We start from the raw sequence: 72089 nt of genomic DNA on the forward strand, positions 1-72089 counted from the left end.
TATCAAAATGTATCACGAAAACCAAAGGGAAAGTTCTATAAGGAAGCTGCCTTATTTCTTATGTCTCTAGCTTCATTCAGCCATGCATCTCACATCCAGCGTTGACTTCATCTCTTTAAACGGCCCCTTTCTTTGTGCACTCTCAGAATACTAGCCAAAATACATAAATTCCAGATTCCACCTCCCTATGTATCCAAGAATTGTAACAAAGTATCGAGCATCAACAATGCTTCTATTGGCCGCTATAAGTACCAGCACAAAACCACCTCTGTGAAGGAAAGCCTCTTCTTCCATTGTCACAAGAAAACTCCATAAAGGTCTGGGTGGAGTTCTACTTAATACTTCTTACTCTTTGGTGTTTATTGTGGCACTCACTTTGATTTTTTATTTAACCTAAAACACCTGAAATCTTTCTACAGATGCAAATATTGACACGTGGGGTAACATATTGTTCATGCTGAAAATTAAAACAAAACATTTATTTTCAAATTATGGAGGGAAAGTTGTAAGAGATTTTTTGGGGTTTCCAAACTAAAATGATGAAACCTTCTGGACATAAGGATATACGAATCTGATTAACATCTACTAACCTATATACTGCTGAAAACCAATTTACCAATAGCACCCAAGCACACCCCTAGCATTAAATCTGTCAACTTCTCTTTTATAGGATGAGTTAGCCCCTAAAGAGCACCAATGATCTTCACAAACCCCAAAAAAGTGACATCCCTATATTGACAAGAGATGAAATGTTCATACCCTCTCACAAAATCATCAATTTTCCAGAACCTCTTGGAGCAGAGCCGACGGCAACAACTTCCTTACGATGAACTCTTTCACAATTTAAAAGGCCAAGGTTTGAGGAAGGGGGGATGACCACATTTTGCGAATTTCTCATTATCAATGGAACTGAATTATCTTGCATTCATATCTCAAACATGAGGAAAACATAGAGCTAAGCTTAGAGATATTCTGGTTGCCTCAAAGTTCAAACCTGTCAGGTGAATATGGTGTCCACAAACAGGTTTTCCGTGAACCAAAAAATTTTCATGACTATCATGACATAATTCGGCATATCAGTGCATGCACAAGACGTGTTATAGGAAGATTCGCTTTCTTTCATACCATCTGCACTGTGACAGCATCTATAGCAATTCTTCTTCAAAAAATCAACGTTGAAGAGACATTTTACACCTAGAGCAATCAATTCATACCTCGAGTGGGACAAATCGCAAATTGGTGAATTTAGAGGATATGTCTTCTGATGTCTCGTTTCCCCTTTCTTTCCATTCTTCCAACAAATAACTGTTGCATCACCAAATAAAGAAATGTCAACGCAATTGATTCCAAAGAGCAATCCAACAAAAGGTAAATGAACAAAAAGTTTGATAATGTCACAAAAGAAAGATAATTATTAAAAGAACAAACACATGAAACTTTTGCTTTTCCTTCCCTTTTACAATGTTAGTCAGATATAAGCAGAAATGGCCACAGATGTAATTTTTGACATTGGCATCCCCTTAGTGATAAACGCTAGACTTATGGCCCGTGCTATGCACAGGAAATAAGCAAATGTTCCAATTTAAGAGTGCATAACTTTTTATATCATGGATTTAGCTAAATCAAAATCAATATCATTAGTTTAAATCACCAAAATTCTCATTTTTTTTCCCTCAGATAGCAGGATAATCTTTTAAGACATGCATATTTAAAAATACTCAAGCACAAAAAAAAAAAAAAATCTAAATTCCATCGTTTTCCATGCGTATGACTCTACTGGTATGTATGAGTCAGATTTGATAACCTTACCTATCTTACAATCATAAAAAGATTGACTTGGTATTGCATTGCAAAATTGTATGTTAGTTTATATCATCAAAGATTAATGACTAAAACTAATATGACTTCATGTTTTTATTCCTCAATTACTGGTTTTTTAATTTGATTTAACATTTTATTGTTAAGTAGTAGAAAATTTTAAAATAAGTATAAGAACCTTGAGGAGGAAAGTGGTGATGTCTCATTAGTCAGAAAAAGTTTTCTTTTTCTGTCTATGCTATTATTTTTCAGAGATTGTGGGAAGTAAAAAATGGGAAAAAATTTAATGTCGGGAGATGTGTCATCAGTGGAGAGGTTCAGGTGTCACCAGTGGAGAGATTCACATGTCACCTCTTCGTTAACTTCTTCAAGGAGCATGAAAATACATATGCATCTTTAGATATCATTAGAAACCTCTTACACTATCGAATCAGAATGTGTCATTCGGCCTTAATAACAAAACCTCTTCATAAAAAAAATACACAGCAACCGAGATGCTCTGGGTCATCATCTGAAGAAAATAAGATAGAGAAGTTCAGTCAAAGCTAAAGCCTAAATAACCGCACTAGGCCTTTTCTTACTGGCCGAGAAAGCTACATCAGACTGTCTTGTGCTATTGGCACTGCTTACTAACGATATTCCCACTTTTCCAAAAAGTAAAGATCCTTGCACAATGCCTCTTCGCTTTTTTCAACCTTGTCCTTGCCAAGCCTCATATCCTAACAGGAATATCACCAAAAGGTCATTCACATGACTAACCTTTGATCCATCCTTCTCCTCTATTAACACAAAACTATTCCTCCCAAATACATTCACTTAAGCGCCATCTAAAGCTACAATTCAATACCGTCAACTTGAAAGCTAATGCTTCACAATGATTTTAGCTGTACCTCTTAACATCAAAGATGGAAAATCTTTTTGTTCTAAGAAAAGTAGAAGAAAGTTTTCAAACTTTCAATCACTGGGTAGCCCACCAACCATAGTTCAAAAGCAATCATCTCTATGATTGTAAATGTAAAAGTGGTAAACAAAAATCTTATAATACCTTTGGACAAGATTCTTCAGACCAGTATGACTTCCTTTGATAGAATCCATGTGCAGTATACAAGGTACTTTGGGCGACTGTCTTGAGTCTCTGTCTGGAAGTTCACAAACAACCAAATGAAGAAATAACAAGCAGCACATTATGCAGCTGAATCGATACCATCCATCTCAAATTTTCAACTCAAGGACCACAGAGATGGACAAATACCAGGAAGAAAGACAAGAACCAAAAGATACCTTGAAAACTGGCCACCTCGCCAGGGTGACATATGACAATCAAACTCCAGTGAAGACTGTTACAAGGACATATATACTGTCACTATAAGCGAAGCTGCATAAACATACTTGAAGCACAAAATCTGATTGGTTTGCATCTTACTTGAAGTTTACAGGAATGAAAATGTAATCCTTTTCAAAAAGATTAAGTTTCCTTGTCCATTTACGGACACGTAGGAAAGCAGCCCTGCCATCAGAGGCACTGGATGGATCTTTATCTAGATCAGCAAGCTTCCGGAAGAAGAAACTATTAAAAAAATGGTATCTGTGTTTTTCATCTGGTTGAATCCGATTCTTTAAGTACCTAAAACATTGACAAAGATTGAAGATAAGGCAAATGACAAAGTAAAAGCAGTGACCTATGTCAGTCAATTCTCAAAGAAAAAGCTAAGATGAACCTCCTAGTGAAAATTCTCAAACAAAATAGCTAAGACAGACCATCCAGTTTAAAGAATGTTGTCAAGTCTAAAGGACTAAAAGTCTAAACCTCTCTCAATAAACTCAACTTGATTGGTATATATGTCATTCACAAAGACCAATGTCTAAGCAGGTATTTGTTGGGAATCAAGGTGGCAGTATTTCTGAGAATTCAGACAGCTACGACAACAACTTACTTTATATAAAAGTCTATGATTGTATCATTGATAAATGTTTCCGGTTGTAGTAGATCCACATCTCTTTTACTGATGGAGACTGCATCTGCCTCCCCTTTTGGATAGATAAATTCTTCAAAAGGCTCGTCGAAACTGCAAAATTAACATGTCCGATTATGTGATGAAAGAAAGGGTAACCATTTCAATAACAAATAATTCCAATGAAGAATTCCACATATGACACAGAAATATGCATCCAAAATTAAGTTTCAGTGGTAAGAAAGGATGATGTCTGAGCCAATTGACTCCATTCCAGCATTTTGTTTTTCATAAATCAAAAAATAAAAATAAAATTGTATCAAAAAGATGAAATGCGCAATCTAACTTTAAGGGAGCTTATACATGTGATCCCAATGGAATCCCATCTATTAATGCTCAACTTGCTCTGAGTGCTCATATCTTTGGTTAGAGAACGTAATAAATACTTCAATTCATCATGGGGAAAACTTTCTCCAGAGTCGGATTGAAATTTGCAACAACTAAAATACGAATTATTTCCACCAAAGCCGAATAAAAGAGTTAAACACAGAAGCAACTGAAGATTTTGAACCCCCAAACAGTCTTTTGATCCACCTGGAAATGAAAACTTACACCCACACATCCGCGAGATAAATATTGCTCTACGCAATTTAAAAATGATCGAATCTTCTTTTTTTTCTGATAACGAGGGAGCCCACCTTTATATAGGTAAATCCTGGACTCATACCCCATTAACCTTATGGCCCAAGTAAGATGGGAATCAAAGCCCAGATGAATTGCCCAAACATATAAATATTTGCACATAGTGAAGTGAATAATTAAACCTGTGTCAAGCCTAATGCACAAGTACGTTTCATACCACGTTGAATGTAAACTATAAAAATAGAAGTGGAAAGCACAAAAAAGCGTTAAACACCTTACAAGTCGCAGCAATTTATCACGACATTAAAGACTTACATTTCCAAGAAAGGTAAAAGCATGGGTAAATTATGTTAATGTAACTCACTCGGGAAAGTAGTGCCTGTCTCCACTTAGATCCCCTTGACACAGCGCCCCATCCGCACTATAGAAGAGGAAAATGTAATTTGATTCAATAAATAAAACGAGACAAGGCCATTAATTCGATGCACAATATATTGGCATTTACCAATTACATATGATAAACCCAATGCACTATAAAAAGCAATTACACATGATTTACTTCCTCCTGCTAACGAGCAACTAGAGACAGACTAATTGCATTCAAAACTAAAAATGAAACAACAAACAATGCATCTATTTTCATTGCAATTCCGAATAAATATGATCCTTATCGGAAGAGAAGCATGTTAATTATAAGAATCCCTACATGTAATCCCTGCAATAAAAAAGAAACTCACTCTTTCCATGCCTATATATGAAGAAAGGAGCCTCATCTGAAGAATAAAGATGGGTGTATACAAGTGATTAGACATTGCCAACTAGCACAGAGTGCCAATTTCAAATGATGAACTATTTCCTAGTGTCAGACCGTCTCATTGCCATAACTCATTGTACCTACTGGAAAATTCCTCAGAGAACCAACAAAATTGACATTAATCAAACAAGGATGTGGATGAAACGTGGCATAAAAGAAAGGATATGGAAACTTGAATCATAAAGGTGAAAGCACATGTAGAATAAACACCCTGTAAAACTCTTAAGTATTGTTCGATCGACAATAAATCGATGGAATAGGAATGAGATATTTATTAGCATCTTGATGGTGTTTGGCCACCAGGAATAAAGGTGAATGGGTACCCCAACTTAAAATGAAAAGTGGTCTCCAACCGTGCTTTCATTAACATGGGAGGAGATGAATAGAGAGAGGAAATGAATGGGATTAAAAGGACACAAACAGTAACTTCATAAATGGACCTATAATTACAACCTGAATTTGGCAACTTCTGTAAGGACACTTGATGCGGTAGGTATACTTGTTTTTTTGTTTATTAGTTTGCTGAGAGTGTGCCTAAATTAACTTTTCATTTTCAAATTTTGTATAATCCGAATCTTGTGGTGCGCGCACACTTTAGACTTTTTTTAACCTGAAACACTTGAAACTTTCAAAACATATAACATTTTGCATGTAGATTCACCAATAAATTTTTCATAATTTTTGGACTTTGTGAATTTTAAACTTTGGCGGGAAAGAAAAATAACTGCCTTTTACTTATATTTGAGTGGAAACAAATAAACCTAATACTAATAATGATTATGACCTCAATATATGAACCATAAAAGAATCACGTTTCCATTCGAAGAAGTTACCAAACACAATAACTCAAACATAGAATATTATTTTGATTCCACTTATTTTATTCCCATTGTCTTGCTTCCTTTAGCCAAACGAGACCTCAAATCTAATGAAAGTGCCAACTTAGTTCCACATAACATATAAACCTACCAATTTGTGATTGTAAGTCATCTAAATAAAAGACGTTGCAAGCCATCTAAAAAGATATTCTGCTTATTTTAGTCCATCGTTGATAATAATTTCTACTAGGCTGAACACAATAACTGTCACCTATGTGATCAATTTTATGCTAAATGCACCTTGAACTAGATTATGGCTAGTTTTCATATATGCATGCGTTCAAAGTTCAAATTTTCAAAACCTTAAGAAGCATTATATGCATGACAAAGCAGCCACATTCTGAGCCAATATAAGATAAAATTAGTCAGATTCCCTTTAGATACTCTTGATAATTAAATTTCATCATCAAACAACCAAAACCAAAGTATGAAGGGGCTAATGTCAGTAGATGAGCACTTAGTCCCGTAAAAGACCATGACCTCCAAAAAACATTCCCCGAAAATTAAAGCTTTATATCTTCTAAAGGACCAGGACAAGGGTCCATCTCACGAACCCGCATGTACATTGCCCAGTACAACCTAACGTGAAAGGGAATTTTGAGGACAGGATACTCACTACAACAGCATTTATATCATGCAACTTTGTTGACACCTAAATTTTGGTTGCAACAAACTTTAATATCAACAACATTAAAAATCAGTAACATACAGAGAGGTTACTAACCTTTTAAAGAAAAGTTTTGTCTACATAACTAAGCAACATCGGTCCATTCATAACAAAAAAATCCTAAAGAGCTAGATGGGACATGAAGAGCTGGCTATAGTTTTACTTACCCAGTGACAATGTCCCAGATAGCTGAGTATTTCACATTTGAAGTCAAGATCATTTCCTGCTTCACTGACCAGTTTGGGTCAACAACTGCAAACTTCAACTCCTCAATGCCTGGAAAGGAGTAAATTGTCAACAACACCAGAAGTGGAAAAAGAAAGCAACAGATCAATGGAGGACATAGCAATAACCTTGTAAAATTAGGAAAATGCTTAGGAAATTTGAATGAATCCTATTGTAAGATGATACAAACAAATAAACCTGTATTTAGTTCCACTAAGTAAGCTTAGGATAATGCCAGTTAAAAAACCAACAAGCCAATCATATATTTTCTTTCCCAATATTCCACCTTTGTTCTGTCAAAATGCGTAAGTCCTTAATGATACTATGCAATACAGTTTTATAAAGGCATTAGACAGCGCAGAAGATTTCCTATTCCACTCACCTGAAGAATCATGAGCTTTATGGAATGAATCCTTGGAGATCATACGGAGCTTAACAAAAACTATTTGAACCTGTTTGAATCCCACCATGTTAGCCCAATAAATTGTAGATTCACAATTTAAACACATCTCTGATGGGGATCTAGATTTCACCTTCTGTAACCACTGACACGAAATACTAATGAGATCATCAACTTCCAATACAAGTGACAAGTCTTTCTCGTTCTCACAATTAGTTGAACAATCTACTCGGATACAATTTGGGGAGAATGTTAGCAGGGGCCCCACATAATAGTTAGCCTGATATATGAGATATTCAGAGCGAATAACAACTGCCCGATTTGCACCATCCTACAAATTGCACAAACATTCAAATTACAAAAATTATATGAAAAAAGATGCAAAAGATTAGGATAAGATCTTGTGCTCCAAAATTACACTATGTACTTCTCATTCAGCATATCCCTTAGTCCATCTCTAACCAACACGTACCACGTTGTCCCTCTTGGGTGGATCTGATCTTTCTATCATTGCCCATCAGGCTACATGTGCCATCGGAATATTTAATAGGAACAACTAAGTAATGCAAAATCCGCTAGGGTCCAATGGATCACAATACATTTTCAACCATCCGTTATAAAATTATTCACTCCAAACAATGGCGACATGATATCTCCTTTGAGCGTAGCTTTGTTGCGCAACTACATATGAAGTACATTTCGGCTATAATTAATCCAAGGAAGTTATAGGACCTGCTTCAAGCTATTTTCTATGATACCACTTTCTCCCTCTCTTTTTGTAAATTCTTTCTTGTAACCAAGCTCCTTTTCGTTTCTTGAGCTCCTTTTTGCAATGTGTTTGCACCCACCTGGTTGGTAGTTTAATTGTTAAATTTTTTTTGCTCAAGAATGATGTTGCACCATAAAATTCATGGTAGTATCTTCAAGTGGTTGGGTTGGTCAAATCACCCATTTGAACGATATATGAGGGGCTATGGCAATCCCGATACCAGTGGCCTTTGCTCAAGATCACTTTCCAAACCATCTAGAAAACACTCCAAGAAATTTCATCACCATTTTCCCTTCAGTTACAAAAAATGGACTTTAGATACATCTTCTGGCAAAGCCACAGGGGGGTAAGTCCGGCAAAGCCACAGGGGGGTAAGTCCGGCAAAGCCACGGGGAGGTAAGTCCAGCAAATAAGGAAATTAGTTGCAGTAATTTAAGATATATTGAAGCTTGCCAATTTTTACATGTACATGTTCTTATTTACATAAGTTTTCCCACTGACATTGCAAAATAGAGCTAGCCAATGGATGTCACACAAAATGTGCTCTCAATCTTATTCCAATTGAAGACAAATCGACCTTCTATAACTCTCCTATTTTTTACAAAAAAGATTTCCCAGAAGAACTAAACAAAAGTTATCTACTGAATATTTCCCTCAAACAGCTATCCTCTTTCCACTTCAAATGAGAATGGAAAGTGGAGAATTCTCAATAACCATAAAGACCAGAGGGGGATAAAAAATAAGTAAGAAACAGGAGCGCATAAAACTACTGGTGCTTCGAAACTAATAAAGCAAATTAATGGGAGAATGAAAGGTTAAAAGTAAACAAAGAAAGAGAGTGGACAACAAGAACTTTCTTTGCTCATGATCTAGATCTCATTCATTTAGCAAAGGCATAAATGCATGACAAATATTTCTACATATCTCATCAAAATGACTGCAGTAAATAATTAACAAGATGCAGAATATACCACTTCCATGTGATTAGCATAATAATCTGCACCGTGACCATCTAAAGAAACTGAAATTTCAAAGCAAGTCGTGATTAGAACACCGCATTCGAAGAAAACATTCAAAAGGTAAATCATGGGCTAAAGAAGGCCCATAGATATATAACTTGACCTACTAACCATCCTCCTCGCAATCTGAAGCAAAGCTAGATGAAGCATGCTCATCCATGTTTTCACCAGCGTCAGAATTCAGCTCAACCGACCCATCCTGCAAAAAGTTCAACTATAGTTAAACTTCTATATCAGGATCTTAGCATAATATATAGATAATTTAACTTCAAGTACATTGGATGGAGCCTCTGATACGTCACAATTTGACTGACTTTTTCCAGGTGAAGATGCACCGGGGCTTGGGTTTTTCATTTCCCCTACAGAAAATGAACTCCTAGATTCCTGCTTCTCTACCTCGAAATAAGCATGCTGTCCATGACCCAAAGAATCAAACCCGAAAGCAGATTTTGGCCCCTCATCCGATGTTTTAGTGGTGCCACCCTCTTCATCTGTGCCTGAAGCATTGTTTGAATTGGAATTTTCATCGCTCTGATCACCATTAAGGGAATCAACATCGACGCAGAGCACGCTATCACTTTCATTTCTCGGAGCATCTGATCCAGGGGCAACTACAGTCAAATAAGAAGAATTAGAAAAGTAATGTAAAAGGCTGAGTATTTGAGAAAAAAACCAACTCCAAGAACTATTTATAGATGAATAGAACCACCTAAACCACGAGAAAACTAATTAATTGAGGGCATAGAGCAGCAAACTTTTCCAAGTATATATTGAAAGCCCGCAATATCTACTTAAGTCGAACTTGGTAAGCAATTGAAATCCTCCTTGCATCATTGCTAGAAATTGAGGCAATGTCTATAAGATTTGCTTACATCATAATTCTGAAACCCTGCCAGCATGCATTAGGGAATAACAATGTGGGACTGACATGCACGCACTTATAAGAGGCCTGTAAACAGGACTGCATACTGCTAAGGGAGATTTTTCATTGGAAAAAGGGCAAGCGATTCTTGTGGCACGCCTTGAATTTTTTGCCTATAGTCTGACGTCCGCCCTTTTCCAGTAGAGCAATTTACCGGATATGTTTGGGTTAGCTGTCTCAATCATTACTGTTCCTTTTCGATAACCGTTCAGGGTGATACATCACATTCTCCCCATTTACAAAGGAGTGGACTGCAAGTAGCACAAACCCCTTCCACCATCGCTAATTGATTCCAGGCACACCCATGAAACAAAAAAAATCATCTTTCGAAGACCAAATTCACCCCCCCTCCGATTCGCAACATTGGAAACAACAAATTCCAGCAGATTCACCCTCGATGCGACAATTGCTTCTCGTACGATACTCGACCACTTCATACCCAGATTCGAAAACCAAATGCAAACAGAGTTCCGGCTGAAAAAGAAAAAGAAAACAAAATTCCCGGCGCATATCTCGGCCACTAAAAGCAGCAGCGCTGCCATTCACGCAGCCGCAACAAAGAACCCGAAGCACCTAACCCTCGCGAACAATCACAGCACGGCCCAAAGAAGGAAAAGAGGCAAAGGAAAAAGCTCGCAAAATGTACCACATTCAAGGAACTTATACTTCAAAATCGAGTGATCGTCCATCCTAGGGCTTTTGAATTTCCCTAGATACTTGCCAGAGGCCAGCTCGGGGAGCTCGTCTTCCTCCTTGAAATCGAACACCTCCAGGCCCCGCGAGCTCTTCATCGGGGACGATCGCATCGGCCGACGACGGCGGCGGAGCGAGGAGGTTCAGCGTCCGCCGGGCGGGGGAGGTCCTGCGAGGGATCCTGGGAGCGATTTGGTGCTCGGAATTCGCGTGCCCTAATTTCGTGCGTTTCCTTTTCGCGAGAGATATTGGCGAGGACGAGGAAGGTGCGTGCGTGCTCGGCGAAGTCAAAAAGACTTTGCTCCGAAAACGCGTCTTGGATCAGATGTACAAAGGAGTGATATAGTAGTATTTATTGTTTGGGCTTTAGTGCCCTGAAAAACCTTCGAACCATGCCGGGATGAGTTCGCTTTCGTATTGAATTTCGTAATTTTTTTTCCACTCACTTAAGTATTATAAATTTAAAAAATCGATCACTTAAATGCCATCGGCGATTTCCGGCTTAGACGGTCGGCCTATGTGGCACTTTTGTAATTTTTTTTTACTCACTTAAGTGCTATACATTTGAAAAATCGATCAATTAAATGTCACAAATTTGAAAAATCAAATGTCATTGACAATTTACCTCGCCGGAAAATTCGCCGCCGACCTTGCCCAGATCTGGCGTAGGCCTTTGCACCCTCGCAGGCTGCGTGCGAGGTGGCCCCATTGTGAAGGCCCTCGCTTGTAGTCGGTGATGGCCTCGCTGACGGCCTTTGTGGCCTTGCTGGCTGAGGCGAAGCCTTTGTGGCCAGCGCCAGAAAAAACAAAGAAAAATAAAGAATAAAAAATATTAAAAAAATATAAAAAATCCATGTAGGATGATTTGCTTCCATTGACACTCAAATGATTGATTTTACTTCGATGTAACACTTAAGCTAGCCAAAAAAATAATAATGGCTCTCAAATGAGCGTTATACGAAAAATTATGGCATAAGTGGCATAGGGTCTTCCTGTCTAGCCGTTGGGACTCCACATCTTCACGGAGAATTCACTTTTACCGATGTACACTTTGTAAGGAATCCAAATTCAAGGGTGTCGTTTTTATCCCAAATATATTCACCGTGACACATTTATTTGAAAAAAATTTCATGACATAAAAAACTCCACAAACTATGCTAATACATTTACCACGTACTTTTCTTATGACATAAATAATCCCAAACTTGTATTTATGTGACGAATTTACCTTCCGTCAATGTTTTAGATAATTTTTCAGTCAAAACGATTTGTCATTCCACGTGTACTAGGCGAAAACTTGATGGAAACTCATCAAGGGCCAGATTTAGGAACTAAGTGAATGGGGATACAAGCTACAGTCGATATTTTTTTAAGAAATAAAAAAAGTTTGGGCTGGAATTGGGACCCACTATAAAGTTGTAATTTTTTATGAGAAAAAAAATTTGAGCCAGAATTAAAACTTGAGTTAAAGTTGATGCTTTTTAAAGGAAGCGAGTCTTGCGAGGGTATGGCCTAGCGAAATGTTAAGTTGGCCATCGGAATGGTTATTTGGCTTAAATGACACATAAATCATACGTATACTTTCACTTTGGAGAAAGGGATTTTGGGTTTATCTTCGAAAACCCAATTAGGGATTTCAAATTGGGGCCAAATTGCTCGCGATTGAACGAAGATCCATGGCTCTGATCCATATCGTCTTCTTCCTCAACCATCAGATCAAGCTCTCGATCACGATTGTGATCAATCTGCAATGGGAATGACCCCATACGTTGCCGCTGCGGACCGAATTCGCCATTGACGACGACTACTTGGGACTATCCTCAATCAATAGCGGTGTTATAATCTAGTGTCGGAAAGATATCTGTTTTAGCATATGTTCAATGTAGCAAAATCCCATTTTCACTGCGATATGAAAACCCAATTGCAGGATGGTGATGGCTGTCTATTCTTTACATGGGTATGATGAAGAGCTGCCCTGACTGCTGTTGACGTGATCAATGAGTCAGCTGAGTGCAAGAGGAAGTCGATTGAAGAAGCCGAGAAGCTGAAGGACGAATTGAGAATCACTTGTAAGCAGAGCAGCTGCAAATGAGAATCCTAGCTTAAAGAGGCAAGTTAACAGAGTAACAAGTGTTGATGTCGTGGCTGAAGATGAAAAACTCAAGTTGAGACACATTAATGCAGAAGCAAATGTCAATAGAATGTCAATTGGTGGGTTTAGAATGTCCAACACAAACCTCCTTTCATGTGCAGGTCGGATTAAGAGCGGTACGTGAAATTTGATTGATGGGGTACGCAAAAAAGATAATATTGACTCTAATATCAGGTTATAATATCCAATCTAAAAACCTTAGTTGAAAGGTAGAGATAATCCATATGAAAACAAATAGCATATATGACCCATTATTAAGTGATTTGGGACAATATTTCAACAAGTGGTATTGGTAATTTGCCTATGAATGTTCTTTAAGGTGGGAGACTTATGGATATGGTCTAGTGTACTTTGTGGTTGGAGTTTTTGTATATTTTGAAGTAGGGAGGATCATGCTTTTTACACCTTTTGTTGGATGGGAACGTACTCAGTATCCTCTGTGAAGATGTCTCAATAAATGAAATGGTGATGCAATGGTTATTTTTTATATGATGGTCTAAATTATATTATATATCCATGCCTCAAACTGTCTTTTCTATCTACCTTAGTTTGCATTCTATATCAATTGCCGTAGTAAGTGAAACTTGTAATGATTGCTTTGACTCATCAAGACACATTTGCAAGAAAGTACCATCCAGAGAGACCTGTAATTGCATATCCATAATGTCAATACATTCATACAACTGAGATCCTAAAAAGGTTTTGTAAAATCCAGCATCCCATATCAACCCCAAGCCACACTTAAAACAGAAAATGCAAATCCAAAAATTAAACCTAGAATAACCCCAAAACACCAGACATCTGTGTTCTACACATTAACACACTTTAAACAACAAGAAGAGGCACAGCAACCAACATCCTATTTTCCTTTGCTAGTTGATTTGGACATCTTTTCTCTAAGCCTCGGTGAAAATTTGATCTCCTTGGCTAATGTTGCAACACTCTCCTGAGTTGAGGACACAGGTACCGCATTAGATGTTTGTCCCATCTTTTCTCTGAGTCATGTGAAGTTCTGGGCTCTTGTAGGAGGAACTGAACTTGTCACATGTTCTATTATATTAGATGCCTGCCTACTCTTTGCCTCTACATTAATACGGTCCATCAGTAATGCTTGTACATTACATATGAGAATGAGATATAAAGCTGAACACCTGCGCACAAACCATCTGTTGTGATGAAACTCTTCTTGATTGAGTGATCAGAAGGGACGGTCCTAGCACTTGACTTCTTTGGGATCGAGAGAGTTCTCTAACTAGCAAAGCTAGGCTACATTGAACAAGAAATGGTAAGAATTATAATAAGCCAATATCTATTGAACCTGCGTTTGATAGTCAGGATAAAATTTATGATAAGTTAAAATTTATCATATCTTGTGTTTGGTTTCTGGCCAAGACAAGATAATGTCAGATATAAGAGGGATATATCTCGAATAAAAATATCTCATGAGAAGGTAAGATAAATGTAGATAGGGTTTCTAATATCCATAATATAAAAGTTATTTTTATCGAACAATAAACTTCTTAAATTAATAAAATTAAAATAATATATGAATATAAATAATATTTGAATTCTAATTTAAAAAGAAAATTAAAAATAACAAAAATAATAACAATTTCATTTTTAGTTATTCATATTTTTATTTATATATTCGAATTTGTTTCTATCTTTAAATATATATCAATATATATGTATTTAGCATTTATATTTATTATGTATTTTAAGTATTTTAGTATTTTTTATATGAAATTGGGCTCAAGCTGGATACAAAAATTTAACGTCGTAAATTTACTATCCCTATATTATCACCTAATAAAATATGAAGTAACTTTGGAGGAGGTAATGAAAAGAAACTAATATCCATGTTCTTATCGATTATAAGATTAATAAGCTAATCAGCAGAGCAATTTCCTTCCACAAAGTTATGTTGCACTTTAATGAGCACAATCTTCTGATATCTTTAAGCAAAGTAAGGCCATCATTATCAATTATAAGCGATGGCCCAATAAGATCGGTAATGGCTTTAGAGTCAATCTCAATGATGATCTTATGAAAGCCAAGTTGTTTTGCAAAGTCGATTCCCAACCACAAAACGCAAAGTTCTACTTGTGTCGACGAACATATTCCTAGGAATGAGGCAAAATCACCAAGCTTGTCAACCCTTCATTTCTAAATATACCCTATGCACTAGCAAGTCCTAGGTTGCCTTTAGAGGCCCCATCAATATTTAGTTTAATCCACCCGGAAGCTAGATGATCCCATCTAACCCAAAATCGGAGAAGTACATGATCCACTTAACGTCAAATTATTCACAGATGAAGCTTTAATGATTTCCTTTGTGTATGACCGAATTACTTGTACCAGATTCGAATGAAAAACAAAGTTGTCCCGGAAACGATTGGCAACGATTCTCAATAGAGTGAAACACAAATGAGCAATAGTTAGCTTGCAAACATAGAGAGAAGACGATACAATTTTGATAGTACAGCTTTCTCAATTTTCCGCCTCTCTTATCTTTCATCATGTATTGATTTTCTTATATAGTTTTGGAATCTCTAAACTCACAGAATTGATGGACACAATCATTGTGAAATCTGGTTGCCCCTACAATCATATCCTTAATAATTATGAGGTTTCCTCAATTATAGTTGGCCATACTTGGTAATAATCTATTCCTATGATTTGGTAATAAAACAATTTATTTATCTCCAATCTTCTTTCCATAATTCGAATCCCTGAAGATAGCTGTCAAATTCCTTCTAACACGTAATATAAATCAAAGGAATATATGGGCCTTCTTATAATAAACATGTTGTAAGCTTGTTTTTCACGAATGATATAATCGGCTGCCTATATTAGCAATTCGTGAGTATGTCCAAGTTACTCGTTGGTATTCGACTTAGGAACTGTTGTCCATTGATTATTCTCAGTATCTCAGTGATCCAAGACTATATAAACTTTTCACCTTGTCCGATACCTTTAAGTCCCCACAAACTTCCGATTTTTCATGACTTGTTCACCTTCATAAAAGGTCCACCAAGTTATCGTCAGTTTTTCACTTCATACTTTGGATACATTTAGTATTCTAAAGAATATCAATTTCACTCAAGCTTCTATCTTATGATCCTTTCAGCATATTGGCAATCATTGCTCTACCTCATTGTTCACCTATCTATGGTACCTCCAAGCTTTACTGAACTCCTCGTTCTAGGCTTGTTCACCTCAGGTACATCTAGTTTGTAGACATCTCGGCGCTAAATACCTTGTTCGTCATTGATAGAGAACTCCTAACTTTTAGACGATGCATTTCTTATCTGGTTTTACTCAACCAATACATACATAGTAATCTTTGTATGTTTTGTATCTTCAAAACATCAGATTTTCCCAACAAGATTTATGGCAGACTAGTAACCAAGATTCTAGTTGACGGAGAATCTCAACTCTTAATCTCATGGCCTATAAGTGTTTAAAAAAGTTAGGTAAAAGGGATGATGAGATTATTCCATCAAATGTGACATTATCAATCTTTGCTAGAGAAGTTAGTGATGCCAGGGGGGCAGTAGTACTCGACTTCATCATCAGTTCAAAGACATCGAAAGACAACTTTCTTTGTCATAGATGTGAATCACTTGTTGGGAAGAGATTGGATTGACGGTAATCAATGTATGCCACTCCACCAGATACTTACATAGAATGGGAACAAGGTTGAGTACATATGTGCCAATCATAGCACATGCCTTTCTTGGGCAGATGGAGTTCGATTGGGTTCTTAAGATATCGATAACTCCATTGTAACCAAAACTCCATAAGCCGATTTAAAAGATCTAGTTTTTAGCCAGGCAACTTAGGAAGCAGATTTATTGTATAGAAGAAAGTACACTGTTCGAATATTTGGTTGAAAAACAGTCATTCTACTAATCACCAAGTGTAAAATTGTTAGTTTCATCCTCTTTGTGAGCCTGAGATCATATGGGTCAACAAAAAATTCTCATTTCTTAGTTACGGATAGCCCTTCTCAAGGAAGCGAGCCAAGAGTCACATATCTGAGCCAGCAGATTCGAATTCTGCTGTGCGTGGTCAAAATGTATGAGCGGAGCGAAAGCCCTTTCCTTAAAAGAGAGCATTTTTTTCGCATGTCTCGTGCGAAGAGATAATGCCTTATTTTTTACTGGAAATAGTTGTGCGAGGCACATTTTCTCGATAGGCAAGTATTTGTTCTCTCAGAAGAAAGAGGACAATCTCTTGATGTTGTCGATTGTGTAATGGACCTTGAGGGGTCACCACTAAAAGAAGATAACAAGGCAATGGAAGTCGAAGATCCACCGATTGAGATTAACATCGGCGCAATGTTATAGGTAGATTTCAGGAGCAGGTTAGTCGATTTATTGAAGATATACGAAGATTGATTTTGCATGGGATTATCATGAAATGCCACGATTAAAAAGAGACATAGTTGAACGTAAGTTATCAATCAAAAAAGGGTTTCGTCCACATAAATAACCTTTAAGACATCTTGCTCTAGAGGTAATTTCAAAAGTAGAAGAAGAGATCGAGCGACTACTCAAGGCAAGATTCATTAAGACGGCTAGGTATCTCGAGTGGCTATCCAATATTGTTCTCGTTAAGAAGAAAAATAGAAAATTAAGGGCCTACATCGACTTTAGAGATCTAAATACAACAACTCTAAAAGAAAAGCATCAAATGCTGATGGCTGATATGCTAGTCGATTCAGCATCAGGTAATGAAATTCTATCGTTAATGGAAGGATATTTGGGGTACAACCAAATTTTCATAGCTTAAAAAGTTGTGTCTAAAACGGTCTTCAGGTGTCTAGGAGCCATCAGTACTTTGAATGGATAGTAATGTTGTTCAGATTGAAGAATGTTGTAGCTACTTACCAACAAGCAATGAACTTCATCTTTCACGATATGATCGACAAGTCCACAGAAGTCTACATCAGTGATGTTTTTGTCAAGTCTGACGAGGTAAGTTATCTAGACTGTCTTGAGCAAGCTTTTACTAGGATGTAGGAGTGAAATACGGTAATTTTCTTGGATTTTTTGTAAATCAAAGAGGCATTGAAGTTGATAAAATTAAAACCAAGGCCATTCTAGATTTACCGGCACCAACGAGTAAAAAACAATTACAATTAATTTAGGCTCCGTTCGTTTGGCGGAAAATATTCTCCTTTTGGAAAATATTTTCCCGGAACATAATTTTCCGGTGTTCAGTGATCAATATGAAAAAGTTTCGGAAAATATTTTTCGCGGGCGGCGGCGCGCGGCGCCGGTGGATCGGCGGCGGCCGACCGGCCGCGGCGGGCAGGCGACCGGCGGCGGGCGGCGACCGGCGGCGGCGGCGACCAGCGGCGGTCGGCGACCTTAGTGAAGAAGAAGAAGAAGAAGCTCCAGAAAATGATTTCCGCTTTTGAAGAAGCGGAAGTCATTTTCCATAGACTTAAGCTATTTTGTGAGGGGGGAAGGAAAATATTTTCCCACGGAAAACGTTTTCCGCCCCCCGAACACCGGAAAACCCGGAAAATATTTTCCGGGAGAATATTTTCCGCCAAACGAACGGAGCCTTAGAGAAATTAATTTTTTTACGTCGGTTTATTTCCTTTGTCTATCAAAATCAAAGTGTTATCTGCTATACTTAGATTAAAAACCGATGAAGAGTTTGTTTGAGGAGAAAAGCAACAACTTGCCATCGATTGAATCAAAGAGTATTTGACTAATCATCCCGTATTAATGCCACCTAAAGCATGTAGGTCACTGAAACTGTAGTTGTTGGTGATCGATATGACAATTAGAAGCATGTTAGCACAAGAGAAATGACGAAAATAAGGAGTAGGCGGTGTATTACATCAGCAGAATGTTGAACGACAGAGAGAAGAGATACACCGCAATCGGTAAGCCATGTTTACCTTTGTATTTTGCCTATACTAAGTTACATCATTATTTATAGCCAATTATTGTTCATGTAATATGTAAAACTAATGTTATAAATCATATGATATCGAAGCCCATCACTGGAGGTCGTATTGCTAAATAAGCATTTGCTTTGTTCGAGTTCGATTTGGTGTATGTACCTTTAAAAGCCATAAAAAAAACAGGCAATTGCTAATTTCATTATAGCGTATCCAAGTGTTCAAATTGAAGAATATGAAAATTAAAATTATATGCAAGTAGTTCTATGGACTCAATATTTCGATGGATGTTGTGTAAGTAACTCCTCAGGCATAAAAATATTGATAATTTCTCCTAAAGAGTGTCAAACGAAATTTATGTTCAAATTGGATTTCTCTTGTTCGAAAAACCAAGCAGAACATGAAGCATTGATTATCGGTTTACAAATTTTAGTCAATTTGAATGCACAATTTATCAAAATAATGGGAGATTTCTAGTTGGTTATTAAACAATTGAAAGGAAAATATCAATGTTTCAATGAGAATATCATTATATATTATGTTTTGCCTAAAGAGTTACTTGACAACTTCCTCGATTATGACTTGATTGATATTGCAAAATATGAAAATTCAGAAATTAACGAGTTAGCTCAAATGGCATTTGCTTATTGAATCTAAAAAAAATTGGCAGTAATAGTCATAGAAACAAGAGTTCTGCTATCAATTGAAAATCGAAGTATAATGGCAGATGTTGATTTGGCTAGAAATCAAAAGGATTGGAGAAAGCCGTTTATCGATTATTTAAAATATCCTAATTCAAAAGATAAGAAATTGAAAAGAAAAGCGTTAAAATATATTTTGCTTGGAGATGAATTGCACAAACGGATTGTTGAGGGATTATTATTAAAATGTTTAAGTAAACATGAATCGATATTGGCTATGGCGGAAGTGCACGAAGGCATTTATGATACACAATAAGTTGAAATAAAGATAAATAGTTATTGTGTCAGCATGGTTATTTTTTACCTAGAATAACTCAAGATTGCGCAAAATGGTGTAAATCGTGTAAAATAGATGGACCAATTCGACACATTCCCTTATCAATATTAAATCTCATCGTTAAGCCATGACCATGCAGAGATTGGGCTACGAATGTAATTGGTAAAATATATCCTCCATGGCCCAAACAGCATAATTTCATTATAGTTGCAAGCGATTATTTAATGAAATGGGTTGAAGCGATTTTTTATAAAAGCATTACATAGAAGATAGCGAAGGAGTTCTCATAGTCCATCGGTACGGTATCCCTGAAACAATAACTAGTTTGAGTAAATGCAATGTTTTGAATTCATGACGGTTGCAATAGGTTAAATCTGAGAGAGAGACAGAGAGAGAGAGAGAGATGTGTGATAGAAACCATTACATTGACCTATGTCCATGAGGAGAGATGACTCGATTTTTCTAAGGCCCTATTTAGTAGCATCTACCGGAGAAAAGGGGAGATAAAGTTTTAAATTTCTCTTTCTTTCTCCTCACAGAAAATAATTCTATGCTTGGGAGGCCTAGGGTAATGGAAAAGGAAAGGAAAATACTAGGAGTGAGTAAAACGGACCGATCGAACATGGAACCGCTCGGACTAGATAGAACCGACTGGTTTTGGGCGGTTCTAGAAGATGCTGCTCTGGTTCCCGGTTCCTGATTCCGGGAGGGAACTGGACTGCCCAAACTGGACCGATTTATATATATTTTTAATTTCTTAACTAATAGAAAAAAATGTAAACCTAAACCCTAAAATCTTCTCTCAGCTCACACAACACGCCTCACTGAGCTTGCTCGATGCTCGTCACTCTTCAATCGTTCCCTCTCGGCTCTCATAGACTGTGAACTCTAGGTTGCGCCTTGTTGCCTCTGCCTTTTTCCGTCTTGCTTGACTCTTAGACGGTGGTGCGGCGCGGGAGCTTTGAGGAGAGATTTAAAGGTCTAGGCTCAAGAACTTGGCCTTGGGAGTCTTGTTCTTAATCTGCGAGATGGGGTGGTGAGAGAGGCCAGGGTTTGCTTCTTTGGTTTGCCAATCATAGAGGACTTGGACCTGGTCTTCATGTTTGCAGGAGGAGGATAGTTCTTGAGACACATCTCTCTGTGATCATATATATATCTCGGTTTGCTGGAAATGACTGAACTAGATGATTGAATCCTAAACTCCGATTATTCCTCCATATCTATATCATTACCGGTTCCAATGGATTGCCCGGGGATTGGTCCCCGGTTCCAAAAACTAGGAACCAGTCCCACTGGTTCGATTCATGATTCGTAGGTGGAACCAAATCGGACCGGGAACCGATCACCCCTAGAAAATATTAATAAATTTGAATATACATCCTCTCTCTCTCATAAAAACTTTAGAATTGTCCCCTCAAATTTTCACTCTCCACGCTTTCCTCACTTACCCAATAGCGTCTGGAATTCACCAAAACTTGTCATAATGACCCCTAATTTTCGTCCCGGTTCCCTCCTTCCCAGATAAAACATTACCACTGGGATGTGGCTAACAAGGTGAAGTAGAATCCCTTAACTTCGCAAACCTAGCATCTTCAACCATTAGGACCGTAGAATCTCTTCTAATTTAGGTTCGGATTGATTTTCAGACATATCAATTAGTTAAAACCAATTCTAGAATTCCCCGCTAATTTTCCTCCTCCCTCTAATTGATTGGTAAGTTACGATTATAATCATCACGCATATTATATCCATAACTTGTAACCCACTAATTAGAAATATTGAATCACATCACCCTTTTCAAAGATTGATTAATTAAGGTGTTACTTCATGGGCATGGATATTATTAATGCATTTAGGCTTGTAAATTGTCGACATATGTTGTGCTATCAAGGATACATTCTTATATAAAGATCATTCTCCGTTGGGAAAATGACACAAACAGTTCTTGAACTTTGACTCAATGTGTAATTTGATCCCTAAACTTTTAATTTATTCAATGTAGTCCCTGAACTTTAATCTAATGTTCAATTTGGTCCCTGAACTTTTAATTTGTTCAATGTGGTCCCTGAACTTTTAATATGTGTTCAATTTAGTCCCTGAACTATTTGAAAATGTTCAATGTAGTCCTTCCATTAATTCAAGTGCAGGGACTATATTGAACATTTTCATATAGTTCAGGGACTAAATTGAACACATATTAAAAATTCAGGGACCACATTGAACAAATTAAAAGTTCAGGGACCAAATTGAATATTAGGTTAAAGTTCAGGGACTACATTGAACAAATTAAAAGTTTAGGAACCAAATTGCACATTGAGTCAAAGTTCAGGGACTGTTTGTATCATTATCCCTTCTCCGTTTTGAGCGGACCTTAACATAGATTGTATCGATGTTGCGGTCTAGGGCAACCGAGCAAGAAAATAGAAAGATAGAATATCGTTATAAGAGTTCCACCTATATAAGAAGTTGAATAATCAACTAGCTATATGCACTAATTAACTTTTTTTCTTGAAGCGCTAATTCAATCATAACTATTTGAAATCACAGGCTTCGCTGTTATTGAGATCACGGGCTTCTAATCCTTTATTGTTTGCTATGACAAGATGTACCAGTAGGCTGTCTGAGACTTGAGCTTCGGTAAGGAAGCCTGCAAGATGACGATATGGACAGAGATATTAACTTTGCAAAAAAGGTTTCTCAAATTGAAACCAAAGTGGCTTGGTTGACAAAAAAAAAAAAATGCATAAAAAGACAATAGTCTTGGAATTCGTGATGATAATGAGATGAATCACAGACAACAACAGGACGGGGATAAAATCCTCCAAGGGCAGTCTATACGCCCACAATACTGTCATTCACATGCTTTAACTCTTCGTAAAGAAACAGGGGTCCCACCTGAAATGAATTTCATAGTTGAGCAAAAAAAAAAAAAAAAGAATATCAATGTTAGATATAAACTGAGACTTCCTAATAAATAGGTATACTTGGCGGACTGCGATGGCAGGTTATCATCATTAAAAAAAATTATCAATATCATTAACTATCCTAAACTGATATCCTCGTAACACATTTATCCCAAACTAACCTTCCCATGACAAAAAATCTCAAATCGATACCCCATGACTCCCACAGTAAATTTTCATCTCACAAAAATGCCAAACCGGTACCCATGACACATTTTATCCCAAATCAATTTTCGTCTCACAAAAAATGCCAAATTGGTACCCCTCTTCAAAATCCACCCTCCATTAAAATGCAAATGTGTCAACATACGTGGATTTTTCACGTCGGATTTGTCATTTTCCATGACAGAATTGTCTTGAAGTCATATGTCACATTTGTTGACACGTATACAATTTAATGAGATATTGAACAGAATGTTAACGAAAATGTAGATTTGGGTTAGGATACTGGTTTGAAATTTTTTATGAAACGAAAATTAATTTGGGTAAATGTGTCGTGGACATATAGGCTTGAGAATTTTAATGATATTAACTCTTTTAAAAAATGATTCATAGTCGATAATCAATCAGAATCTATAACATCACTTAATATATCAATTTTGTAAACTCAATTTTTATACACCGGGCAATTATCCAATTCTTAAGAAAGTACAATCAATCATAATCTATAACATCAATCAGCTAATTATCCAGTTCTTTAACCCGACGCATAAACTAACCCACAATAGTATCAGCTAATTACAACAAAAAAAATAAACTAATATAAGCTCCAAGAGGCCGGGGCTAAAAGATGTGAAGTTTTCCAAATATCAAATAATCTAAATGCAAATCAATTTGATTACCAGAAAACACAAAATTAAAGGGCATCAAGATATATTACGTATTCATTTTCAGTAAATCAGTTTGTATATGTATGCTCACCCAGCCAAACTTCAGGGATGAGAGCTATCATCATCCACAGGAGGAACGCTATTGCTGCTCATGGAAACGTTGTTAACCGACTCCAACGGCATGCCTTTGGCCTCTAGAACCGCATTATCACCCTCCGAGTCCACGGTCCGCGATTTCCCTCGACGTAAATTCATCATCTTCATCTGCAATTTACCGAAATAAAATGACCACCTTTTGACACTGATGATTCTTTTAACGAAAAAGAGAACGCACGGCAACATGTTAGCGACGAACAAGTAATATTGTTCATGAGGAAGTAATATTACTTCCTGTTTCAGTTGCTTGTTCAATTTGATCCACCGTGCTTCCTGCAATTTCAGCAAGAAATAGTCTTCAAATCAACAGATAGTCTTCTCGACCCGTAAAACTTGAAGATGTACTTTAACGTTATGCAATGTTCACAACATATGAAATTATTCTGCACACATGGGTCTAGTGAGTGTACACGAACCTTTCTCTGCAGTTTGTGGATCTCGCTTAATGCTCGCTCCTCCTGGAAAGACAGGAACGACCAACATGGCGAAAATACAAAAGAGTGAAACAAAAACAACACATGAGGGACCCTTCTTTTGGTTCTTAGAGAAACCAAATGAAAAAATCTAATGAAGAGACCTCAGTCTTGATCACGAGGCTCAGTGCCGCCTCGAGTTTCTTCTCTAATTGTCCCAATTCCTTCATGTTTAACCCCTCCAGATACTCTCCCTTGATCTGCCTGTGACAGAAGTTGGGAATAAATTTAACTGATCTGCGAAAAGGAGGAACAAGGGAAAAAAAACACATAATTTCGACTCAAACAAGCACAGAAAACAGATGCACGCACCTCAGTTTGTGAAACTCATCGCTCACTTTCTTGCGCAACACTTCGTGATTGTAGTTCTCCATCTAAGACAACAAAAACAAGCGCTAAGGTTAGATCGTCCATATGAAATTCGTTCTAATCCATTTATATAAGTGTTTCATATATGTCGGTATTATACTCTAGGGAAAAAGAATGCAGGACTTGCCAATTTGAAGAGGAATGTTTCGTGTAATAGAGAGATTACATGTCTCATTTCACGAACATATGTCTTAAGTTTGAAGAGATCATAGAAGCCTAGAAGGCATATTTAAGCAAGTGATTTACCTGGAGTTTAAGACATGGTTGGACCGGTTTCTCAACGTTATTGGAGTGGAGAACATAGCTTGTTAGTGTATCCTCCATACTTCACAGAAAAAGGACAAGATATAAAGAGAGTGACCCAACAAAAAATGCACCTAGAGTGTATTGACCTATTGAAAAAACAAAAAAAGTTTCAAAGTGCAGTGACCAACATCAAGATGCGTGTGCATAGTTTTTTTTTTTTTTTTTTTGTAACCAAGGATCTGCCACCATTTCCTGGAGACGAGCCCGCACAGGTAATCGGGGCGCCTATACCTCGGGGGAGACTAGCCCAGCAACCCACCGCCAGGGCCCCCCACTTAAATTACGGAACCGAGCGGGGATTCGAACCCAGAACCTCTCTGAGGGAAGGAAAGCGCCCACCAACTCGGCCATGCGCAGGTGGGTTGCATAGTTCATCGCATTATAATTAAAGAAACTTTGCTATTTTCAAATTTGTGTATATATACATGATGGGTGGTAAAAAAGACAAACGAATATGGTGTCCCGGTGTTAGGTTATCCATATGTGATGGATACCGCCTCCATAAAAATAAGAAGGTTAGGCCAAGCCTAATTAGCTAGCCATGGCGGCTGTCGAAATAAAGCTCGGGAGGCAAGATATGAAAATTCTATATAGAATAATTGTTTCATTAAAACCCATACCAAGTACCAAGGGGTATAGATAGCAAACGTTTGCAAAAGTACTAACGAGGATTGTAAAATCTTGATCTAGCCCATTTTGCTTTTACTATGGTACACGTTTGTATACTTATGGTGCATGTCTGTTAAAGTGCTGAACTAGGATATGAGAATCTTGATTGAGGTTGAGATCATGTTTGTATAGTATAGGACATTTTGTCTTTTAGTATATAATACACGTGTGTACATGTCTGTAAAAGTGCTGACCAAGGATTGTAAAATCTTCATCAAGTCCCGTCAAGATTATTTCGGATTGAGTTTTCTTCTGTTGGCTAATTAAATGGATTAACTTTTACTTTCATTTTGAAATTAACTAAAATCTTATATATGTATACGAAACTCCTCGGACTTTCTTAATATGCAAATACTAACACGTAAATTCATATATAATTTACTCATAATGTTCTAAAACTTGAATGACATTCTAGATTTTGATGGAAAAAAAGAAATTTTTTACTTTTTACATAAATATAAACAAACATACCTAAACAAAGCTTGAAGGAGGGAAAAGAATACAAAGAGAGAACACATGTAATTTGCCACAAGTGTTCAGCACACCAGAAAGAGATCGCAACATCAAGCTGTTGTAAATATTTTTGGAGATTACTAAAGTTCCCCATCCTAGTTCTGAAATTCGTGGTTCTACGTTTCTCTCTCTCTCTCTTTCTCTCTCTCTCTCCTTGCTTCTTTTGGAAGTTCTGAACCTAGGTGCTTTTATATTCTCTCTTGCTGTTCTTTTCAAGTTTTGATCACCGTCCCCAACATAAGAATATAGATCTCAACTTTCGATCTAATTTTAAATTTCTATGTATTGCATACTTTGAGCAGAAATTGCAACAAAATGCGCGTGCTTATCATGACCAAGACATAGTGATCTCCCAGGAGACGATTGAAGTACCCAAATATGCACTCTCTATAGGGATGCATCATCTGACGATGAATTGTAGACTTATGAAATTAATATTTGAGTACCTGGAGCTGGAGAAATCATAGAGCTTGCCAGTGGCTGAGAAGATGATGAGGGACACGTCAGCGTCACACAGCACGGAGAGCTCCTGAGCCTTCTTCATCAGCCCTCTTCTCCTCTTCGAGAATGTCACCTGCCTCGCCGTCAAGTTGTCTATCTTCTTTATCTTTATCTTCTCCCTCGCCATTTTCCTTGTATCTCTTCTCAAATTCTTTCTAAGCAAGAAAAAGCAAAAAAAAAAAAAAAACAAACAAAAAGAAATCAGAAGAAACCAGGTCAAGAAACTAGAGGTATTTCACCTAGATTGAAACATGATGAGCCAGGAAATAATATCGAAAGAGCAATACAAGGATCTTGAGTCATATGGTAAACGTTCTGCGAAACAAAGTCACCAGAAAACCCTAGGAAAATAGGAAACCAGTTCAGATCCATGAGCACAAGCAGCAAAACACACTCACAAAAAAAGTATAAGATGCCCAGAAAATGCAAAATAATTGAGGGAAGGAGTGAAGATCTCTGGGTTTTGTGATTTCTCTTGATTTTTTTTTTTCCTGGGGAGGGTTTACCTTGTTCGGATGTTGAACCAGATGTGGTTCGTTTGTCTGATCATAGCAACAAAAAGAAAGCCACCAGTGAGAGAGAGAGAGAGAGAGAGAGAGAGAGAGATAGAGAGAGGGAGATAGAGAGAGGGAGAGAGTGTGCGCGTGTGACCCGTGTGATTGGGGGTTCGAGAATTGAAAACGGGGTCTTCCCTTTTATTAGCCAAGGAGGGTATCTTTCTATTATCATCTTTTAGTATTTGTCATTTACATTTGGACTAAAAAAGATGGGAAATATCCTTGAGAACTTTAGTTTATTCATTTAAATATTGCTTTTCCACACATTAGCGTGTTTTGAGCTCTTTCGGCGCCAACAAAGTATGAACTCGCTATTTATTTATTTAGTTATTAATCCTTTATTTTAAGGAATAATCGTCCAAAATTCCTAAACTTATTATACAGCATTTAATTCAGTTGTAAACTTTTTAATTTGCTAATTTAATCCCAAACCTTTTGATGATTTTTTAATGTAATCCTCTCGATCAATTTTGGCCTAGAAATGCTTATGTAAACACGATTAGTGCTCACGTAGAAAATTTTTGTATTTTTTAAAATGTTCTTTTCCTTTTATTTTGTTTTCTTTTGTTTTCTTTTTTTCTTCGTTGGATTCTGGGGCGGCGGGGTTCCTAGGCCCTGCTGGTGACTCTCGTCGGCCTTCGCGCCCTCCCTTGGATCTTGGCGAGGGTTGCTAAGGCCCCAACAACTGGTCAGTCGAAAATCTGATAAAGGAAAAAAGAAGAAGAAAAGAAAGAAAAAAGGAAAAAAAAGAGAAAATTTCCAAAAAATTCAAAAAAGGTAAAAAGTGTTCATGTCAGCACTGACCATGCCACGTTGGATGGCGGACGTTCACGTCAACGATTTCCGGTCAAAATTGATCGTAAGGACTACTACATTGGCAAATCATCAAAATGTTTAAGACTAAATTAACCAAATTGAAAAGTTTAGGACTGAATTTGCTACCGTATAATATGTTTAAGATTTTTTAGACAAATTTTCCTTTATTCTAGTGAAGGATTATGCTCCTTTGAGGGATGTGATCTCCTGACCATTTATATATGAGTATTGCATCTTGGAGAAATCGAGCGAACTCTCTACTTCATTGTTTTATATTCAATGGCTATCAAATAAGTTCAAATTGGTTCTTCTTTTCTTAGTAAGTAGACTAAGAAAAGAATATTAGAGTATGATCATTATGTTTAGAAGATAGAATCTCGAAAGTAGCTGATTGGATTTTGGATTACATATTTATTTACGAAAAGCACTGTCATTAATACAATGTCTTTGATAGCTTTTCCCTACTTTCTTTCCCTACATTTTTCTGATTTTTATCACTTCTCTTTGAATGCCCCGGAAGATGTGTATTGGCTCCCTCATTTTTTGGTCAATGTTTCTGTAAGTTCTCAAGAAATTATTTTTCCTAAGGTTTGTAGCCATTGACACGTAATGTAATATATCTCAATTATTGATTGAAAACACTCTAACAAATTAAATAATTACTGGGGACACTTTTGCTATAATAAATATTGTTTATCCCATTAACTTTCCTCCAACTTGGTGAGTTTTAATAATACCAGATGAGCTTTTGGAAAAAAAAATTAATTGATGGAGGAGCTCCTATGGATAATTCATAGTGAAAAGACAAAAAAGAAAAACACATCGACTTATGAAGGATTTTCTTTCTACATGGACAAAAGTTACTCGAAGTGAAAGCTTCCACAAATTTGGTTAATATTTGCCACATCGCAGCTCAGTACATTGCATGTGTTCACCAACCCACGCAAGCAAAATCTTATCTTATGCAGTGTGGAAAAGTGGAAGCTTCAAGAAATTTGTCGGGAAAATTATCTAAAAAGTCTTAAACCTATTGCACTTTTGCCAATTTTGTCCTAAACCTTTTAAGTTTGCCAAATTAAGTCATAAACCTTTATGCTTTTTGCCAATTGAGTCCTAAACCTTTACTCTTCTTGCCAATTGAGTCCATTCGGCCAATTTTGATCAGAAATCGCTGACGTGGATGCCGGCCAGCCACGTGGCACTGATGTGGACATTTTAAAATAATATTTTAATAATTTTTTGAAATTTTTATGGTTTTTTTCTTTTTTTTTCCTTTTCTCTATTTTTTTTTTTGGGGTTTTGGAGTTGACCAGCGAGGGTGGCCGGTCGACCCTCGCCGGCCAAAGCGAGGGCGCGTGAACCCTCGCTCGGATCCGGCGAGGGTTGCGACGCCTTCGCTTTGGCTGGCGAGGGTTGACCGGCCACCCTCGCCGGCCAACTCTAAAACCCAAAAAAAAAAAAAACAGAGAAAAGGAAAAAAATGAAGAAAAAAACCATAAAAAATTCAAAAACTTATTAAAATATTATTTAAAAATGTCAACTCAGCGCCACGTGGCCACTTGGCGTCCACGTCGGTGATTTCTGATCAAAATTGGCCGGATGGACTTAATTGACAAGAAGTGTAAAGGTTTAGGACTCAATTGGCAAATTTGAAAGGTTTATGACTCAATTGGCAAAAGTGTAATAGGTTTAGGAATTTTTGGACAATTTTTCCGAAATTTGTCTAATGTTTGCCACGTGACATTGCACATAGCCACGTGTTCACCACCAATCATAGATGGACAAAATTAATGTAGAAATGATATGAAGACAAAAGGGATAAGAAGTGTAGAGTATTAGTTTTCTGAACAAACACTATGCTTACTAATTATCAATCAAATTATCATAAGTAACGTGATGGGCAAACAAACTTAAGCAAATCAATTTATTTTGAATTTTAAGGTCCATTTGTTTCGCAGAAAATGAATGGTTTGGAAAATATTTTCTTAAAAATGATCGTCTATTTCGCTTGAAATGATTAACAGATGAAAACTGTTTGCATTATCGAAAACAATTTATGTCTAAATATTTTAGAAAATGATGGAAATATTTTTTCATCCATTCATTTTTGTTAGCAAAGCAATATTTTTTAAGAAAATGTTTGAATCATTCATTTTTTGCGAAACAAACGCGCCTTAAGAGGCAGTAACGATAGTATTAGGATTTAGGCAAGCAACCAAACTTAAGTAAACTAACTTGTCTTGATTTTCAAAATGTGAAAGCATTGTGAGCAAGAAGTAGACAAAAATTACTTCATTGAAAATTCAAGCAAACAAAAGTTAACTACTGCATCAGTAAATGATGAATCCCAAACTAAAAATAAGTATCTCAACTTATGTAACGTATATAACAAATTAAAAGTAACTATTGTAAATTCAGTTACAATATATATATATTTCTTGAACCGTTAATTATAATTTTATTGCCGAATTATAATGACAGGAATGATTATATAATACTTTTTTTAGTAAAGGTTGTTTTTATTCCCTCTACAATATCACGGTGAATGGGATTATAATCATCTCAATTTAGGAGGTATACCCCCTTGATATACTGCCATGTTAACATTAGAACACCTAACAGATTATATGCATCTACATTAACATGACAAGAAGTGGAACGGATTCAATAGAAAAAGACAATTGGGCTATTACTCAAGGAGTTGCAACTCAATGATGACTCAGAAGAGCCGCTTCTTTCTTGCTCTTGGCTTCGTCGTTTAGTGGTAACGAGTGGAATGCATAAACCATTTTTAGAGAAAGGGGTTTTGCCGTAGAGTACCTTGTATAGGATTTTAAACCAATCCCCTAATAAGTGGAAATGGGCAAGCCTGAAAACGTTCAATTTAAAAACTTCAATTGACAATGAAATCAAATCCATCAATCCTTTCATTAAAGCTGTAGGTAATAAGGCATACCAATTTAGAGAGAAACGAAATTCATTTTCAACATGTTATAGTAATTAGTAAGTCCATGTAATATCACGTGGTGGGGCTACTATCTTCAACAAAAATGAAAGATGTATATCCATATGAAAATCAAAACTACGCATGTTTAAAGAAATCATCGTTGCTATATGTACCAATAACGATTCATTGATTTAAAATTTAACTGAATAAGTAAATAAAATAAATAGACTTTTCTCTTCGTCATCATTGAAATGAAATTTTATGGGTGATTGAAGAACAAATTCCCTGCAAAAGTTGTAGTTGTGAAAACAACGAATCAATGTATATACACCTACATACGGACAAAGCATTTTATCAGAAAGTTTCCTTGTTTAATTTCAATTTCAAGATGCTGCAACATTACGATACGTCTTTCCGGATGCAGCAGATACTGCAACTTCACACATGGCAGCACGAGCATGAACATCCGCCATCTTGTCCCGGATTTGATCTCATCGGTGTACGTGTCCATGATAGTACGTCGAGACCTAATTTGTAACGTCCTCACTTCGGGATTTATTGGTGTGACGTCCCAGGTGCGTTGCCGACCTAGTTTTTTTTTTTTTTATCTTTTCTTTATGATCATGTGGAAGCATGTACAATAACAAATACCCAGACAACACAACAAATAAGCAGCCAGGAAAATACCATACAAAACACACTAGTTCCATATTAGCTCAGTACATTTACAAGCCCCTTTTTTTCTACGGGTACTTCTTGTTTACATTATGCTTCTATTCAAAAACGTAGGCTGGGGCATTTCTATCACCTCTAGCAAGGCTGCAACTCCAAATCGGTACATCATGACGAATAGGAGGTGAGAGGTCCATACCTACAAGTCTGAAAAGACAATAGAGTGAGTTGAAAATAAAATCACTAATCTTGAGTTAGGATGACGTCTCGTCATTGAACCCAGTATGCGAACATCACTTGCACCATAGCATCAATGGCAGATCAATAGCAATACTAATGCTGTACCTCGACTATATGCATGTGATCAATTCCGGCTCACCGTCAAGGCACGATTTATCTTCGACTTATCAATAAACTTAACAACACAACACATCAACATGCATCAAAGGTTCATTAACCATCTCACATGATTCTTCCTATACTCTCAAGGGCTTCCCGCCTCAGGCTAAGCATTCAGAATCCACTGAGCATCCTATACACTCAGGGGCTTCCAGCTTCAGGTTGGACATCCAGAATTCACTGGGCAATGTCACCAAAATCCATTGGCGACGGCTATTTGCTTTATGTGACCACACAACAAGCATTCACGCAAGCCGAATTCTTATCTTTGTTTCTTAGCCAATGCAAACAAAGTCCAAAGGCGTGCTCATATAATTGCGTATGTGTGTTATGGCCTATAATATCACAACTAAACTGATGAATTGAGCGTGACACATGACTCGTGGCTTGAGCCGACACGCATTGACGTCGGTTCGAAGTTGAGCGAGGCTTGAATACACGCCTCAATGCCGATCCAATGCCAAGCGAGGCTCGAACATCACGCCTCAACGCCAATTCCTATAACCGAGCGAGACTCGTTTGTGAACCGGGGCGTGTTCATCCTTATGAATGCAAGACATGAGCAAATCATACAAAAGCATTCCTCATCATACACAAGACAAAGTACGGGTGGGCACACGTCCAAATTCTTCAACGTAGTATATCGACCTAGATAAGGGTTAGTAATTTCACTTACTTAGAGATAAACTAGAGAGGACTTGTCAAGAAATGATTGAAGAAGAGGAGGTGGGTGTGCTAGGGGGTGAAGGCGAGAAAGTGAGACAAATGGTGGAAATGAAAGAGGGGATGCTTTTATTTATAGGCTCCATCCTCATCATTACTTGTCCAAATAGTCCAATAGGCCTTCTTGGAGCGGCACGCCTACCAGGGAGATTTGGCAATTCTATTAGATGAGTAGCATGCCTACTAAGGAGAGGTGGTATGCCTACAAGGAGGAGGTGGTATGCCTAAGTTTTTAGGGGAATGATGGAAGGGTAATGTGTGCCATTCCAAGTGTTACATCTAAGCCATGAATCGCTTGCTTCTTCTCCAATTTAAATTTTCGGCCATCATTACCAAATCTTCATAATGCCACCTAAGATGATGATTCATCTCTTGCATTTAATGGCCAATGTTCTAGAGTCTTATATTATGTCTCTTTTTAAAGAATATATCGGTCACCATCGGATGAGGCGGGTCATGTCCAAACTTGCCTAGAAATGCTAAGTTGGTGGCCCATCGCGTGGGTTCTGTGACTGGCATTGGCCAGGTGTAAGGCCGGGCTGACTGGGCTGACCGGGCTCATGGCCGGTGCCTGTCCTGGCTTGTCGCCTTACGACAGAGTCCAAGTCTTGGCACATGATCGGCTCATGGCCTGGCATAAGACCAAGCTCATGACTTGGCACATGGCCTATCGGCAGGGTCGCCGAGCCAATCCGTGATCAATCCATGACCGATTCGTGACCCATCCCAAGTGGCCCATGACCGGTCCATGGCCAAGCATAATTGGTTCGTGGTCGACTTTAAATTGTCATGTAATTGTGTGGAATCGATCATTCCGTGACCGACACATGGTCGCATGGATCGATCCATGGTCGTCCGCAGTCGGTACATGACCGTGCGAAACCACCCGTGACAGGAACAGGACCACGTAGGATCGGTCCATGATCGTCCATCAATCTGTGGTGGTACGTGACTATCCCATGACCAACCCTTATGGTTGAGCAGCCAATCCATGGCCGAATAGCTCGGTCACTTGCGTGGTCAGTGGATTGGTTCACTGTCGATCCCTCGATCATTTTAGGGCTGATCCTTCGATTAGGCCATGGCTGATCCCTTTGTCACCATTCCGATTAGGTTGATTGATTCATGACCGTTCCTTGGATTGGTCCATGGCCGATTTCTCCCACTATTGATACACCAGTTCCATAACCATTTCTCATGGCTATCATGGCTAAAATTGTGGATGTTACATGATTTGTGGTAACATCCATCGTCCTTTCGAGTCTCCGATACAACTGAAAAGGTCGCAACATGCAATGCCCTTCAGCTCATTCTCCGTCCTTTCGAGTTTGCAAGAGGTTTTTCAACTTGAGATCCTATCTATCTATTGACCCTTCGTCTTTGCAAGCCCTTTATATTCCGTTTCGACGTATGACTAGGAGGATTATATTCCGAGAAGTCTTTTATTTGATAGTCCAAAAAGGAGCTTCAAACTTCTTAGTTTTCTATGGGCAAAAGGACACTATAAGTGCCATAACTTGTGTACGGAAATCACTTTGGTGCCATAACTTTTTTTCGGATCACTTTGGTGCCAAGTCGGAGGAAAAATGATCACTTAAGTGTCATAAGTTTTTTTTGGATCACTTCAGTGCTAAAATTTTTGAAAAACGATCACTTAAGTGCTAAAATTTTTGAAAAACGATCATTTAAGTGCTAAAATTTTTGAAAAACGATCATTTAAGTGCCAATCTCCGGCGAGCCACGTCAGCTTCAGAAATTAATAAAAAAAATGCCACGTCGGATTTCCGACGAAAAATTGTGTACGGCACCGGAGTTGGCACTTAAATGATCGTTTTTCAAAAATTTTAGCACTTAAGTGATCGTTTTTCAAAAATTTTAGCACTAAAGTGATCCAAAAAAAACTTATGGCACCAAAGTGAGCGCCGTACATAAGTTATGGCACTTGTAGTGTTCTTTTGCCTTTTTCTATGTTTCATTGGAGCCGTGACTTCACTTTGGCTCTTTTCTTTGGGTATGTCCTTTTCAAAATTAATTCGTGGATAGATTCTAATGCGACTGGTGAAAGTGTTGCATTGATTCAAGTCGTTTTCGAATGCCCTTTTGGCTTAATTTATGGACTAGACTCAAGAATCCAATTAGTATAAGAAGCCATTAAGTCTATTCAAAAACCTATTTCTTGAAAGCCCTAACTTTTATTTTACTAATGTGAAATGCAACACTTTGAAAGTACCATCTTGTCATGTGATAAACGAGATTATTTAACTAGATCTAATATAGTTAAATTCCAAACACAAAGGAAATAAATAAATAATAATGTACAAATAGAGTACACGTCGAAGTTTTTACATTTGAACACATCCATCGGGTAATGTGTTGCTTTTGAAGAAGAATTCTTAATTCAAGTTTTTTTGATTAATACGTGACTAGAGTTCACGAGTTGGATGGGCATTGAATTTGAATTTACCGGTCACAATCAATGCCATCTTCACGCTTTATTGATTTCGAATACTTCAACTTTCTTGACATGCCTTTTGTCTTTGAAACCCTTGTTATTTCAAATTAAGGAAATGTTCGTTTGGTATTTAGTGAAAGCAAAAAAATCCTGTCAAAATTTAAAATATTATCTAAGTTTCCAAAATTATGTTGTACTACGTGTCAACATTTATATTTTAAAGTTTCGGATGTTATTTTATGTGAATTGCAATATTTTAATTGAGGAAAAAGCAAAATGTAAAAATCAATTTAGATATGAATATGTATTTGGATGTGGAGCTAGTGGGCACCCTTGACTGAGAATAGCTAGACATCATCAGAAGCTCTCACACACAAATGTCACAAGATGGTTATTTTAAATCGTTGCCCGTGCGGCACTTTGATCACGATTTTGCTTATATGGCCCAAGTCAGACTTATTAGCTCTCACTCTTGGATTGCCAAATGAGGGGGGAGGGGACCCCTATTTATACTTGAACCCCTCTAATTACAGTCGTTGGATCTTCCTTTGATTTAACGGTGGAGATCTTATATTAAGAAATATCTAGAATATATTTCTCATATTACCCTTACAAATATCTAGACGTGTACATTTACTATATTGCTCTTGGAAATATATAGATTTATGGGCCTCTAAAAGTTTCTATGGCTTTAGTTTGGGCTCTTGGCCCAATTCTTTGGTTTATTGGGCTTAGAATTCTTTGGTCCATGACATCCTCCCCCATCTAATCTGGTGACGCCCTAGTCACATGGAAAGTATCGATTTGCTTCTTGAATTGCCAAAGGACTTCTGCAGCTTCCCAACTAGCTTCACTTTCCGGTTGATCCTTCCATCGAATCAAATATTCTCGCTTGGGTGCACAATACTTTTTCCGTATGACGCGATCCGCCGTGATGACATCAATATTACGGTCATCGAGGCTTTTGCCTTGAGAGGGACCCGTTATGATTCTCCTCGATCGGGATCCTCCTCATATGCATGGAACTGTTTAAGCATACTGATATGGAACACCGGATGTACCTTTAACTTTGGCGGAAGTTCTAGTTTGTACGCCACCTTCTCGACTCATTGTAACACTCGGAACGGCTCCTTATAGCAATGAATAAGCCATTTGTGCACGTTTTTATATTGAAGAATTAGGTGTCGCTTGGCCACCCGACTTGGTATACCACTTGCTGTCACTTCTTGTCGGCCCATTTTTTCATGAGCTTCGCAGCCTTTTGTAGACAAGTTTGTGCCAAGTCCGCTTGTTCATGCCACTCCTTAGCGAACTTGTAAGCGGATGGGCTGCTCCTTAATAGCCCATTGCAACCATACTCGGAGTGAAGGGTTGCTGCCTTGTCACAATCTCGAAAAGACTATGTCTTGTGGATTCGCTCCGTTGTAGGTTGTAGGAGAACTGGGCAACATCGATAAGCTTTGCCCAATTCACTTGAGTCATGCTCACATAGTGTCGAAGGTATAACTCCAAGAGCGCATTTACCTTCTCCGTTTGACTGTCGGTTTGGGGATGAAGACTCGTGGAGAATTTGAGATCTGATCCCAGCAATTTAAAGAGCTCGGTCCATAACCTACTAGTAAATCGATGATCACGATCTCTCACGATTATTTGCGGTACGCCCCAGTACTTGACGACGTGCTTCAAGAATATTCGGGCTGCCTCCTCAGCTGGACAGTCCTTTGTAACAGGCATAAACGTTGCATACTTAGAGAACCGATCTACCACAATCGAGAAAGTCTGACACCCTTCAGACTTTGGCAAATTGACAATGAAGTCGATGGAGATACTCTCCCATGGACACTCAGGAATAGGAAGTGGCTCCAGAAGTCCCGCCAACGAATGTTGCTTGAGCTTGTCTTGTTGACATACAAGACATGTCTTCACATAGGCTTCAACATCATTGCGCAAGTGTGGCCAATAGCACCGATCCTTCACAAGCGACATAGTGCAGTGGATCCCTGGATGACCCGCCCACTTAGAATCATGGCACTTGCGTAGGACTTCCTTCTTCAGCTTTCAATGGAGTGGCACGTACAATGGTCGCCCCTTGTTGTAAAGCAAGTCGCCTTCACACTATAATTGCCGAGTCTTGCCCTCTCAAGCATGTTCGAGGAGGGCCTTGGTAGTTGGATTATGCTTCGACCCCTCCTTGGTCCGTTCGTTCCATGGACACTCGGGCTGATTGTTGGCCGCTAGTTCCATCTTTTGACTAAGTGCGTTAGCCATGGAGTTTGCCTTCCCAGGCTTGTATTCGAGCACATAATCGAACTCCGCCAGGAAATCTTGCCAAAGAGTTTGCTTCGGGCTCAGCTTCTTTTGCGTTTGGAAGTAACTCATGACCACATTGTCCGTCCTCACGATGAATCAGGATCCCAAGAGATAATGCCTCATTGTACGAAGGTAATGCATCACTGTGGTCATCTCTTTCTCTTGGACTGTATACCGTCGTTCAGTATCGTTCAACTTTCTGGACTCGAACGCCATTGGGTGTCCATCTTGCATAAGAACACCACTAATAGCATAATTGGAGGTGTTAGTCTCGATCTTGTAAGGCTTGGCGTGATTGGGCAGCGCAAGCATCGGCTCCTGGGTCATTTTTTGCTTCAATTGATCGAACACCTTTTGGCATCGGGCTGTCCACTTCCATGGCTTCTCCTTTTTCAGCATGTCCGTGAGTGGCACGGTAATACTTGAATAGCTTTGATGAACCGTTGATAATAGTTGGTGAGGCCAAGGAATGATCTTAACTCTGTCACCTTGGTCGGCGACTCCCAATCTACAGTGGCCTTAATCTTGACCGAATCCATTCGCACATATCCAACCCCGACAATGTGCCCTAAAAATGGCACTTCCCTTTGTGCAAAGGCACACTTCTCGCGCTTCACGTACAATTCATTCTCCCATAGGACTTGGAAGGCATGCGTGAGATGCTCGACGTATTCCTCGAGCGTTCGGCTATATACTACAGTATCATCCATGTAAACCACTACGAATTGATCAAGAAAAGGGTGGAGTACCTTGTTCATTAGCATGCAAAGAGTAGCCCGGCATTTGTCAGGCCAAATGGCATGATGAGGAATTCGTATGAACCATACCGAGTCACACAAGCGGTCTTAGGCTCATCCCCTTTGGCAATTCGAACTTAATTGTAGTTCGATCGGAGATCCAGCTTTGTGAACTACTGTGCTCCTTCAAGTTGATCGAATAGGTCAGCAATGAGTGGGATCGGGTACTTATTCTTGATCGTTTGCTTGTTTAGCGCCCGGTAGTCAATGCACATTCGAAGTGATCCATTGTGCTTCCTTTAGAATAGGACCGGGGCGTCAAACAAAACTTTCGATAGTCGGATATATCCCGTATTGAGCAACTATTTCAATTGTCTTCTTAATTCCTCCAACTCGAGAGGCGCCATGCGATAAGGTGTCATGGTGGGTGGTTGAGCGTTGGGCACAAGCTCAACCCGATGATCCACCTCCCTTCGAGGAAGTAGCTTCTACGGCAACTCCGGAGGCATTACGTCCTTAAAAGAGTCGAGGACTTGGGTTACCTTAGTTGGGACATCACTCCCCTCACCCGTAGGATCCTCGACTTTCAAGGTCGCCAAGAAAGTAGCCTCCTCTTTCTTTGCTCCCTCGGAAACTTGCATTGCCGAAAGTATGTTATGGTCACGTCCTGAATCACGTTGGACTGAGATCACACATTGGCAACGTGCGTCCAAGATGCAAATACAATAAACGAATGGGACAATAAGAGCATCTATCCTATCAAGGAATCCCAAACCAATAACAAAGTCATAATCATCGAGTGAGATTATGAAGCATTCCAGGCATGCACCTTTCAAGATTAATCCTCTAATCCTCATTAGTCATTAGATTATTCTCAGGCGGAAGATGGTTTTTTTTTAAAGATTAGCATTTATAACATGAATGTGACATAAAAATATAGAATCATAGAAATGCTAGGACATGCAAGTTGCGAAAATAGCATCCATCTTACACATAATAATAAGAGTAATACAAAGGTGAGTTCAAAAACATGGGGAGACTACACAACTACTCCAACCTGGCTATCTTACTTCGACCCACCAAGCTTAACAAAAAACGAACAAGCTATCACCCATTCCAACATGACTCTATCCTCAAAAACTAACTGACAGTCGTGTCTTTTCCAAAAAAAACTACTCCTTCCTCCTCCTCCTCGATGCTATCCTCAAAAGATTCCGCTGCTAGCATCATCATCATCTCCGTCCGGCCCATGGTATGGAAGGGGCCCCAACAACCGTCCCCCATTGAGGACATAAACCCCGACGAAACCCAAAAGAACGAGTCCCCCTGGGGATCCAATATTTATGGTCAGAATGGAGGTGCATTTTATGAAAATAAGTTCAGAGAAATCTGGGACCAAGAATTCAAATAGATGGCTCTCAAAATCAACCAGCACCCTGTAGCTTATCGAGGCAGAGGCAGGGAGGATCGGCATAACTACTAATTTGAAAAAGGTGTCAACAACAAACAGTGAGCGAAAACTCAGCCAAGTATACTCTATCACGCCATACTAAACAGATAACAACATGCATCTCAATAGAGTCAAATAGATACTCAAATAAACCAATTCACATCCAGCCATGGCATACATAATTCCCTTTTTCATTCTCACTCAGCCACTATTATCAGGCAAAAGAATGTTGATCTAAGAACAGCCATTCACACGAGCACAAATTGCATACGTTATGTGACAATAATCAACTTCATTCACCACTTCAAGACACATGACTGGTGCGCTCCCCGGCCACGCAAGGAGGAAATATCCCGACTAGCAAGATCCGGTGCGCCCAGACCGGACTACTACGGTATACGCCGAATTACTCAACGGCCCGCACAGGCTTCACGATCCCACTGGCCACGGCATCCCGTCCACACTCCCAGGGCATCTAAGGCATGTCACTTCCTAGGCATCGTGAACCACTAGTCCACGGCATCCCGCTTTCCCGACAGGCTCCTCAGGGCATCGTCGTCCGTAGACCGACGGCATCAAGTCATCTCAAAGTCACATAACCACATGCACAAACGATCTTTCACATAGCATGATATTATATAACAATAACCGATACGGCACTTCATTACTTCTTTAAAACAGTTCACAACCGAATTTCCAGATTCTGTACTCCTAAAGACCACTTAATTTATCTAAGCATTTGATATCGGTTCAAGGCCAAATAAGCATCATTGAAGAGATAATTAAGGTGGGTACTGACTCCGGCAGGCCAGAAATCAAAAGCCAATGGTTTCAGACAAAAACCGGCAGATCACTGAAGTCTAGTAAAATTGGACAGAATTGCATGGTTTGGAAAATTAATTTTGAAGGAATAGCAAATGGGTTCCAAAAATTTTGAAATTCGAATATATTATAAACAAGACCTTACTGAATATTTTTCATGAAGAACACAATCTCAAAATTCCCCTGTAAAGGCCACTTTCAATAGCTTGAAAACAGACCAGTACGAATCCGTCGAAACAGGAAAACCGAATCCAAAAGAGTTCTCGTTTCACAAACTAAACAGTTTTCGAACGCTTTGAAATTTTTATATGTTATAGACAAGGGCATTTTGAACAAATTTTGTAGTTGGAAGTGTGGCCAATTTCCAAGTGGAAAATTTTATAAAAATCCGAGAAGATACAAAGGTCTCGGGTTCCTCAATAGAAACAGTTCTGACCCGGTAAGGAGTTGGTACTTCTGAAAATCCATTTGACCTCAGAAAAATTGAAATTTAAGTATGTTGTAGATCAAGATCTTCTGAACAACTTTGAAGAAGAGCGTTTAGCAAGATTCGGGCCACAAAAGATGCTATAAAAATAGGAAACAAGGAATGTCCAGAAAAGTCAGTCCTGAAATCCGAGACAAAACTCACAGAAATACTTCTAGCTCGAGCTCCATCACTTCACAGCCAAGAAATCACCACGCCAGGAACTCAAATCAACATGCAATGCCCTTTCTAACCTAACCTAATAATCTAGACCCACCAAAACTTGTTCTACGGAGTCAAACATTTAAGGGCAGCAACTATAACATTTCGGTTTCTCCTACTGCCAATCCAGCCAACTCAAAGTTTTATCCGAGACCCAAATCGACATGTAACCATTATCGAGGTTAGTATAATGTGATAGAGAGCACTTGCTGGTGAGAGTGGTGGTCGCGGCGAGGCTACAGGTCCGAGGCGAAGATGAGGGCACAAGGGGCGATTCCTAGGCTGCTGCTGGTCGGTTGAAGGCGTGGTTGGACAGGGCGAGAGGTTGGCTGTTGCTGGCGTGCAGGGACGAGACGGCCGGCTGCTGCTGGTCATGGACGGAGCGGCTGGTTTCTGGCAGACAGAGAGAGCGACGAGAGAGAGCAGGTGAGAGAGTGATCAGTGAGAATGAGGTAGAGAGTGAGCTGTGGGGGAGAGAGTGTGCCAAGAGGGAGTGAGTGAGAGGGAAAAAGGGGAAGTCTAGTGTCCCCTCAGCTTCCTTGCGTGCATGGCTTGCATGGGTGAGAAAAGACAAGGTAGAACAAGACAAAAGGGAAAAAATGAAGAGGCAAGGGGGTGGTGATGATTGTGCCTAGCAGTGAGGGGGAGATGGGGACAAGAAGAAAGGATGAGGGAAAGAAAATGAAGGGGTTTAGGGGGTGGCGTGAGGGGTGATAGTCCTGGCAGAAAAGGGAAAAAGAAGAAGAAGAGAGGGGGTGGGGGTTGTTCCGGCGTGGGCAAGAAAAAGGATGGGAAAAAAATGGCGGTGACGGTTTGGCACGGAGTCGGGTCGCGCGGACGACGTGACGTCGGGTTAGTCGGCTCAACGATAATGATCTCAAGATTCCAAACTCGCAATTTCAAGAACAATAAAGGCGACGTTAAACTTTCAATTTTCATTGCTCCTAATTTCCGTCGAAGAGTGCCCTAATCCATTAGGGTCCCCTAATCTTGTGCCATGAAAATTCGGGATGCCACAAATTACTTCGATCTTCTCCTTGCTCTTCCATTGTCCAGGCTGGAACTCCACGTCCCTAGCCATCCTACTTGTTGGGACTTCCTTGGAGTTCACCATCTTGAGCCACCCAGCTCTTTTCTCAACCCGAAGATTGAGTTTCCTCGGGGCCTTCTCCATGACAAATAGATCGGATGCTCCAGTACCCACGAGAGCACTCATCGTAGTTCCTCCGATCGTCACATTCGCGAACATTAGTCCCTTGGTCTTGTTCGCCTTCTTGGACTTTATCGAGCTTAGGATTCGCAGCGAATCGAGTCGCATCTCCTTTTGCTCTTTCTCGTGTGCCTTGACAAAGGCCGCAAGCTTTCCTCGCGTCGGGCAATCACGAGCCATGTGCGCACCGTCGCACGAGAAACACTTGAAGGTAAGTCCCTTCTTGTGTTCCTCTCCGTTCGACTCCGCCTTCGCCTATACAGGGGCTACTAGTGGTTTGCTACTACGATCTCCCCCAGTGCCCTTGTTCCTTGGTTAGGAGTTCGGCTTACCCCCAAAGGTTGCCTTATATTCCACAAGGGGCTTGGCTGCGGAGAGGGCCGTCGAGAGGTCCCTCGCGTTGCACCTTTTGAGCTCCTGCTTTACCCATGGTTTAAGGCCACCCATAAACTGGAAGTAGGCTTCTGTATCATTCATGGATGGGGTTTGTAGTAGCAACTCTGAGAACTTCTTTACATATTCATGGACCGCTCCTTTTTGCTCTAGGCGATGGAGTTCGTCTCGAGCTTTCTCCTCCGCATAGGTGCAATAGTATTATTGTCGGAATTCCTCGACGAATATTTCCCAGGTTGTGATAGGTTCACCACTCCTATCATCGAACCTACGACGCCACCACAGTAGGGCATTGTCAGTTGAATACATGGCCGCGGTACTTACCCGAAGTGCACTATTGGTAATCCCCATTGCTTGGAAGTACTGCTCCATGTACCATAGAAAGTTGTCAACATCCTTGGCCACCTGCGAGCCTTTGAACTCCTTCAGCTTCGGGGCATCTACTCGTGGACCAGGTTGCACGGTGATGACCCCGTTCATGCGTGTGACTTCCACCTCGGCGAGCTTCGCTTTGCGCTCGATCATCTCAGCGCGTATGGCCTCCACCAAGGCGTCCAAGGCATCGTTGCATTGCCGGAGTTCATCGGCTGTGGTAGTAAGGGTGCCCAACATCTCTTGTCGGAGTTCTCCTATACCGGACTTGAGCTCTTGCACTTCAGCATGGAGCTCATCCTTTTCGGTCTCAGCTACTTCGATGCTTTCAAACGCCTCCTAGGCTACTCCTTAGACGTCCTCGAGGGCAATCTCCATTTTTGCCACATGAGCCTCCAAGTCACGCAGCACATCCCTCGAACACCCGCGACCCCTCTTTCTTCTTGGGACCTGAGGGTCGAAAGCCTCTCCACCTTGTTGATCGATGGCCCTCCCACTTTGTTCCTCAATGTCCTTACCACTCTGGGTGGACGCTACGTCGGAACGTGGATCCATTGCGCCTTCAAGCTGAGACAATCACTGATTTTGGGGCAGATGTCAGATGCATCTTGTGTTAAGAATTTGTGTAAATCTTTTATAAGATTGAGAGATTATTTTGTAAAAAATTGTAGGGCTAAACACTTTGTGAGTCATTTGATATAATTGAGGGTTAATAAACTTTGAGAATATTTGAGTAACTCGAGTATGGTTATAATATCTATTATATGACTTGATTTATAGTGAAATTATTTGCTACTTTCCTCGTGGACGCAGGTCACAACGACCAAATCACGTAAATTTGATATCCGATTTATATTCTTGTTTTGTATGTTTTATTGTTCAATCACTTACTTTCCGCAACATAATACGTCGGAATGAAATGTGAAGTAATGTGTTGTAACTCATCATTTTAGTAAATTCGCCTCTTCACTTTTTCTTTAGCCAGCAAATTAGCCTCCTCATTTGCCAGAATCTATTTAATCGCAATCACGTGGAATTATGTAAAAAAAGGTTGCAGAGATGAAATCCTAATATTCTTCATTATTAGGATCTAATAAAATCATATGTGACTACTTGGAAAGATATCCTTATTTTTTCTTTAAAGTATGGCTAAGAGATGGCCCAATCCATTTGTATTATATATCTATAGACCACTCCTAATCCGTCCACATATGAAGGGATTATGAGGGAATTGTGCAACTTATGAAATAAATTTTCTTCTTCTTCATAGTTACCCTCATTTAATCTCAAGTTTTAAGATCATAAGAAAATATGTGTCATTTTGCTATATTACAACCCTTTTATCATGTTAGGATCCAAATAACATTTTAACTCAATTTTTTCATTTGTTTTGTTTTCTTTTCTCTTGCCATTAGCAATCCTTTCCATTTCTCCTAATCACCGCATCCAAATTGAGTGTTTATCAAAGGGGTAAGCATGCTAGAAGTTTTAAAACTTGTTGCGAAAGTGCATTGAAATCTTAAACCTTGTCGACTTTGTGAAATCAATTCCTTATGTTCACTCCATCTAATTTGACTAATAAAAAATGCCGATATGACATTTTTTTAGTACTTTCTTAAGACATGTGGCACTGATGTGGCACACCAAGCGCAACATCAAAGAAAAAAGCATGAAATTTAAAAGAAGAAGAAGAAGAAAAGATGAAAACTAAAAAGAAAAATGACACATATATTTTCTTCTTCTTTCTTTCATTTACACACAAGTTATGAAAACTTATCTTCTTCTTTCCTTCTCTACTTAGTTCATTAGCTACAAACCTAAGTTGCAGAGAGCATCGACTATACTAAGAAGCCTGGTTATTCGAGAGCCCATGGCAATGGACTCGAAGAAGCTCAAGCGACCATGACCATGAGCTCAAGGAAGCTGTAGCAGCCATGGCCAAGCTCGACAAAGCTCGAGTGGCCATGGCAGCATAGCCATGGTTGTGAGCTTGAAGAAGCATGGAAGCTAGAGCAACCATGGCCGAGCTTGATGAAACTCGAGCAACTATGGCTAGGAGCTCGACGTAGCTCAAGTTGTCGTAGCCGCAAGCTTGACAAAGCTCAGGTGGCTATGGCGGCGAGTTTGAAGAAGCTTGGAAGTTGGAGCAGCAATGATCGAGCTTGATTCTCGAGCGGCCATCATTAAATAATGAAAAGAAATTGTTGATAAAAGTACACAATACACAAAAATTGTGTAAGTATATATGGAAAGAAAAAAATATTTCAAGATCTATACTTTGTTTAAGAAGATTGTGGTTGGATAAGAAAAGATGGAAATCTAACATCGAAACTTACAAGAGAATGGTTAATTTACTCTATATTCACGGAAACAATATTTAAATGATAAGTAATTAAAGATGTTCAAGGAAGAAAAAAATAATGAGATCTCTTAAAAATCGGCAGTTCTCTTATATAATAGAATGTATAGAATCTATGGATGTGCTCCATAGATATGACGGATTTTTCTGTACAATATTCTAGACTGGATATCTAACCCGTGAAAATTTTTATGTCAGCTTAAGTAAACATTGAAGTCACATAATACTACTGCTACCCACTTGCAATCTACCATAGTATAAAAAAATGACTGAATTCACAAATTTATTGCACAACATAAAATGAGACCACCTTAGAGTGTGTTTGAGAGACTTTTAGTAATTTTATAACAACTTTTACTTTATCGAGTTTGAGTAAGTTTAAAGTTTTGAGTTCATAACGGTAATGCAATAAGTGATATCTCAAAAAGAAGAAGGAGAAATAAGCAAGAGAGAGATGTGACAGCAATCATGACATACTTTTATAGATCTACTAATGTTCATAAGGAGAGCCAACTCAAATTTTCTTAGGCTCTAAATAGAAGCATCTATAGGAAGAAAGAGGAGAAAAAGTATTAAATTTTCTTTTCTTTTGTTCTCACGGAAAATAATTCTATGCTTGGGAGACCTAGGGAGAAGGAAAAGAGAAGGAAAATGCTAATAAACTTTAAATTTTCATTTCTTTCTCCAAATTTCTTTCTCCAAACTTTCCCACTTGCCCAATAGCAGGGGTATGCAAAATGGACGGCTCAAACAGGGAACTGTACGGACCGGTTCGGTTAGGTTTCCGGGAGTGTCGGTCCGGATCCCGAATCCTAAAAATGGAAAGGGCGTCCGGGCGGTACGGTTTTTGGTTCCAAGGGGGAACCGGCCAACTACATATATATATTTTTTATTCCTTAAAAAAATTAGTAAAATGTAAACTAAATCCTAAGTGAACTTTATTGACAAAAATTAGTAAAATGTGAACTAAACCCTAAGTGAACTTCATTGACATAAATTTATTAACAAAAATTAGTAAAATGTGAACTAAATCTAAAGTGACTGGTTCTTGATCCTAGGATCAATCGGTCCGAAACATGGTTCCCAATTTTGGGAACCGGTCCTCTTGGTCCGATTCTTGGTTTCACTTTAGAACTGGACCGGACCGGGAACTGATCACCCCTATCCAATAAATCGTAAGGTTCACCTAGCTGTTCGTTTCACTCCTAATTTTCCTCCCTCTTCCCTCCTTTCCAAACAACACATTACTACTAAGATATAGCAAATCAAGTGGCGCCCTCGGAAAAAAAGTGTAGAATCTCTTAACTTTACAAACCTAGCATCTTCAACCATGTAGAACACCGGTTCTTATAATCCTTTTTAATTTAGATTATTGTTGAATTTGGAAAGGATCAATTAAAATGAATTGTAGAACTCGCTTATTTCCTCCAACCATGCTTCTTATTAATTGAAAGGTTAGAAGTTATGGCCACCACTTATATTGTGTCCATAACTTGCAACCCACCAATTAAGAATTTGATTAACCTTTCCAAAATCTGATCAATCAAAGGGTGGTATTTTATATGAATGAGTATAATTGGCATCGACATATTTAGTTGGTGTAACTTATCAATAGATGTCCTATATCGATATTGTTTTATAGAGCAACTAAGCAAGAAAATGCGGTACAAGTACTTTAGATGAAAAACGTTACAAGAGTTTCATCTATATAAGAAGTTGAATCATCAACTAGCTATATCCGCTAACTATATTCAATAATAGTTATTTCCAATCATAGGCTTTCATCCTTTATTGTTATTATTGATGTCATTGGCTTCACTACTTTTTTGTTTGTTTGTAGGAAAATGTACCAGTTGGCTGTCTCCTGTCTGAGACTACAGATTCAGGAAGGAAGCCTGCAAGATGATGATGATGATATAGGCAGAGAAATTAATGTTGCAAAAAGGTTTCTCAAAATAGAAAAAAAGTACAGAAATTTTTATGATAATGAGTTGAATCGCAGACAATAGGCCGGTGATAGATCCTTCTCGGGCAGTCTAGAAACCTACTTGGGCAGTCTAGAAACCTACTCTACCGTCATTCACAATGCCCTGATGCTTTGTGAAAAACTAGGGTCCTCCTTGTAATGATTTTCACAGTTGGGCCAAAAACAAAAAAAAAAACAAAGAACATCAACGAAAGCCAATTTTTATACACTAGATAACTACTCTATTAAAAAATCATGCATTAATTACTCTGACAATACTAGAAATGTGCAAAATGAATCGTCCAAATCGAAAATCGCCCGATTCCTAAAAGTGGAACCGATATCCTGACGGTTCGGTTCTCGATTCCAAGGAAGAACCGGACCAATTGGATCGGACTGACTACATATATATATTTTATTCCTTTAAAAAATTGGTAAAATGTGAATTAAACCATAATTAAACTTCATTGACAACAATTTGTAAAATGTGAACTAAACCCTAAGTGAATTTCATTGACAAAAATTAGTAAAATGTAAACTAAATCCAGTGACCGGTTCCATTAGATCGGACTGTTCTGGTCCTCAGTTCCCAATTTTGGGAACCCGTCCTCCCGGTCCGGTTCCAAGGTGAAACTGGAACCGATCATCGCTAGACAATCCTATGTCCCCACAGGAAAACCTAAATGAAAAGCAAATCCAACTTATTAGCCGGACGCTCAACCCACAATAATATCAGCTAATTATAACTTCCAAAATAAAAGAATTGGCTCCAAGAAGCCGGGGCTAAAAATTCTTAAATTTTCCAAATATTAAAGCATCTAAAGGCAAACATAAAATTAATCACCAGAAGAGCAAAATAAAGGGCGTCAAGATGCATTGCGGATTTATTTTCAGTATATCAGTTCTACTTGTTTGCTCGCCCTAACTTGAGGGATTAGGGCTATTGTCGTCCAGAGGAGGAATGCTATTGCCGCTGATGGAAACGTTGTTAACCAACTCCGAGTTCACGGCTTGATGTAGGATTATCTTCATCTGCAATTTATCAAAATAAGATCAGCACCTTTGGACAATTCCTCTTTAAAGAAAAGGAGAATGCATGGCAATATATTAGCGACAAACAAGTAATACTGTTTACCGGGAAGTAATCTTACTTCCTGTTTCAGTTGCTTATTCTCTTTAATCAACCGTGCTTCCTGCAATATCAGGAAGTAGTAATCTTCAAATCATCAGATAGAGTCCTCTAATCCATCTGCAACTTGAAGATATGTTTTAACGTTATGCAATGTTCACAGCATATGAAATTATTCTGCACACATGGGTCTAGTGAGTGTACACCAACCTTTCTCTGCAGTTTGTTCATCTCGTTCAGTGCTTGCTCCTCCTGGAAATACAGGTATGGCCAACATGGCAAAAAAAAAAAAAAAACAAAAGAGTGAAACAAGAACAACACATGAGGGACCCTTCTTTTGGTTCTTAGAGAAACCGAATGGAAAAATCTAATGAAGAGACCTCAGTCTTGATCACGAGGCTTAGTGCCGCCTCGAGTTTCTTCTCTAATTGTCCCAGTTCCTCCATGTTCAACCCCTCCAGATACTCTCCCTCTATCTGCCTGTGACATAAGTCAGGAATAAATATAACTGATCCGCGAAAAGGAGAAACGAGGGAAAAAACATAATTTCGACTCAAACAAGCACTAAAAACATATGCACGCACCTCAGTTTGTGAAATTCATCACCCACTTCCTTGCGCATCATTTTATGATTGTGGTCCTCTATCTAAGACAGCCAAAACAAGCACGAAAAAAGGTTAGATCCTCCAATCGAATTTCGTTCTATTTCATTTATACCAGTGTTTCATATGTCGGTATTATACTCTAGGGAAAAAGAATGAAAGGCTTACCAATTTGAAGAGAAAAATTTCGTGTAATATTGAGATTACAGATCTCATTTCACGAACATATGGCTTAAGTTTGAAGAGAACATAGGAGGCATATTTAAGCAAGTGATTTACCCTGAGTTCAAGACATGGTTGGGCTGGTTTCTCAACGTTATTGGAGTGGAGAACATATCTCGTTAGTGTATCCTCCATACTTCACAGAAAAAGGACAAGATATGAACAGAGTGACCCAACAAAAAATGCACCTAGAGTTTATTGACCTATTGAAATAACAAAAAAAAACAAAAAAATTCAAAGTGCAGTGAACAACATCAAGATGTGTGCATAGTTCACCTAGATACATGATTACAGAAACTTTATTATATTCAAATTTATGTATGTATATACATGATGGGTGGCCAAAAAGACAAACTAACATATATTGATAGTATCCCAGTGTTAGGTTATCCATATGTGGTGGATACCGCCTCCACAAAAATAAGAGGGTTAGGCCAAGCCCAATTAGCTAGCAATGGCGGCCGTCGAAATAAAGCACGGGAGGCGAGATATGAAAATTCTATTTGGAATTTAGTATAGTACATGTTTCATAAAACCTATACCAAGTACCAAGGGGTATAATATAGCAAACGTTTGTAAAAGTGCTAACGAGGATTGTAAAATCTTGATCTTAGCCCATTTTGCTTTTAGTATGGTACATGTTTGTATACTTATGGTGCATGCCTGTAAAAGTGCTGAACTGGGATATTAGAATCTTGAATAAGGATGAGATCATGTCTGCATTGTATAGGACATTTTGTCTTTTAGTATATAATACATTTGTGTACATGTTTGTAAAAGTGCTGACCAAGGATTGTAAAATCTTCATCAAGTCCCGTCAAGATAATTTCGGATCGAATTTTTTTACTGTTTGCTAATTAAATGGATTAACTTTTACTTTCATTTTGTACTTTATAATTCACGTATTCGAAACTACTCAAAGACATTCATAATATGCAAACATTGACACGTAAATTCAAATATAATTTACTCATAATTTTCTATAACTTGAATAACACTTTAGATTTTGATGGAAAAATAAAAGAAATTTTTACTTTTTACACAAATATAAACAAACATACGTAAACAAAGCTCGGAGGAGGAGGGAAAAGAATACAAAGAGAGGACACATGTAATCAGCCTCAAGTGTTCAGCACACCAGAAAGAGACCGCAACATCAAGCTGTCGTAAATATTTTTTTTGGAGATTACTAATGTTCCCCATCCTAGTTCTGAAATTCATGGTTTCTTGATCTCTCTCTCTCACTCCCCACTCCTTGCTCCTTTTGGAAGTTTTCAATCTGATACACGCTGGTGCTTTATATTCTCTATTGCTGTTAGTTTTGATCACCGTCCCCATCATGAGAAAATAGATCTCAACTTTCGATCTAATTTTGAGCAGGAATTGCAACAAAATACGCATGCTTACAACTGATCATGACCAAGACAAAGTGATCTCTCAAGAGACAATCGAAGTATCCAAATATGCCCTCTCTCTCTCTCTTTCTCTCTGCGTACGCATTACACCCCCCAGACACACATCAAATGTAGGCCTCTCAAATTGCACATCGAAATAAAAAGTCCCAAGTTATTTGAGTATATCTATGGGATGCATCATCTGACGATGAATTATAGACTTAAGAAATTAATATTTGAGTACCTGGAGCTGGAAAACTCATAGAACTTGCCAGTGGATGAGAAGATGATGAGGGACACGTCAGCGTCACACAGAACGGAGAGCTCCTGAGCCTTCTTGATCAGCCCTCTTCTCCTCTTCGAGAATGTCACCTGCCTCGCCGTTTCTTTATCTTTGTCTTCTCCCTCGCCATTTTCCTTGTATCTCTTCTCAAATTCTTTCTATATAAGAAAAAGCAAAAAAAAAAAGAAAAAAAGAAAAAAAGAAATCAGACGAACCAGGTCAACAAACTAGTGGTTTTTCACCTAGAGTGAGACATGATGAGCCTGGAAATAATATCAGAAGAGCAATACAAAGATCTTGAGTCATATGGAAAGTTCTGTGAAACAAAGTAACCAGAAAACCCTACGAAAATAGGAAACCAGTTCAGATCCATGAACACAACAAGCAAAACACCCACAAAAAAAATGCCCAGAAAACGCAAAAATAATTGAGGGAAGGAGTGAAGATCTGTGGGTTTTTGTGATTTCTCTTGATTTTCTTTTTCCTGAGGAGGGTTTACCTTGTTCAGATGCTGAACCAGATGGGGCTTGTTTGTCCGATCATAGCCACGAAAAGAAAGCCACCAGTGAGAGAAGGAGAGAGGGAGAGAGTGTTCGCGTGTGACCCGTGTGTTTGGGCCTTCGAGAATTGAAAACGGGGTCTTCCCTATTATCATCTTTTAGTATTTGTCATTTACAATTAGACTAAAAAAGATGGGAAATATCCTTGAGAACGAGGAGCCCAGAATCAACGAAACCTTGGACTTTAGTTTATTCATTTAAATATTGCTTTTCCACACATTACAGTGTTTTGTGCTCTTTCAGCACCTATAAAGCATGAACTCGCTACTTATTATTTATTTATTGTTCTTTTTATTTTAGAAGGATAATTGTCTAAAAATTCCTAAACTTATTATACTGTGATTAATTCAGTCATAAACTTTTAAATTTTATTAATTTAGTTATAAATATTTTGACGATTTGCCAATGTAATCCTCTCAGCCAACTTTGGCCCAGAGATGCTTGCGCGGACACGGCTAGCGCTAATGTAGATAGTTTTTGCATTTTTTTAATTTTCTGAAATTTTCTTTTTTTCCTTTCATTTTATTTTCTTTTTTCTTCGTTGGATTTTTGGGTGGCGGGGTTGCCGAGGCCCTAGTGACGGCTGGCAATCCTTGTTGGGCTTCACGCCCTCGCCTGGATCTTGGCAAGGGTCGCTGGGGCCCCGACAACCGGTCAGTTTGCAATTTGATGAAGGACAAAAAGAAGAATAAAAGAAAAGGAAAAAAAGAAAAAAGGGAAAATTTTGAAAAATTTTTAAAAAGGCAAAAATTGTCTATGTTAGTGCTGGCAATGCTACGATGGATGGCTGATGTCCACGTTAATGATTTCCGGCTAAAATTGCTCGTAAGAACTACATTGGCAAATCGTCAAAAGGTTTATGACTAAATTAGCTAAATTGAAAAGTTTAGGACTGCATTGGCCATTGTATAATAGGTTTATGACCTTTAAGACAATTTCCCTTTGTTCTAGTGAAGGATTATGATGTGATCTCCTCACCATTTATATACAAGTATTGCATTTAGGAGAGCTGGACGGAACTCTCTTCTTCGTTGTTTTATATTCTATGGCTATCAAATAAGTTCAAACTGGTTTTTCTTATCTTAGTAAGGAGACTAAGAAAAAGAATATTAAAGTATGGTTATTATGTTTCGGAGACAGAATCTCTAAAGTAGCTAATTGAATTTTAGATTACGTATTTACTTGCGAAAATGAAGACAGTGTCTTTGATACGCTTTGCCCTACTTTCTTTCTCTACATTTTTCTGAATTTCATCACTTCTCATTGAATGCCCGGAGAGATATGCATTGGCTCACTCATTTTTAGGTCAATGTTTCTTTAACTCAAGAAACTGTTTCTTGTAAGGTTTGTAGCCATTGATACGTAATGTAATATAACTCGATTTTGATTGACAACATTCTAACAATTTAAATAATTACTAGGGACACTTTTTCCTTTATAAATATTGTGTTATCCCATTAACTATCCTCCAAGTTGGTGAGTTTTAATAAATCTAGATGAGCTTTTGGGAAAAAAATGAATTGATGGAGGAGCTCCTGTGGATAATTCAATAGTGAAAAGAAAAGGAAAGAAAAACTAACAGATCGACTTATTAAAGATTTTCTTTCTATAAACACAAAAGTTACCTAAAGAGAAAGCTTCCAGAAATTTGATCAATGTTTGCCACGTGGCAACTCATTACACTACACACGTGTTCACCAAGCCGCGCACGCACAATCTTATCTTTGTCATATACAGTACGGTAAAGTGGAAGCTTCAAGAAATTGGACTGGCATTGCAATATAGTACATGTGTTCACCACCAATCATAGATGGACAAAATAAATGTAGAAATGATGCGAAGACAAAAGGGACAAAAAGTTTAGAGTATTAGTTTTCTGAAAAAACACTATGCTTACTAATTATCAATCAAATTATCAGAGGTAACATGATAAGCAACCAAACTTAAGCAAATCAATTATGTTGATTTTTATGGCTTCATTTGTTTCGCGAAAGTTAATAATTCGGAAATTTTTTTCCAAAAAAAATTGTTTGTTCCGCTCGAACTGATTAGATGATGAAAAATATTTTCGTTATCGACAACAAGTTTATATTTTAATACTTTTATGGACGATGAAAATATTTGTCGTCCATTTATTTTTGTAAGAAACATAAGCGATTACTTTTATTAATTTTTTTTTCCGAATAATTCATTTTTTGTGAAACAAATGCGCCCTGAGAGGCAACAATGCTAGTATTAGGATTTAGACAAGCAACCAAACTTAAGTAAACTAACTTATCTTGATTGATAAAATGTGAAAGTATTGTGAGGAAGATTTAGACAAAAATTACTTCATTGAAAATTCAAGCAAATGAAAGTTAACTATTGCGTCAATAAATGATAAATCCCAAACTAAAAATGAGTATCTCAACTCACGTAACGTATGTAACAAATTAAAAGTAGCTACAATTTATATATATTTCTTGAACCGTTACTTATTATTTTATTGTTGAATTATAACGATTGGAGTAATTATATAAATACTTTTTTAGTAAATGTTGATTTTATTCCCCTTGAATATTATAGTGAATGGGATTATAATCATCTCAATTTAGGAGGTATACCCCTTTGATATACTGCCATACTAACATTAGAACACCTAACAAAAAGTATGCATCTACATTAACATGTCAAAAAGTGGAATAGTCCCAATAGAAAAAAAGACAGTCGGGCTACTACTAGTCAAGCAGTTGCAACTCAACGTTGACTCCACCATGGGAAGAGCTGCTTCTTTCTTGCTCCTGGCTTCCTCGTTTAGTGGTAACGAGTGGAGTGCATAAGCCTGGTTTTGCGCTAGAGTAGCTCGTATGGGATTCCAAACGTACCCCTTAGTAAGTGGAAAGGGACAAGCCTGAAAATGTTCAATTTAAAAACTTCTATTGACAAAGAAATTAATTCCTTCAATCCTTTCATCGAAGCTCTATGAGGCGATAAGGCAGCTTATTAGAAGTACCGATACGGAGAGAAACCAAATTCATTTTCAACATGCTATAGTAATTCGTAAGTCCATTTCATATTAGGTGATGGGGCCACTATCTTCAATACAAATAAATTTAGAGATTAACTAGAACAACCACTCATTACATAAAAAAATTTCCATCAATGAAAGTGTTAATTCATTTGAAAATCAAAACTACACATGTCAAATGAAGTGGTCATTACTATATGCTCCAATAACGATTAATTGATTTAAAAAATTAACTCAGTAAGTAAACAAAATAATTAGAATTTTCTCTGTTATTCTGTGAGCGTTTGAATAACAAATTCCCTGCAAAAGTTACTACTGTGAAAATCAAACGATTCAATGTCTATATACGTATATATGGACAAAGCATCTTATGAGAAAGTTGCCTTGCTACATTTCAATTTCAAGCTGATGGAACATCATGATAGGTGGGGGAAGAACAGCAGAAGTGCCAAAAGTTGTGTACGGAGCTCACTTTGGTGTCAAAAGTTCCATTTGGATCATTTAAGTGCCAAAATTTTTGAAAAACGATCACTTAAGTGCCAACTCCAGTAAGTTTGGCCGGAAATCCGACGTGGCATTTTTTTTATTAATTTCTGAAGCCGATGTGACTCGCCGGAGATACAGTCAGCACGTACAGTCAGCATTTTTTATTTTAAATAAATTTTTTTTCTTTTTTCCTTTTTTTTTCTTTCTTTTTTCCTTCTTTTCTTTTTTTCTTTTCTTTCTTCTCCCTTTGGTCACCGCCGGTGACCGGAGGCTAGTCACCGGCCGCCTGGCCTCGCCCGGACGAGGCCGCCGCCGCCCGCCACGAGGCGAGGCCCGGCCGACCCTCGCCGGGCGACGGCGAGCAAGCCCCGGCGAGGTCGGCCTTGCCTCGCATGGGCGAGGGCGAGCCCCGGCGAGGGCTCCCTCGCTAGATCCAGCGAGGCCGGCCGTCGCCCGGACCACGGTGGGGCTCGCCCTCGCCCATGCGAGGCGAGGCCGACCTCACCGGGGCTTGCTCGCCGTCGCCCGGGCGAGGTCGGCCGGCCTCGCCTCGTGGCGGGCAAGCCCCGGCGAAGTCGGCCTCGCCTCGCATGGGCGAGGCGAGCCCGGCGAGGCTCCTCGCAGATCCGGCGAGGCCGACCGTCGCTCGGGCCACGGCGGCCCCACCGGATATCGCCCGGAAGGCGACCCCGGCGGGGCGGCCGTGGCCTGGGCGACGGCCGGCCTCGCTGGATCTGGCGAGGAGCCTCGTCGGGGCTCGCCTCGCCGGGCTCACCTCGCCCATGCGAGGCGAGGCCGACCTCGCCGGGGCTTGCTCGCCATCGCCCAGGCGAGGGTCGGCTGGGCCTCGCCTGTGGCGGGCGGCGGCGGCCTCGTCCGGGCGAGGCCAGGCGGCTGGTGGCCGGCCTCCGGTCACCGACGGTGACCAAAGGGAGAAGAAAGAAAAGAAAAAAAGAAAAGAAGAAAAAAAAGAAAAAAATTCAGAAAAGTATTTAAAAAATCGAAATATATACGTGGAGATGCCACATAGACTAATTTTTTTTAAAAAAAAAAATCCAACTAAGATTAAAAATTTAATTATAAATGCCACGTATTAATTTGGCTGGAATGTCTCGCCGTTGGCACCAAAGTGATCATTTTGCCTCCGATTTGGCACTTAAGTGATCCAAATGGAACTTTTGGCACCAAAGTGAGCTCCGTACACAACTTTTGGCACTTCTGTTGTTCTTCCCCCCATGAAAGGTCTATTCGGATGCAGGTACTGCAACTCCACACATGGCAGCAAGAGCATGAACATCCGCCATCCTGTCCCAGAGCCGATCTCATTAGAGTACGTGTCTACGAGAGGCGGAAGATCCCTGTCTGCTCATTTAGGGTGCGAATGGTAACCATTCTACTCTAGAAATCAAATTCTTGTCAGAAATTGATTTCTGGAGGAGAAATCTGTTTAGTAAAACATGACTAATTCTACTCCAGAAATCTATTTTGATTTGTTGATTTTTTTTGCACCTAAAAAAATTTAAATTTTACTCAAAGTGGGTGACCACATGTATTATAAGCCATTCTGTAAAGTTTTGAAATTTTTGATTTTTTTAAATTTTTTTGGCACCTAAAAAATTTTAAATTTCACTCAAAATGGGTGGCCACAGGTATTCTAAGCCATTTTGTGAAATTTTGAATTTTTTGAATTTTTTAATTTTTTTGGGCACCTCAAAAAATTTAAATTTTACTCAAAGTGGGTGGCTACAGATATTCTAAGCCATTCTGTGAAGTTTTGAAATTTTTTATTTTTTTTTATTTTTTTGGGCACCTCAAAAAATTTAAATTTCACTCAAAGTGGGTGGCCACAGGTATTTTAAGCCATTTTGTGAAGTTTTCAAAATTTTTATTTTTTTATTATTTTTCTTTTTTTTGGGCACCTAAAAAAATTTAAATTTTACTCAAAGTAGGTGGCCACAGGTATTTTAAGCCATTTTGTGAAGTTTTGAAATTTTTAATTTTTTTTGGGCACCTCAAAAAATTTAAATTTCACTCAAAGTGGATGGCCACAGGTATTCTAAGCTATTATGTGAAGTTTTGAAGTTTTTTATTTTTTTTATTTTTTTGGGCACCTCAAAAAATTTAAATTTCACTCAAAGTGGGTGGCCACGGGTATTCTAAGCCATTCTATGAAGTTTTGAAATTTTTTTATTTTTTTGGGCATCTCAAAAAATTTAAATTTCACTCAAAGTGGGTGGCCACAAGTATTCTAAGCCATTCTGTGAAGTTTTGAAATTTTTGATTTTTTGATTTTTTTTTGGCACCTAAAAAAATTTAAATTTTACTCAAAGTGGGTGGCCACAGGTATTCTAAACCATTATGTAAAATTTTTTATTTTATATTTTTTGATTTTTTTTTTGGCACCTCAAAAAATTTAAATTTTACTCAAAGTGAGTGGCTACAGGTATTCAAAGCCATTTTGTAAAATTTTGAAGTTTTTGATTTTTTTTTAATTTTTTTGGGCACCTAAAAAAATTTAAATTTCACTGAAAGTGGGTAACCACAGGTATTCTAAGCCATTCTGTGAAATTTTGAAATTTTTGATTTTTTTTGACACCTCAAAAAATTTAAATTTCACTCAAAGTGGATGGCCACATGTATTCTAAGCCATTTTGTGAAATTTTGAAATTTTTGATTTTTTCATTTTTTGAAATTTTTTATTTCTTGTAAAAAAGGAAATTTGGGCTAGAATGCATTCTGGAAGAGAGAAAATACAAAAAGTAGCTTCTCTTTTTTGGGTCAAAACTCATTCTGGAAGCAAAAATTCATTCTAGAGCAAAAAAAAGAATGAAGTTTTATCAAACGCGTTTTTATTCCAGAATGCAAATATTGCTCCAGAATGCATTCCAAAATTATTTTAACAAACGCATTTCTGTTCTGGAATGCATTTTGGAGCAGAATTTCTGCTCCAGAATGGATTCCATGCGCGCCCTTAGCGTCCTTTCGAGTCCACGAAATGACTGAAAGGTTCGCAACACGCAAGCCCTTCAAGCTCATCCTCCGTCCTTTGGAGTCCGCAAGAGGTTTTTTATTGGAGATTCTATCTGTCTATTGACCCTTCGTCCTTGAAGTCCTTCATATTCCGTTTCAACGTAAGATTAAGAGGACTATATTCTGAGAAGTCTTACTTTTGATGGTCCAAACAGGAGCTTCGACCTTCTTGGTTGTCTATGTTTCACTAAAGCCATGCCTTCACTTCTCGGTCCTTTTCTTGGGTATGTCCTCTTCAAAATCAATTCGTGGATATATTCTCATGCGACTTTTTCATTTTGTTTTCGAATGACTTTTCCTTAACTTCCTTGGATATGTCCTCTTCACAATCAAAGCCATCTTCACATTCTATTGATTCCGAATACTTCAACTTCATTGATATGTCTTTTGTCTTTGAAACCCTTGTTAATTCAAATTGAGGAAATCTTTGTTTGTTATTAAGCAGAAGCAAAAAAGTCCGGTCAAAATTTAAAATATCATCTAAATTTTCACAAATTATGTTATTCTACATGTCAACATTTATATTCTAAAGTTGCAGATGTTATTTTACGTGAATTGCAATATTTTAATTGAAGAAAAAGCATCAATTTAGACATTCCTATGTATTTGGATGTAGCTAGTGGGCACCCTCGACTGAGAATAGCTAGACAATGCCTTCAGAAGTTCATCAAGATTCAAGAAGCTCCCGCACACAAAACTATTAGAAATGCCTCAAAGATGGCTAATTTATGCCTTATTTGGTCCGCCCATTCCATCCTTAGCCAAAGGGGTCTATCAATTTCGGGCATTTATAAAGAAAACGAGGAAAATTACCAAAAAAGTCCTAAACCTTTTGCAATTGTGCTAATTCAGTCCTAAACCTTTTGCAATTGTGCCAATTCAGTCCATCCGGCCTCTTTTTGGCCTGCCGGTGCTGACGTGGACGCCGGCCGGCTGACGTTACAATTTTTAATAATTTTTTTATTATTATTTTCTCTTTCTTTTTTTTTTCGCCTATCTTCTTCCCCTGTCGCCGGTCCGGCGACCGGCGAGTGGCTGAGGCCGGCGAGGTCGACCTCACCCTGGCCATGGGCGAGGCTGGCCCACGCTGGCACTGGCGAGGTCGAGCTCACCAGGCAACGGCGAGCTCGACCTCGCCCCGCCATGGCGAGGTCAACCTCGCCAGATCTGGGTGAGGCCTCGCCCGGCGACGGCGAGGCCGCCCAGATATGGCGAGACCTCACCGTCGCCTGGCGAGCTCGACCTCGCCCGGCGATGGCGAGGCTCGACCTCACCAGATCTGGGCGAGGCCTCGCCCAGCGACGGCGAGGCCACCCAGATCTGGCGAGACCTCGCCGTCGCCAAACCTCGCCCGGCCATGGTGACGGCGAGGTCGCCCGATCCGGCCGAGACCTCGCCGTCGCCCGGCCGGCCTCGCCGTCGCCGGGGCGAGGTCGACCTCGCCATGGCCGGGGCAAGGTCGACCTCGCCCGGCCGACGGCGAGGCCTCGCCGGATCTAGGCGGCCTCGCCGTCGCCGGGCGAGGTCGAGCCTCGCCATGGCCGAGCGAGGTCGAGCTCGCCCAGCGACGGCGAGGCCTCACCCAGATCTAGCGAGGCCTCGCCGTCGCCAAGCGAGCTCGACCTCGCCATGGCCGGGTGAGGTCGAGCTCGCCCGGCGACGGCGACCTCGCCCTGGCCATGGTGAGGTCGACCTCGCCCTCGCCGATGCCGGCGAGGGCCAACCTCACCCATGGCCGGTGAGGTGGACCTCGCCGGCCTTGCCGTCGCCGGGCGAGGTCGACCTAGCCATGGCCGGGCGAGGTCGACCTCGCCCGGCCGACGGCGACCTCACCTTGGCCATGGTGAGGTCGACCTCGCCCTCGCTAGTGCCGGCGAGGGCCAACCTCACCCATGGCCGGCGAGGTGGACCTCGCCGGCCTCAGAATCTCGCCGGTCGCCAGTCGTCGAACCGACGACTGGGGAAGAAGATAGGCGAAAAAAAAATAAAGAGAAAAAAAAAATTTATTAAAAATTTCCACGTCCGCCGGCTGGCGCCGGCCGACGTCCACGTCCGCCGGCTGGCGCCGGCCGACGTCCACGTCAGCGCCGGCCGGCAAAAAGTGGTCGGATGGACTGAATTGGCACAATTGCAAAAGGTTTAGGACTGAATTGGCAAAAAAAAAAAAGGTTTAGGACTGAATTGGCACAATTGCAAAAGGTTTAGGACTTTTTTGGTTATTTTCCCAAGAAAACGCGATGATGACGCATCTCCTAAGTATATATTGAGAAAATCAGGCCCTAGTTTCATTTTGGGAAAATGACGCAAATAGTTCTTGAACTTTGACCCAATGTATAATTTGGTCCCTGAACTTTTAATTTGTTCAATGTAATCCCTGAACTTTAGCCTAATGTTCAATATGGTCCCTGAACTTTTAATTTGTTCAATTGGATTCCTAGACTTTTGTTACATGTTCGATTTAGTCCCTGAACTATAAGAAAATGTTCAATACTATATGAAAATGTTCAAAAGGACTACATTGAACCTTTTCATATAGTTCATGGACTAAATCGAACATGTACCAAAAGTCTAGGGACCAAATTGAACAAATTAAAAGTTCAGGGACCATATTGAATATTAGGCTAAAGTTCAGGGACTACATTGAACTAATTAAAAGTTCAATGACCAAATTGTACATTGAGCTGAAATCCAGGGACTATTTGTGTCATTATTACTTTCATTTTCTATCCAAACTTACCAATGCAGGCCTAGGAAATACCTACGTTTTGCATCGGGACTTCTACATAGGTCCAAACCTCATCTCAATTCCGAAACTGGACTGTTAAATTAGACATGATCTAGTGAAATACTTAAAATATGCAAAATCTCTCTGTAAAGCTAGGGGTTGGTTACCATTTGATGATAGATAATATGGGGTGTTATCGCATTGGGAATATATTATTCTCGTTTCACTATCGATCCAACATTTTAATGAAAATAAGAATTCTACAAGAGTTTCTTGATCACAACTTGCTATTGATAATAGGGTCATGCTAATGAGTATTTATGGGCATTTGTTAAGCACAACAACGAGAAAATACTCTACACTTAGGCTTCGTTCGTTTCGCAGAAAATATGGCGTTTTTGGAAAATGTTTTCCAGAAAATCATTTTCCAGGAAAATGATCATATTTTCCGGTGTTCAGCTGAAACATGAAAAAAAACCCGAACAATATTTTCCGCTGTTCGGTATGGAAAATCTGATTTGATTTTCTTCCTTGCACTCTTTTTAATAATTATTTTATTTTATTTTAAAAAAATTCAAATTTTTAAATATTTTAGTACTTTTTTATATTTATTTTATTTTCTTCTTTCCCTGTCGGTTGCTGGCCACAGGAGAGGCTCAGCCTTGCTCGCCTAAGGCCGACGACCTCGAGCGAGGCCGAGCCTCACCTTGCCGGCCTTGGGCGAAGCCGACAAGCTCTGGCGTGGCCTAGCCCTGCCTCGCCTTGCCTCGCTAGATCTGGCAAGGAGTCGGCCTCGCTCGAGCTTCGTCGGCCTCGAGGAGGCCGATCATCGTTGGATCTGGCGAGGCCTCACTTGAGGCCAGCCAGGCGAGGTGAGGCCTCGCCCGAGGCCAGCGAGGCCGAGCCTCGCCTGTGGCCAGCCATCACCATGGCCAGCGACCGACTGTAGAAGAAGGTCCAAAAAAAAAGAAAAGAAAAGAGAAAAAGAAAGAGAAAAAAGATAATTAAAAATTAGAATTAAAAAAATAAAATTAAAATAATTAAAATAAATAGTGAAAGAATGAGGGGGGAAAATATTTTCCTCTTTTTAAAAAGAGGAAAACATTTTCCACACTTTTGAAGGTGTTTTTGTCCATTGAGAGAAACTGTTTTCCGTGGTTAGTTTATTTTCCGTGAAACGAATGCTGGAAAACCAGGAAACCATTTTCCGAGAAATTATTTTTCGTGAAACAAATGGAGCTTTAAAGTATTAATTATTCGTATCAAGAGAAAAAGTTAGCCTATAGCCAACCACTTGTATGCGAAAAAAGTAGAAACAAGGTGTGTCTAAGAGAGAAGAGGGCTATGGAGAGTTTGAAAGGTAGACGAGAGAGAGAGAGAGAGAGAGAGAGAGAGAGAGAGAGAGAGAGAGAGAGAGAGAGAGAGAGAGAGAGAGAGAGAGAGAGAGAGAGAGAGAGAGATCAATTATTATCACAAAGTCTTCAATTAGGTTATGGTTTCATCTAGGGGTGAGCATGGTTCCAGGTTCTACCCTGGAACTTGAAAATTTGACCAGTGAGAACTTGTAGGTTCCAGATTCCAAGGTATGCAGGGTAGGTTTCAGGTTTTAAAAATTGGGGAACATGTTTTGACAAGTAGGTTCCATGTTCTAGGTAAGTGGAACCTGAAACTTGAAACCTAAACAAGTTTTTTGTGTTTTTTCTTGATCTATATCTTCATGTAATCCAGTGGTGTTTTATGGCGTTAGATGATGAGTGTACAATCCGGAACCACTAGTCAGAACTTTTATTTTATGACTTGATAATGCTTTATATTCTTCATGTGTCTAAATATAAGTTGTAGTTAGTGGATAATAAAAGCAAGTGGTGGTCATTAAAGGTGCTGATTCATTACAATTGTTTAATTAATAATACGGGTGAAACTTAGGTAGACCCTGAAACCAACCTGGAACCTATGATAGGGTAGGCTCCAAATTTCAAAAAATGAGGAACCTATTCTCATGGGTAGGTTACAGATGAAACCTATACGGAACATGGAACCATTCACCCCTAGTATTGATTCACGCAATAACTTCTCATTTTAATTATATTTATTTGAACTGTAATACCAGGAAAACTAGTTTTTTATAGGGAAAAAACCACCAAAAATCCCAAACTTTCCCACTTGTGACACATTTACCCCGAACTTTTTTTTGTGACACCAAAAACCCCAAACTTTGTTATTTGTGACACATTTACCCCGATATACATTGTCCATGGGCATTTTCGTCTTTTTAGCTTTTTCTTTTTCTTTTTACTTTTTTTTTTCTTTCCGGCGAGGGCCCTCGCTGATCCAGCGAGGGGGCCCTCGCCGGCGTCGGGCGAGGCCCCCTCGCCGGCGTCGAGCGAGGCTCGCCCTCGCTCGCCAAGCGAGGCGAGCCCCGCCCGACGCCGGCGAGGGAGGGCGAGCCTCGCCCGGCGTCAGCGGGGCTCGCCTGCCTGGGCGAGCGAGGGCGAGCCTCGCCCGACGCCGGCGAGGGCGGCCTCGCTGACGGCGGCGAGGGCCCTCGCCGGAAAGAAAAAAAAAGTAAAAAGAAAAAGAAAAAGCTAAAAAGACGAAAATGCCCATGGACAATGTGTATCGGGGTAAATATGTCACAAATAACAAAGTTTGGGGTTTTTGATGTCACAAAAAAAAGTTCGGGGTAAATGTGTCACAAGTGGAAAAGTTTGGGGTTTTTGGTGGTTTTTTCCCTTTTTTATATTCTCTTTGGTGACTAACAAGCTTGTTCAATATTGTTGCGTTCATTTTCGTTTTGTTTAACTAAAAATGAAATAAAAAAAGAAGAATCTGTTAGACCCTGTAACCTACCTGGAACCTATGACAGGGTAGGTTCTAGGTTCCAAGTTCTGACGGGTAGGTTCAATATTCCAAATAATAAGGAACCTTTACCTGAGGGTAGGTTACAGGTTCCAGGTGGAACCTGGAATCGCTCACCCCTAGTTTCATCATTAAGCGTGGTAATCTAGTGGTAAAAGAGTTAGAATAAACGTGCCGTACATGAGGTCATAGCTTCAAGCCAAGTCGCGAGCGAATCCCTAACCAGCTAGTCCCTCGGGTGTTTGCTACATCGTGTGGAGAGACTTTATGAATTCTGACACATCGATGAATTGGGATGATGTGATACTACATCTGTCTTTTCACATGTGTCGAGACCTCCCCGCGGCGGCCCTCAGGGGCCAAGGGTGGATAAGAGACTAATGAATTGTTAGTTTAAACCTATGACTTGACTTGGGCTCTCCCAAGCTCATACTAACTCGCGACTTAAGGTTCAAGTTATTAACATGCAAATTAATTTTTATCTAAGAATCGCCATTAATCAGTTTAGGGTAGGTCAATTAGAAACACAGGTAAAGCGACGGGAGAATCGCCTTATTTTTTTGAACCAGAGATTCAAATGAGTTTGGGGACTTTTTTTTCTTTTTGGTATAAATGTGAATATCATTTATAAGGTGACGTACAGAAGCTTAGGGGCATTCCCCAGCATTACAAATAAAACTAAGATCTCGAAAAAATGGAGTGAGGGAGTTTCCATATAGTAGCCAATATTATTTTTGTCCGAGAAGGTTGAAAGTTTTGTAATGCGAAGCTCGCCCCATGACAAGTTTACGAACTTTAGCCAAAATGATAAGAGCATCATTTGACTTATGTTGGAAGCATCTACGATTACGCTCCATCCAAATGCAATAGATGGTTGATTGGAAAGATACCTTGAGAAGCCGTGCCGCTAGGTCCATGCCTTTGGTAGCCCTAATCATCCATTGGAGTTCATCATTCCATCCTCCTAAAAGCAATATATGAGTTCGGGGACTTGATTATACTAATTATCTAACTAGTGCCATTTCGGTACTTAACCTTATTCAAATAACACTTAAAAGGTGTTCGTGCAGTCTTCCTATCGATTGTGAATCCTACGGTTCTAATCCTAATTGTTGACACCTATTTTTAATTTGCCCAAAATTAATTGCACAAAATTTAGGAATTAATTTTCTTTAATTCCTAAAACAAAAATATTTCAATTTAAATGCATTGCATATAGAAATTAGGTACATTGGCACTAATAGAGTCTATTATAGAGTTTATTTTATAAAAAAAAAAAAATCGAGTCGGGCCGGGTCGGAGCTGGGCCGACCCGGCCCATTTCTTTTTTTTCCTTTTTCCCCCCGGGCCCGGCCCCTTTTCCCTTTCTTTTTTTCCCTTTCGCGCGGCCCGGCCCGCTCCCTTTTCTTTTTCTTTTCTTCCTCCCCGCGCGGCCCAGCCCATTCTTTTTTTTCTTCTTTCTTCCGCGCCGGCTGGGCCTGGCTTGGCCCGGCCCTCCTCCTTCCTTCTTCCCCCGTCGCTCTCGCCGCCCCTGTTCGCCTCTGTGCTCGACGGCAGCGTGACGCACGGCGGCGCTGCTCCTCGGCGTCGCTATCCGGCCAGAGCAGGGCCGGATGAGCACGCCGACGGGACTGGCATTAATTGCCAGTCCCGTCCTCCCCATCTTCCCGGCTCGCCCTTATCCCCTCCTCTCTCCCGGTTCTCTGTTCTCTCCTCTGCATCCCGGAACTGACACCCCCTCTGCACCGGCCTATGGCCGCGGAATTCGCGGAGCCTAGGCCGGTGCAGGCCATCGTCACGCAGACGCCACGGAGAGGGAAGCCATCGTCCGTCGTCCGGCTATAAATAGCCAGAGAGAGAGAGAGAGCCCCGGTCGGCCGAATTGAGAGAGAACAGAGGGAGAAAAATTGAGAGAGAAAGAGAGAAAATAGAGAGAAAAAGAGGGGAGAGTTGGTTCTTGCAGGTTCCCAGCCGCGTCGCCGTCGCCCCCCGATCAACCGGAAAGCCCCAGACGCGCCTTCGACGGTGAGCTCTCCCCCCAGCCCGAACCGCCTATGTTCTGCTCTGTTTTTTCTGTTCGGTTTGGCCGGGACTCGCGCCGGCCGTTTCGCGCGAATCCCGGCCCATACCGTCATCCCCCGCCGTCCGTGTGTCCTCACCGAAGGTAAGTTGGGTCGCCTGAATCCACCGGTTCGCCGGAACAGGTCAGAATTTGTTGCTTTCGGTCGCGCACACCATCTGCTCGACAAAAGTCCTCAATGAAACCAGTTTTTGTTTTGGTCGCCGGCCGGCGAACGGCGGTCGGACGGTGACCCCGATGGGTTGAGAGGCTCGGTTTTACTCCCAGGAGGCCGATTTGGGGGCGGCGCTGGTCTGGGTCCTCCGGCGAGAGGCCGTTTTTGGGCTTCGCCGGCGGGCCGCTCCCACGGATTCGGCCGACCGGTTCGGGGCCGGCCGGCCAACGACCGGGTCCGATCCGTTGACCCGGGTCGGTTCGACCGATCCGGTTCAGCTGATCCGACCCGGTCCGGATCCGCTTCTTTTTTATTATTTTTATTTTATTTTATTTTATTTTTTAAAAAAAATTTAAAATTTTTTTTTTTAAAAAAAAACTTTTTTTTTCCTTCCCTTTTTTATTTATTTTATTTATTTAAAAAAAGGTTTCGTATTTTATTTTATTTTATTTTATTTATTATTTTTTTATGTTATTTTATTTTTATTTTTATTTTTATTTTTTTTAAAATTTTTTTTATGTGATATATTGTTGTTATTTTAATCTAATGTGATATTATTATACATGTTTTTTTTGTCTTGTTTAAATTAGACAAACCTGAGGTTGCGTGGTAGTATTTTGCATGTTAGTTTTTATTACCGTTGTATTGTTATGCATGTTTTTAATACAATTGCATGGGTGTTATGTTTTTGAATGTCATCTGACTTAGTTAAGGTTAGAACCTTAGGCTGCATGAATTGTTATGTTCCTGACTGCTGATCGTTCCTGATTATGCACTCGTTTGATCACCTCACATGTTAGGAGAAAGGTCCTAAAATCAATCCAAATTGCCTGACAAATGTTTTCAGAAATGAACAGGGTAAAATGGTACCGAAAGGGCATTAGTTATCCAACTAGTGTAACCAAGTCCCCGAACTCATTTAATCTCTGGTTCGTAGGAATAGGGTGATTCTCCCATCACCCTATTTGGGTTTCTAATCGACCCACCCCAAATCGATTAGTGGCGACTCCTTGGTATAAACCACTTGCATGTTAAATACTTAAACCCTAAGTCGCGATATGGTATAGGCTTGGGAGGGCCCGAGTTAAGTCCCGAACCTAGACTTAGCACGTACCAGGCGAGCCCCTTTCTCTTTTTGCATGTTGTTTAAAAAGGGCTCCGGGAGTTCGGTCGCGACAGACTGGCGACTCCGCTGGGGACTTGCATTTTTCAAAGTGGACTTAAGCCAAAAATTTTTATCCTGTTCAAAATAATTTTTGTTTGGCAGCAAGGACTCCAGGTATGATCCTGACATTAAGGTGTTATTTGTCTTGCAGGTTCGAATTGATTGTTTATAATTTGTTGTGCATGCTTTAATGATTTAGCACTACACCGTTGCACACACAACCACGCTGCCGGACCTGGGCCGCGATAGGGCATCTTAGGATGGTGTTAAGAAAGATACGACCTCGAACGTGAGTCCGCGATGTAGAGGTTGCCTTTCTTTTCCCCGAAATTTATTTCTAAAAAATCGTAAAGAAGTATCTTTAGCCGCTATTCGCGTGACTATAAGATATTCCTTTCGATTTGGCCGAGGTTAAAAGGACTTGACACCAACGCGAGACTGCGACGGTCAGGCACCCTTTTAACTTCATTTTGCTGGGCCAGTCTAGATAGAAATCGAACCTCACTCCTCATGTGTATGTCATTGTGATTGCCATGGTTCAAGGAAAGGTATATATTCTGTCCCTTTTCATTTTATTATCCAGCGTACTTATTCATTTGATTCGTTTTTTTTAGGCCACCCGTTGATTGCATTCTATACACGATGGGAAGAGCTGATGTCCAATTTGTCCCCACTCCTAAAAAAGAGCTTCTGGCATGGTGGGACCGACTCGATCAAAATGGCCAACATAATGTTAAAGCAAGAATTGGTCGCCTACTCCCCTTGCTCAAAATCAACATCCATTCTGGCATGATGCAAGCATTAGCACATTTCTGGTGTCCACAAACATCCACTTTCATATTCGGTAAGTTTGAGATGACCCCGACCCTGTAGGAGTACAGCGTTGTCATTGGAAAGCCTTTGGGATCTGAACTCATCAAACCACTTTTGGGTGTGTCCCCTCTATCCGAATTATCCCAGTTTTTGCGAACCGATAGCAATACCGTGAAAAGAGTCGTTAAAACCTATTGCAATGCCTGCCCCTGGTTTTTCCTAAATGAACGTTTTGAAAGTCAACCCATGAGCCAAAAAGCTAAAATTTTTATCCTTGCTTTTGTTGGGTGTGTCATTTTCCCCCATCGTAGAAATTCAATAAACCCTTCAATTGCGTATGTGGCCAAACAAATTTGCACCGGCTTAGGTTATGTTAACTCGGTTCTAGCAGAAACATTTTTGTCTTTGAACCGTTTTAAACAAAATGATGATAAAATTATGCGGGCTGCCCCAGAGATTTTACAAATCTGGTTTTTATCTCATTTGAGAGGTTTTGGGCATCTCATGCAGCTTTTTGAAGTCGATGACTTCATGCACCCGATTCAAAGGTTCGAGGTTTTAGAAAATAATTCCCCTCATAAGGATTACTCTACCTGGATAGATTTTTTGAAAGATTCCGATCCCGAGGCTTTCTTGTGGCATGCTAAATGGTTCCATGAGGGTCAGGTTCGGTATGCTCACCAGTTTTACAACCCTGTCCCTTTGCTCGGGTTATCTGGCATCACTTCATACTACCCCTACCGGGTAGCTCGCCAGTACAGGGCCCTCCAGGAGATCCCGCCACCTCTCACGACAGATTTGCTTCGAACCCGATTCACTCGCTCAAATTATAATTACGCTGACGAAATTGGTGTCATCCAGAGAAAATGGACTGAATGTCAACCTGAGATCATTCTTGTGCCTAAACTATTGAAAGGGCAAGAAAAAGTCCACCATGCCTCTTTATTCTACATCATACATCACAAAATCCCGGTAGAGCTACAACCAAAAGTCCCGGATGTACCCAACAAGCCCAGTCGCCAAACACAGATCGACCAGCTCGAGAGGACCGTGGGGACGAAGGATACGCTTATTGCGGAGCTTGTCCGTGAAAATAAACGGCTCCGAGAGACTGTAGCTTCCCCATCGTCTATAGAATGAGCATCCGGGAAAGGGCATCTTTTTGTTAAAAGCCCTGTCTTTTATATTTCCCTGTATTTATGTTTAGGGGTTTTGAATATCTCCTGTAAAAATGTTTATGGGTTGTACAAATGTTAATATAGCTCGGGCCGCTTTTTATACTTTAAATAATTTTTTTTTGCCCCATACTGACACCACCGCGGCCTTCGGCCCAGTGGTATCCGAGGATGTAGCCTCAGGGTCCGAGGCGACCGGGGTTCGAACCCCGGGGACGCCACCTGTAATGATATATAAATAAAAACTTTTTTTTTCTCTCTTTTTTCTTTGCAAATAAGTACATTATGCAATAATAATATGACTAAGTCATAGAATGATTCTTTATTGGGCATTATACTCATTCATATACGCGTTTTCACAGGTAGTTACAAAAAATGGCCGAAGAAAATGTTCGCCTCAATAACATGGAAGATGAGATGAAAATGGTCATCAATGCGATCCAAAATCTCACAAAGAAGGTGGAATCCATTCATGGCAAGCTCACACCTACGCCTGCAGCAGTTGAGGTGGTGTTATCACCACCGTCTACTGGAAAAGACAAAGCCTCCGCCGCTGACAATAAAATGCCCCCGCTAGAGGACGATCCGCTTCCCTCTTGCTGTTGGAAGCTCGAACTCGAAGCCGTACTGACGAACAGACAAACGCCTTGCAAAGGTCGAAGAAATGCTGAAACAGCTACAAGGCCCGCAACATACCGTTCCACTTGACCTGTCCATATACAAACGGGTCAAAGTACCAGAAAAATTCAAGATGCCGGAATTCGAGAAGTATGATGGCACTTCATGCCCCAGACATCATTTGCACATGTATCATGTGCGGATGACCCAGTACGTTGACAATGAACCTCTCATGATTCAGACCTTTCAAGCGAGTTTGACGGGGCCAGCCCTGACATGGTATATGTCGAAGGATGTGGATACTTTTAAGTCTTGGGATGATGCCGCCGATGCATTCCTCAAGCAATATCAGTTCAACCTTGACGTCACCTTCACTCGCGACGATCTGGAACGCACGGAAAAGAAGAAGAGCGAGTCATTCAAGGAGTATGCCACCAGATGGAGGAACTTGGCCGCCCAGGTTACCCCACAGCTCATTGATCATGAACAAGTAAAGTTGTTCATAAAGTCGCTTCCATACGAATACAGACACCGCCTGGTTGGTGCCACTGCTGAATCCCTTAATCGTCTCATCCCTGTGGGTGAACGAATTGAAATGGGACTGCGTGACGGATGGTTCACAGATCCCGCTTCCACAAGTAAGAGACTCCACACACGAAAAGAGAAGGAGCCCCTGACGGATGGAAACATTGCATATACCCAGACTGTTCATCCTCCTCGGACAGTCCAGGTGAACAGTGAGCAGCAGCCTACCTCAAGTCGCCAGCCTCAGAGGCGATATAAGAAAAGACAATTCACTCCACTGCCCGGATCCCCTTCTCAAGTCCTGGCCATACTCCGGAAGAAAAACCTGCTTTCTACCGAACCAAAACGACCCAACTCAGAAAGCTTTTCGAATTATGATCCGTCAAAAAAATGTGACTATCACATGGGCGAGATAGGGCATTCGACTGATGACTGCTATACCCTCAAACACCGAATCCAAAACTTGCTCGACACCAAAGCCTTTTCATTTCAGACATCCAAGCCAAACATACAGAACAATCCGCTACCCGAACATGAAAACACAATCAATGCCATATCTACTTTCAACGCCTGTCGATTCAAGAGTGAGAGAGTACGCACTGTTGATGTTTATAATGCTCTAGTGAAAGCAGGGTATTATCCTACTGGTGAAGTACTGCCTTTGTCTCTAATGAAAGAAAGGGTTGCCAGCATGGCGAAAACAGGTTTGATTGTGTACGCCGATTGTACCGATATAGTAGCCACCATCTCTGAGGTTATCATCGACTGGGACAAAGAATTTTCAGCACTGAATGCCGAAACAAGTGAAACCATCCCCATGCTTGTGAAAGAACCTTTGTCTGACAGCCCAGACGAGGAGGAGGAGCTGACGATTGAGGTAGCCTCACCCGCAGAGCATATAGTGATCGAAATACCTCAGCCGTACCGGTACGAGAATGACAAAGCGGTCCCATGGTCCTACGAATTGGATGTGGACCTAATCACCAGGTCAGGACGAACGTATGCCCAAGCCGACGCTCAGCCTCCGAAACCTGTTACCGACGAAGAAGCCAAAGAGTTCCTGGCCATCGTTAAAGCCAGTGAATATAATGTGGTGGATCAGCTACGTAAGTTGCCCGCTCAGATTTCCTTATTAGAGCTCCTCCAAACGTCCGTAAAGCATCAGAAAGCTCTGATGAAAGTACTCAGCGAAGTGAACGTACCAGAGACAATCGAGCATGACAAGCTAGAAGCATTTGTGGGGTCTATCCTTTTGAAGGATCAGATACATTCTCGGAGGATGAATTTCCCGCTGAAGGAAGGGGACATACTAAGGGTCTCTACATTTCCGTCAAATGTAGAAACTCCCACGTAGCTCGAGTTCTGATAGACAATGGGTCTGCACTGAATATTTGCCCGCTGGCAACCTTGCGCCGTCTTAATGTGGACACATCTAAGCTCTGTGCCTCCAAAACATCCGTCCGAGCTTTCGACGGAACGAAGAAAGACACTGTGGGTGAGATCGATCTCGATGTCCAGATTGGCCCAACAGTATTCAGCATCCTGTTTCAAGTAATGGACATCCCCACTGCCTTTAGCTTTCTCTTTGGGCGTCCCCTGGATTCACTCTGCGGAGCTATACCTTCAAGCCTTCACCAAAGCGTAAAGTTTGTGGCCCAAGGAAGCGATCACGGTCCTTGGAGAGGAAGACCATCGAATCTACCAAGAAACCGCCATCCCGTATGTCGAACCAAGCGGCAAAGTCGAATCTAGCTATC

At 39.9% G+C, this 72089-nt stretch overlaps 2 protein-coding genes and 1 pseudogene across 12 annotated transcripts in view; all 3 read right to left on the minus strand.

Moving 5' to 3' along the window:
• LOC115676437 (probable ubiquitin-like-specific protease 2B) overlaps positions 1–11106 on the minus strand; it is a 15676-nt gene extending 4570 nt beyond the window's left edge. The window contains exons 1-13 of one of the 4 annotated variants that reach the window (XM_030599359.2): positions 10828–11106; positions 9461–9795; positions 9296–9383; positions 9137–9186; positions 7530–7727; positions 7379–7448; positions 6939–7047; positions 4777–4833; positions 3753–3884; positions 3242–3442; positions 3100–3155; positions 2864–2957; positions 1215–1305 (exon numbers count right to left, since the gene is read on the minus strand). In XM_030599359.2, the coding sequence (XP_030455219.1) occupies positions 1215–1305; positions 2864–2957; positions 3100–3155; positions 3242–3442; positions 3753–3884; positions 4777–4833; positions 6939–7047; positions 7379–7448; positions 7530–7727; positions 9137–9186; positions 9296–9383; positions 9461–9795; positions 10828–10912 (1566 nt within the window). In that variant the 5' untranslated portion in view covers positions 10913–11106. Of the gene's footprint in view, positions 1–1214; positions 1306–2863; positions 2958–3099; positions 3156–3241; positions 3443–3752; positions 3885–4776; positions 4834–6938; positions 7048–7378; positions 7449–7529; positions 7728–9136; positions 9187–9295; positions 9384–9460; positions 9796–10752 lie in introns of all 4 variants that reach the window. The other 3 variants (XM_030599361.2, XM_056311264.1, XM_030599357.2) reach the window with 3 other exon arrangements.
• Positions 11107–22252: 11146 nt separating this feature from the next.
• On the minus strand, positions 22253–51749 carry LOC115676440 (MADS-box protein SVP-like). 8 transcript variants are annotated; one of them, XM_056311707.1, is made up of 10 exons: positions 27139–27238; positions 26920–26973; positions 26578–26787; positions 24890–24968; positions 24587–24648; positions 24379–24478; positions 24218–24259; positions 24033–24074; positions 23737–23909; positions 22591–22747 (listed from the first exon to the last, which is right to left on the minus strand). In XM_056311707.1, the coding sequence occupies exons 3-9, from the start codon at positions 26757–26759 to the stop codon at positions 23748–23750; spliced, it is 669 nt and encodes a 222-aa protein (XP_056167682.1). In that variant the 5' UTR covers positions 26760–26787; positions 26920–26973; positions 27139–27238; the 3' UTR covers positions 22591–22747; positions 23737–23747. The 8 variants fall into 8 exon arrangements, with proteins under 8 accessions (XP_030455222.1, XP_056167682.1, XP_056167685.1 ...); XM_030599362.2 differs by lacking the exons at positions 22591–22747; positions 26920–26973 and adding an exon at positions 22253–22499 and having other exon boundaries at positions 27139–27304; XM_056311710.1 differs by lacking the exons at positions 26920–26973; positions 27139–27238 and adding an exon at positions 51635–51749 and having other exon boundaries at positions 26578–26783.
• LOC115676439 (MADS-box protein SVP-like) lies at positions 48286–51265 on the minus strand (annotated as a pseudogene).
• Positions 51750–72089: the final 20340 nt, after the last annotated feature.

This window comes from Syzygium oleosum, unplaced genomic scaffold (assembly GCF_021117445.2).
Source record: "Syzygium oleosum isolate NSW1041296 unplaced genomic scaffold, Sole_v2.1 Sole_v2.05, whole genome shotgun sequence".
NCBI lineage: Eukaryota > Viridiplantae > Streptophyta > Magnoliopsida > Myrtales > Myrtaceae > Syzygium > Syzygium oleosum.

Bases quoted from the DNA above. Each gene is read 5' to 3' on its own strand.
- LOC115676440 (XM_030599362.2), bottom strand. From the start codon at position 27,182: ATGATCAGACAAACGAACCACATCTGGTTCAACATCCGAACAAG. The intron at 24,075-24,217 runs GTTCGTGTACAC...CTGAAATTGCAG, and splicing joins TCCACAAACTGCAGAGAAAG to GAAGCACGGTGGATCAAATT. The intron at 23,910-24,032 runs GTAATATTACTT...GGTAAATTGCAG, and splicing joins ACAAGCAACTGAAACAGGAA to ATGAAGATGATGAATTTACG.